At 40.1% G+C, this 71,712-nt stretch overlaps 5 protein-coding genes across 12 annotated transcripts in view; 1 reads left to right on the plus strand and 4 right to left on the minus strand.

The window, feature by feature from the left end:
* Positions 1-3,108: 3,108 nt before the first annotated feature.
* LOC130706406 (adenosylhomocysteinase-like) lies at positions 3,109-4,541 on the minus strand. Its single transcript, XM_057538294.1, is given in 3 exon segments — positions 3,109-3,534; positions 3,536-3,936; positions 3,938-4,541. Coding segments are annotated over 3 exon segments (1,296 nt in total). The 5' UTR covers positions 4,487-4,541; the 3' UTR covers positions 3,109-3,188.
* Positions 4,542-19,265: 14,724 nt separating this feature from the next.
* TCEAL1 (transcription elongation factor A like 1) lies at positions 19,266-21,549 on the minus strand. Of its 6 annotated transcripts, none has more exons than XM_057538904.1 (3): positions 21,398-21,527; positions 20,669-20,736; positions 19,266-20,299 (listed from the first exon to the last, which is right to left on the minus strand). In XM_057538904.1, the coding sequence occupies exons 2-3, from the start codon at positions 20,699-20,701 to the stop codon at positions 19,808-19,810; spliced, it is 525 nt and encodes a 174-aa protein (XP_057394887.1). In that variant the 5' UTR covers positions 20,702-20,736; positions 21,398-21,527; the 3' UTR covers positions 19,266-19,807. The 6 variants fall into 6 exon arrangements, with proteins under 6 accessions (XP_057394887.1, XP_057394890.1, XP_057394886.1 ...); XM_057538907.1 differs by lacking the exon at positions 21,398-21,527 and adding an exon at positions 21,169-21,284; XM_057538903.1 differs by lacking the exon at positions 21,398-21,527 and adding an exon at positions 21,140-21,234.
* On the plus strand, positions 20,576-37,573 carry LOC130706510 (phosphorylated adapter RNA export protein-like). The gene is made up of 2 exons (XM_057538901.1): positions 20,576-20,759; positions 36,220-37,573. Exon 2 carries the CDS (start codon positions 36,244-36,246, stop codon positions 37,426-37,428), a length of 1,185 nt encoding a protein of 394 aa, XP_057394884.1. The 5' UTR covers positions 20,576-20,759; positions 36,220-36,243; the 3' UTR covers positions 37,429-37,573.
* A 22,631-nt stretch (positions 37,574-60,204) lies between these two features.
* LOC103019776 (transcription elongation factor A protein-like 3) lies at positions 60,205-62,178 on the minus strand. Of its 2 annotated transcripts, none has more exons than XM_007198680.3 (2): positions 62,062-62,178; positions 60,205-61,075 (listed from the first exon to the last, which is right to left on the minus strand). In XM_007198680.3, exon 2 carries the CDS (start codon positions 61,054-61,056, stop codon positions 60,454-60,456), a length of 603 nt encoding a protein of 200 aa, XP_007198742.2. In that variant the 5' UTR covers positions 61,057-61,075; positions 62,062-62,178; the 3' UTR covers positions 60,205-60,453. The 2 variants fall into 2 exon arrangements, with proteins under 2 accessions (XP_007198742.2, XP_028023011.1); XM_028167210.2 differs by having other exon boundaries at positions 62,050-62,178.
* Positions 62,179-70,823: 8,645 nt separating this feature from the next.
* The window catches only part of TCEAL4 (transcription elongation factor A like 4), a 2,138-nt gene continuing 1,249 nt past the window's right edge, over positions 70,824-71,712 (minus strand). For both annotated transcript variants that reach the window (XM_007185128.3, XM_007185129.3), the window contains exon 3: positions 70,824-71,712. This exon is cut by the window's right edge. In XM_007185128.3, coding sequence (XP_007185190.2) covers positions 71,121-71,712 — 592 coding nt within the window. In that variant the 3' untranslated portion in view covers positions 70,824-71,120.

Below are 71,712 nucleotides of genomic sequence, written 5' to 3' on the forward strand. Positions count from 1 at the left end.
GGTCTTCTTTGCATCCTAGCATGAGTGTAGTTTCTCCTCTGTTTGAGCACTGTTTCAAGGTGATTTTGAGGTAAACCGTCCTCTCTACAGGCCAGTCCAGTGCGGGGGCCCTTTGTGAGTGGAAATTAATCCAAGAGTCAATTCCCTTCAGTTTCACCGTGCTTGAGCTAGTTAAAGAGCACCTGATAAGGGTCCTTCTGCCCAGGGTAGAGAAAGTCCTTTAAATTATGTCTTTTCCAGCATGCATAATCCCCTGGTTGCAGGTCGTGGGGCATCTGATCTTCATCCAAAGATAGATTATTGAGATAAGCTTCAGAAACAAACTTAGAATGTCCTTCAATTAAACTTTACATTAATATAACGTAACAGCAAGGAACTATCTGGGAGGTGAGTCTTAGTAAATACAGACCTCCGTAAACAAAACTGGAATTTAATATTCACTGAAATGTAATTTTTCTCTCTAAAATTACCCTCGTTTTTACAAAATATAACCAAATTAAGACTAGTTTGTTTGCAAAATAACTCTGGTCTTAATAATCTTGGCCTGATGATTTATATAACTATAATTGATCATATAGGCATTTTGCTTGCTGAAACTTTTATAAGGAGTCTCAGACTGGACTTTTAAAAGACCTCTCAGGGCTAGGAAATTCCCACCAAGAGCTTATCACAGATTTTGCCTCATAGATCTAGGTGAATTCCTCCCTTTTCAAGGTTCCCAAAATACCTTGAGATTTCTGTACCTGTTAGTGAGGTAGCCTTCCTAATTTATCTGATAAAGCTGCTGGGAACCTAAGAGTTTTCAATCTCTGGAGGAAGCAGATAGAGAGAAAAGATAAATGTTTCAATTCTGCTGACACAGGTATAATTTACCAAATTATTGTAAGTCATAATTAGTGTAAGGGGAAGGTTTTCCTTACACCTGGAAAACACAGATTTAAACCAGTAATTTTTCAGATAGAAACCATAAAAATTATAACCATATTCACCAGTTCACTCAGTCCTATGTAACTAATCCTTTTTGTTGACAGCTTTATGAAGCCATCAGGTTTCCCATTAGAATTCTTCAATTTCTTACCCAGTTCAGCATTATGGTCTGAAAGTCAGAAACTTGTATTTATCCAAAAGTCCTTTCTATAAATCTTCTTGAAGAGGAAGCATTTTTGCAAAGGCGTCAGAGTGAAATCATAACTGTCTATAATGACAAAAGACTTAAGAAGGCACGTTTAAATCTGATTACAATGCAATTGACAAAGTAACTTGGTTACTGCTGTGACATACAACACTTTCAGATAATAACTAGAGTTATGACTGATAACATTTTACCAGGACATATCAGATTTTTAGGAACCCCATATAACCTCTAGAATATCTATATTAGTAACATTTACCATACAATATAGCCTAAGAAGGTTTATTACTTATTTGATAATACTTCCCATGAATTTAACCTACCAAATGAACCTAATTAGTTTAATATCTCTCATTGGGATGTTTCAGGGGCCTTCTGAAGCATCCCAAAGTTAGCTAGAGGTCAAAAGAACTTCATTAGAATTTGATTTAGGAAGTTTTGTCTAAAAATATCAAAAGGGTTTAGAACACTCAATCAGATAGGATCATAGGTCACTGTGAAACAACAGTTATTCACTTAGCCAAAATAACAATAAAAGATTTCAAAGGCAAATATAGAACAGATCACTTAAAAGGTAAAGAAACTCAAAATCTGTTATCAAAGGCAGTTCAACATCTTAAGAAAACTTGTCCTCTTAACAGAGAGAAAAGCCAAATTCAAGTTTTGTACCAGCTTACCTTTAAAATTCATTTACTTGGGACTTCCCTGGTGGTGCAGTGGTTAAGAATCTGCCTGCCAATGCAGAGGACACAGGTTTGAGCCCTGGTCCGGGAAGATCCCACATGCTGCGGAGCAACTAAGCCCGTGCACCACAGCTACTGAGCCTGTGCTTTAGGGCCTGCGAGCCACAACTACTGAGCCCGCGTGCCACGACTACTGAAGCCCACGTGCCCTAGGGCCTGTGCTCCTCAACAAGAGAAGCCACCGCAATGAGAAACCTGCGCACTGCAACAAAGAGTAGCCCCTGCTCACCGCAACTAGAGAAAGCCCGTGTGCAGCAACGAAGACCCAACGCAGCCAAAAAAAAAAAAAATTCATTTACTCAATCAAATTTATTGTAAACTCAGTCAGTCCTGACCATGCACAAAACTCTTCTCAGGATCCACTTTCCACAAACCTTTTCATCACTTTCTGTATCCAGCACTTTATTTTTCCATTCAGAAACAGGCAGCCCTAAGTCAAACCTACTTCCTTTTCCCTTAATAAAATGCAACTCCATTCCTCATACCCTCTTTACTGAAAACATACATCCTACTTTCCTATTGTATACTGAAATGTTTTCTTATTATTTCTATTATTTTTTTTAGGCACCAAAATTTTTATTAACCCACCTTCTTGCTCTCTTTTAACATTATAAACCAAATTAATCTCTTTTTGACCCAGAGTTGTGATGGGAACATCAAGTTACAATGCACTTTTATGTTTCTCTGGCCCCTCTCAACCTCTGGCTGTCACTTCTCTCGTCCTTTCTTGGCTATCCCTTAACAATATATTCCAACCCCTGTAAAATAGGGACTAAAAGTACCAACCCCATTGTTCTGAGGTTTAAGAGAATGCCAAGCACTAAGCCGGGCTCTCAGGGGCATTCAAACTCCAAAAGTTCCTCCACACCCTTTGACATAGCTCCTTCTCATCTGTCATGGGCTGAGGAACCAATGAACCTGTAAACCAAGAACATGAGTATAAAGTCCATAGGTCAAGTGAGGGCCTGGATGGTAAAGTGCATGGGCTTTGTGAACACCACTGCCAACTTCCAGCCTAAGGAAGGACTGACTAAGTGAGCAGTTCCAGAACCCCTGAGCTCATGGCTCCCTGTGGGTAACTCCTGTGTACCTCCATCGTGACCAGGGCCTGAGGAGGGGCTTCTCAATTCCCCCTGCCACACTTGCAACAGTATGAGGGATGCAGCAGAGACCAAAGACTGAGTGACTAGCCCCAGGGAGTTGATGGGGACCATTATCAAACCAGTCTCAAAGGTGGTGCCATGTGCTCTTGGGGAGGAGAGGCGGGACCCAGGCAAGGACAGCAGCTGGAAGGCAAAGGGCAGGCCTGGTTCTCAGTAGCGGTGGTGATCAGGTTTGAAGGGGCCGTCACAGTACATGCCCAAGTACTGGGCCTGCTTCTCAATCAGCTTGGTCAGCTTCACATTCAGCTTGCCCAGGTGGGCTTCAGCCGCTGCTTCATCCAGCTTCTTGGGCAGGAAGTGGACCCCGACAGGATACTTGTCTGGGTGGGTCCACAGCTCAATCTGCGCCAGCACCTGGTTGGTGAAGGAGTTGCTCATCACGAAGCTGGGGTGGCCCATGGCACAGCCCAGGTTGACCAGCCGGCCCTCGGCCAGAATGATGATGTGGCGCCCGTTCTTCAACAAGTAGCGGTCCACCTGGGGCTTGATGTTCACCCTCCACAGTGTTCTCGTTCAGCCACTTGACGTCAATCTCCACGTCAAAGTGTCCGATGTTACACACAATGGTGTCATCTCTCATCTGTTCAAAGTGCCGGCTGAGGATGATGTCGATACAGCCCGTGGTGGTGACAAAGATGTTGCCCTCCTGACAGGCCTCATCCATGATGGTCACCTCATAGCCCTCCATGGCAGCCTGAAGCATGTTGATGGGGTCGATCTCTGTGATGATGACGCGGGCCCTGAAGCCCCTCAGGGCCTGGGCACAGCCCTTGCCCACGTCGCCATAGCCCGCTACCACCGCCACCTTGCCCACAATCATCATGTCTGTGGCCCGCTTGATGCCATCTATGAGGGACTCCCGGCAGCCATAGAGGTTGTCAAACTTGCTCTTGGTGACAAGAGTCGTTGATGTTGATGGCAGGCACCTTTAGGATCCCGTTGGCCATCATCTTGTACAGGTTGTGGACCCCCGTTGTGGTCTCTTCGGATATGCCTTGGATGCCTGACAGGAGCTGTGGGTACTTGGTGTGGATGAGGTTGGTGAGGTCACCACCATCATCCAGAATCATGTTGAGGGGCCCGTCCTTGAAGTACAGCCTCTGCTCAGTGCACCACAGATACTCCTCGTCTGTATCACCCTTCCAGGCATACACTGGAATGCCAGCCTTGGCAATGGCAGCTGCTGCATGGTCCTGGGTGGAGAAGATACTGCAGCTGGACCACCGCACCTCAGCACCCAGGGCAACGAGGGTCTCAGTGAGGACAGCTGTCTTCACGGTCATGTGCAGGCAGCCGGCAATGCGGGCGCCCTTCAGTGGTTTGGAGGCCGAGTACATCTCCCGCATGCGCATCAGGCCCGGCATCTCATTCTCTGCGAGGTCCAGGGCCTTGCGTCCCCAGGCGGCCAGGGTGATGTCAGTTACTTTGTAAGGCAGCTTGTCCGACATGCCGACGGCGTTTCCGCACGGAGTGATGGACACGGGCGAAGGGTCCCGAGCCGCGGGCTGGGGACAGGCGCAGGTGGCGGCGCCGGGTAGGGCTATTTCTATTATCTTTAATTACATGTTTAAATTAGAATCCTCTGCTTTTAAAACCTTAATTTCTTGTGAAAACTAAGAAGTAAGCAATTATGAACTGTCTTTTACATTAGCATTCTGTAGATTGGTGAACATAAATACCAGTGATAATTTTTTTTTTTTTTGGCTGTGTTGGGTCTTCATTGCTGACCAGTGATAATTTCTAAAAACATTTGCTTTCTTATAGAGAACATCTCAGGGTTGCACCAAACATATTCATTAATAGTCCTAAATACCTTTAGTTTCTCTGTTTAGTAATTGATGTCTCAGTATCTTACTTTATTTGGGAAATTACCCAGCTATTCAACAAACTTCCATCATTTAACTTAATTTAACACAACTCTAAAATTTCACGTTACCAAATATCTGGAGAGATCATCCTCAAGTAGACATTCCTAAAAGTTCACCCAAAACTCTTATCTCATTTGCATTTTCTTTCCTTAAAAGTTTCTTCACATCAAGTTACTTTCCTTGCTGACAAATTTGTAACAGATATAACAAGATTTTATTTAGCTTATATTAAACCTAGGCACAGTAAAGGTATTACACTTAATGTTGGTGACTCTAAAGACATGTTTATATTAATTAGATCAACAAACTTAAACATTAATACCAGGTATTAACTTAATACTGAATATTTCCCAGTTCACGTGAACCTGAAATTCATTTAGCTTAATTTCTCTCGTATTTAGAATTGTTTGATTTGTAAGCGCTTACTTTTCTTTAAGCCAATTAAATAGAGCTCATTTACAAATTAACCTCAGCTATATTATCCAAAGACAAAGACACATACTGAGACATATATATATCTAGACAGACACAACGAGAGATGTAGCTTCATTTTCTAAACTTAGTCATGAATCAGATATCACAATATAAAATTCACTAGTTTATAAGTAACAGTTGGAATAAGTAAAATTTTTAAAGGCTTCTTCCCGTTTTTCCCTCAGTCTCAGGAGTTAGAGATGGTCTAGATAAGTGTTCCTGAGATCCCTGGTCTGAAGGCACAGGGAGAGAAAAATCAAGTTCTCCTCGTAGGACTTGTTCCTGCAGGGTCAGAATTCTGAAAAGACGTTTGATCAAGCTTGCTTTTACTAACTGTATATGCAAAAAGAACCAGTTTTGGAACCAGTTTTCAAGAGTTTTACCTAAACCAGCTTTCTCTGGAGTCTAAACAATATGGTGACCACACAATGTTATCCCATTTCACAAGGCAGAATGGCCATCACAAATCATAACACAGAACACAAAGTATAAAACACACACAGGCCCAGCTGTACTAATCAGACACTCCCTTAAATACAAGATTGCAGTCTGTCAGAAAAGCTCCTACAGAGACACAGAACTTCAGATCCGAGTACTAACAGAATAAAGGGAAATATCTCAGGTCTTCAAAGATTTTGATGGTAGGAAAGGAGGCCAGGTTGAAAGAAAAGGGGAAGTAGGGGGAACAAAAGGGGTGGCCTTACGGACGTCTCCTGCCAACTGCAGACACCCAGGCATTACGGGACTTTTCCCTGTGCTTCCAGGAAGGGAGAACAGGAACTCAGCCCTAGCAGAAACCAGAGACCAGAACCAGAATTTGAGTCCTCTGCCCACCGGAGGTGATCAGGCTCCGACCCTCAGATCAGGCTGAGGCCCTTAAGCCAGACTCCTGCGTCCAGGACGGGGACAGAAGAAAAAAGAGTAGGATAGGAGGGGTTGAAAAGAGGAAAGAGAGAGGAAAGGGGAAAGAGGTCAATAACGTCTCTTGTTCCTTACCCGGTCAGGGCACTCTGGCCAGTCGTCCGCGTCAGGAGGAGACCAGGGACAAAAGGGTCCCAGTTGCACCTGCTGGGTCTGGTCCATCACAGGGCGAGCTGGTTCCCGAGTACCCCAAGTGGTGAGAATGTCAGTCGTAGTGAAGAAGAGGCCCCACCAGAGTCGCCATTTGTTGCAGGAAGGGGGACCCCTCCAGGGCCGAGAGTGGGCTCTTGTCTAACACTCAGAAACGAATTGTTTGAGGAGACACACATGCTGACAAAGCAAGAGACTTTATTAGGAAGGGGCACCGGGCAGAGAGCAGGAGGGTAAGGGAACCCAGGAGGACTGCTCTGCCATGTTGTTCGCAGTCTCGGGTTTTATGGTGATGGGGTTAGTTTCCAGGTTGTCTCTGGCCAATCACTCTGACTCAGGGTCCTTCCTGGTGGCCTTCCTGAATTCAGACCAGACTGAAAATTTATAAATCTATATTTATAAATACTATATGGACACAATTTTATAAATCTGCTTTTGATCTCATTTACAGATGAAAAAATAGAGACAGAGAAAGATTAAATATATTGCTAAGTTCATCTAGCAAGCCAAGAAAGAGACTGGCCCTGGAACACACATCTGTGGACTTCCGGTTATTCTTACTAGATTCCTTGACTGGCCTATATGATTTAGGAGGGACTTGCTCCCCACATCTCACCTTCTAGAGGTTTTCAGAATATGTTACAGGGATCTTCCCTTAGTGAAAGCTGCTTACAGAGAAATGGGCTCCAGCCATGCTTACAAGCAGCCAGGGTGGGCAGCACAGGCCTTTTCAGGGAACAGGAGCTGAAGGTCCCAGAAGGCAGGCAGGGCAGCCATGCAGGCAAAGGGGGAAGGCAGTCAGCCCTGGCAGCTGCTGCCATGACAACAGTCTTCAGGGGTGTAGCCCTTCTCTGGGGGATCTGAGGAAGCCCAGGGTGGGTTTCTGGTTCAGGGATTCCTGCTCCCTAGTGAGGCTGTACTTCTGTGGCAGATACAGAGTCTCCCTGCCCTCTGAGTGCCTCTCCAGCACAGACCCCATGGAGGTCTGGTTTCCCTTTGCAGGGCCCGTCTGTCTGGACTTGGAGTTGAGGAGTTCTGCCCTCTCCAGCCCAGAGGTTCCCCCTGCTGCTACTGCCTCTGCATTCTTTCCTAATGACACCCGTGGCAGTACTTTGGTCTCAAGACTTGCTGCCTGGGACTGCAGCAGGCTTTGTCCAGCCTGGGGCTCTCAGGCTCACCTCCCCCACCCCCGCCCTGGGGGAAATAGCCAAGTGGGAAATGCAATGACAAGAGCCCCTCTTTTCTGCTTCTGGCCTCATCCTAACTGAGCCTAGACAGACAGACAGACAGACAGACACACACACACACACACACACACACAAATTACACACACACCGTGCATATGCCCAGAGAAACAAGCAAGGGACTCTGAAGAAAGGTGGGGTGGCAACTCAGGCTGCTGGGAAACACTCAGGGACAGGGAAGGCTGGTCCAGACCTGGGCTGAAGGGAGGCAATACCTGGCTCTGGGCTGGGCAAGACTCAGGCTGTCACTGGCTGGAGGGCTCTGGAGGCTGGGAGCCTTCTACCCCTCTCCATGCCTCTCTTTGTGTCCTCCTCCTTCTCCCTAAAAGGTGGGGTCAGGGGCTGTGGTGAACGAGGTCCCTTGCAGCTCTAGGATGCTCTGACTCCACACTGCCCACCATGGTGAGGTGAGAAGGGGCTTCTCTTAGGAACACCATTTGGCCTGAGTGGGGGCCTCTCCAGACTGGCTGCTGCTGCCTTTCCCAGAATCCAGCTGAGCTCAGAGCACAGAACTCTTCCCTCCTGGGCCAGAGCATACTCACAGCCTTACTCACTCTTGGCCTCGGGGACTCTCAAAAGGGTCCAAAGCAACCTTAGTTGTTGAAGTCGGGGTGATAGAGGTTGGAATAGAGGACAGAGAGTCACAATCTTGTATATATGGTTCACCGAACTTATATTTAATGAGTGTTTGTTCTATCCTGTGTCCTATATAGGCCGACAAATAAGACACAAATGTCCCCACGTAGATCACTGATTTATATGGGAGATAGACATCTAAACATAGTTTTAACACATGACAATAATAAAGTCTGATCACCTGGTGATTTAGGAACACCGGGAAAGAACACCTAACTCAGCTTTCCCTGATGAATGTCAGGGAAGTCTTCTAGGATTAAATGATACTTTAGTTGAATTTTAATGATTGAATAGGATTTTGCTTAACAGAGAAGGGGAGGGCAGTCTAGACAGAAGGGGCATCAGGAGAAAGCTTGAGGCAAAGGCATGGAGGTTTGGCCTCAAAGATCTGACTGGACCAGACCAGTCAAAGTCTAGCAAGAATTCAGATGACAGATGTCCATTACAGAGGCCAGTTTAACAGTGTACCCCATGACTCCACAATTCCACTTCTAGTCACCAATCCTAGAGAAATATTTACACACATGCACAAGGAAGCAGGCACAAAAAAGGTCATTGCAGCATGTTTGTAATAGCAAAGCATTGGAAACCACCTAAATATCATCAAGGAATAAACTATAATATATTCACACTGCAATATATGCAGCAGTTACATATGAACTAGATATAGATCTAATGTGTGCTTTTTTCAACACACCAAGCAATTAACAACTCTGACACTGAGGGAGTGTCAGATCCCACGGGTTAAGGGCTCAGTCCCATAAAACTGTGCCCTCCCGCTCTTCAGATGCCAACCTTAAGTCCAGGTTGTCACCTGTGCTTCCGACCGACCAGTCATAGATCAGAGGTTCCCATGACCCCCCTCCTCCTCGGGTTCAATGCACTTGCTAGACTGGCTCACAGAACTCAGAGAAACATTTACTTAATGTTTTCCAGTTTATTTTAAAGAAATGAGATGGCTAGCCAGATGAAGAGGTGCAAAGGGCGAAGTCCCGAAGTGTCCTGAATGCATGAGCTTCTGTTCCCAAGGAAGTGGGGTGTGCCACCCTCCCAGCATGTGGATGCATTCACCAGCCTGGAAGCTCATCAAATCTTGTTCCCCTTCCCAGAGGTCCTTGGGGCTGAAAGTTCCAATTTCTGGTGACTAGCCCCATCTTGAGGCAACCTAGGGGCCCCACCCCCTTAAGCTTAAGCTCAAAAGGGTCTGTCTCCTTATGAATGACAAAAGACACTCCTATCATTAAGGAAATTCCAAAGCTTTGAAGACCTCTGTGCAAGGAACTGGGGACAAAGATCAAACATATTGCTTATTATACCACAGAAGGTAATAACCTAGATAGATTTCCAAGACATGCTGGAATGAATAAAAGAATCTTTTGTCGAATGAAATGTAGGGTATAACGCCATTTGTGTAATGTCATTCAAATTCTATGAATATGTGTGTTTATATGTGTGTGAATTGTTCCTTCTTGTGTGAATTATTTCTCCATATACTTTGCTCATTTTCTATTGGTGAGTGGAGATTTATATTTTTCAAAGATATCTCAAATCTGTAATATATGTTTTAAATATTTCATCCCAGTTTCTCATGTGCCCGTTAATATTCTTTGAGATTTTTCTAACTTTAAAGATTTTAAAAGAGATAATTCTTTATTAATTTTTCTGATTGCAAAAGCATTCTTGTGGTTAAAAAAAAAAATTCAAACTTAACAAGAGTGGGGCATGAGAGTGGGGTAGTGTTCACAACTTTTCTGAATTCCAAAAGGTGAATGCCCCTAGACTCAGCAGTAAGACAGAAGGTGTGAAATTTTGGAGCAAGCAAGGCATAATGGTTAGGAGGCCTGATTTAAGAGTCAGACAAATTTAAGTTCAAATACAGGTTTCTCCACTTATTGATTGTGTGACCCTATATAAGTCACCCAAACTTTCTGAGTTTCAGTTTCCTCATCTATAATAAGGATGAATGCCTTCCTCAAAAAGTTGTAAGGATTCAAGATCCCACAGGTAAAGTACCTGGCCCAAAGTAGGTTCTTGCTCGTTTTGAATTCTTTCCCCAACTCCAAACAAAGCTAGTGCTCTTCCCTCTACCTTATGCTTTTTGTGGGGACCTGTCCATTCATGTGGCCTTCAGACATAAGCCTCTGAAATCAGAGAACAATTTTATCTTCACTATAGACATTACTGTCAAGGGGTGTGGTTGACGGAATGCCCATGTGGATGAATGTCATGGCACATGTGCAAAGAAAAATAAAGGAATAAATAAAATATATGCTATATAAGATATAACGACAAACAGGGACTTCTCTGGTGGTGCAGTGGTTAAGAATCTGCGTGCCAATGCAGGGGACATGGGTTCGAGCCCTGGTCGGGGAAGATCCCATGTGCCGTGGAGCAACTAAGCTCGTGTGCCACAACTACTGAGCCTGTGCTCTAGAGCCTGCAAGCCACAACTACTGAGCCCATGTGCCACAACTACTGAAGCCTGCACGCCTAGAGCCCATGCTCCTCAACAAGAGAAGCCACTGCAATGAGAAGCCCGTGCAGCAACGAAGACCCAACGCAGCCATAAATAAATAAATAAATAAATAAATAAATAAATAAATAAATAAATAAATTTATATATTAAAAAAAGATATAACAACAAACATATAAATGAATACATAAAGGCATCTGAATGTATAATATATAAATATATAAAGTAATATACATATATACTATATAAAAAAGTAAATTGACAAATTATATAAAAGGAGATATATGTACACATACAATGTAAGTACATGCATGTTGTAGGGGAGGAAAAATAATTTTCCCTCTACCCTTCTAGGGCCTTGGCTGAGACACCCCTCAGTCATAAAAGATTAACAGGAGAAAAGCAAACAGAAGTTTGATACCACGTATACCTCCTGTATACATAAGAGATACCCAGGAAAACTGAGTAACTCCCTGAAATGGCCCAAACCACCACCTTAAATGCCATCTTCAGCTAAAGACAAAAGAAAGTGTTTGGGGGGAGGGGCAGTTACGGGAGGCTATCAATTAGAATACAAAACCTCAAAGATATTTAACAGGACTAGAATCTGAAATCCACACAGGTGCATTATAGTTTCCACTGAAAACATAATTTTACTCTCTACAGACACCCCCATTTCTATCAGAGATAATCAACATAAGACTAATATGTTTGCAAAATAAGTCTAGTAAGGGAAATCTTTGTAAGAGTGTCTCCCTCTTGGTACCAGGAAGAGGAGGATGACAAAATCTCTAGAAATTCATGGAGAAGGAGCAAACAAAGCTACATAACAACCACGCTCTTGTTTACTGTGCTTTGCCTGATAACGAAACCATGCCCCATAGGGTTAACAGAAGCTGGCGCCTAAACAGAAATCCTTGAGTGTGTCTTACAGAACAGCAGATAAGGGAACAGCTTGTTAAAAAACCCTCTGCTTGTAATCTGCCTGTACTGATTAAGCTTGCTTTAGATATTTTCTTTCTCTTTTTTTTCCCTTCTTTAATTGCATACCCTCCAAGCTTAGGTAATATATCATAAGACTTCTTAACTACCCCTACAGATAAAGCCTCTGACGTATGGGTCACTATAGTAACGAGGCTTAAGTTGTTTTCCAGGAACTTGGAGTAGGTCCTGTCCAGTTCAAGCTGGCTAAAACTGGTTGGGACCACCAATCCTAAAACCAGGCCAGCGCCGGTATCTGATGAAGGACCTTTTAACATCAGAGGGCTGAAAACTCCACCCTTAGATCATGCTAAACACCTCCATTTTTTTTTTTTTTGTCATGAGACATTCCACCAAGCTTTATTAAAGGAAAAGCAAGGATGAACATCTCTCTCCAGGTACATTTTATTGGTGTTTGATACCCCTGATGCCATGGTCAACTTTCCACTTTACCCCTTCCTTGACTCAGATTTTCTACTCAGTTCATCTATTTTCAGATTTTTGCCTAAAAGGAAAACATTTCTACTACATACCATCCTCAGTAAGAAGGTAGAATTCGATATACACTGTTTTGCTTTACAAAATCTTTCAGAAACTCACTGACTTTCTAAGTTTTGGGATGTTGCTTTAAAAGTACTTAGGCGTTTTGTTTTGGTCTTATTCATCACACTCATATAAAGCTATAGAATCATGCTTGGTAGTGTCATCCGATAATATGAAGATTGATAGAAGTCAGGAGGGAAGCTACCTGTCATTTTGTACAGGCTTAGATGGACCATGGCCTGTCCTATTCTGACATAAAACATTCCCAGAGGATTGTCTTTCAGGACCCAGAAGAAAAACTATTTACTATTTATTATCACCCACCAAACTGGGAAAAGCCTTGACTTTTATTTTTTACTTTTTTATTTATTTATTTATTTTTAACATCTTTATTGGAGTATAATTGCTTTACAATGGTGTGTTAGTTTCTGCTTTATAACAAAGTGAATCAGCTATACATATACATATATCCCCATATCTCCTCCCTCTTGCGTCTTCCTCCCACCCTCCCTATCCTACTCCTCTAGGTGGTCACAAAGCACTGAGCTGATCTCCCTAGCACCTCCATTTTTTAACATACATCCCATGAAGAAGCACATAACTCAGATATGCCTGCACAGAACACTAATTACCTAACCTTTTCCCTACCTCCAATCACCTTTCCCCATGCCTAAGACCACCCTGCTTCTTTATCCCATAAATATCTCAAGCCCCTCGACATTGGGAAGGTAGATCTGAGACTTGTTCTCCTGTCTCCTCACATGGCTGCCTTGTGAATAATCTTGTCCTCTGCTATAAAACCTCAGCATTTCATCATTTGGCTTGCTGAACATCAGGCAAACGAACCCGGTTCAGTAACAGTAACCGCCCGAGACTGCCCCCACCCCCACCAACATCTTTTGTCTTTAGCTGAAGATAGTATTTAAGGTGATGGCTTGGGCCATTTGGGGGAGCTACTCAGTTTTCCTGGGTATCTCCTATTTATACAGGCGGTATACATGGTATTAAACTTCTGCTTGTTTTTCTCCTGTTAATCTGTCTTTTATTAACAGCAGATCTCAGCCAAGGCCTTAGAAGGGTAGAGTGAATTATTTTTCTTCCCCTACACAGTTAAAGCCTTGTTAATATAACCAATGTTTCTAACTGTGTCCTGTTACAAGAACGGATTCTTATTGAACCAATGCGAATAACTACATTGCCATGAAAACTACCCAGTAAGTTTCCGAACTCTGGAGGGATCAGACAGGGAGAAAAAGTAATTGTTTCACCTTTGTTCATAAGGGTATACTTTACCAACTAGCTGTAAATCATAGATAGCTTAAGAGAAAATAAAAAGAGGTTTCCTTAACTTTGGCAAACAAAACATTAGAGAACCAAGATGTTTCAAAGTCATAAAAAATTATAATCATCCTCGTTAGTTGATTCAATCCCACGTAAATTAACTCTTGTTGATCTTGATCTTTTGTTAGCAGTCTTATGAATCCAGTTGTGTTTTTTTTTTCACACACACACTGTATTTTATTTTTAAGAGAGAAATAAACTGACACCAAGCATTGTAAATGGATGACCACAACAAAAGCAACAATGATTGCAATTACCAAACACGAAACACACTCATACTATGTCATAATATTGACAATGAATCCAGTTTTTTCATTAGAGTTCTATAGATTCTTACCCAGTTCAGTGGTATGATGTGAAAGTTATCAGAAATCTGTACTTCTCAGAGTCCTTTTCATGAATCTCCTTGAAGTTGAAGCACTTTTGCAAAATCATCAGAATAAAACAGTAACTATCTATAAATGACAAGAGACTTTAAAATGGCCATCGTTAAAGATCTGATGAGAGTACATTATAATGCAATTGATAAGGAAATTCAGTTATTTCTGTGACACAATATTTTAAGATAATAACTAGCATTATGACTGATAACATTATACCCGGACATATCAGAAGTCTAGAATTTTCATGCAATTTCTGGAACACTTATATTAATAACATATACAAATATAACCCAAAGAAAGTTTAAAATATCAAATAAGCCTAATTAGTTTAATATCTCATTTTTTTTAAAGGAGAGAGAACAAATCTTTTGAGATTTTCCGGGGCCCTTTTGGAAAATTCCAAAATTAGTTTGAGGTCAAAAAGACTTCATTTAGAATTTGATTTTGGGAAGTTAGTCAAAAATAAGAACGTGGACGCTTGACTAAAAAGGATCACAGATCATTATGAAGCTACTTAATTTCCATCTAACCAAAGTGAAAAATGATTTTAAAGGCAAATATTGAGAAGACTTGGTTTTAAGTAATCAAAGACCTGATGATAAAGACAATATGAGGCATAGAAAACTACCTTGGTAAGACACAAAATCTTTGCTTTCTAGGCAGATTATTTAAAAGGTAAAGAAAAACCTTTCACAATCTCTTATCATGAGCAGACTAATAGTCCATAAAACTTTTTCCTTATACCAGGGAAAAAGAAAATTAAGTTTCAGTTTTACATAAGTACACTATTGATACTAAAGCTTATTTTTTTAAAACCCTTATAATAAATTCATTCAATTTTAGCCAGCTTAACTACACAAGGTAAGATTATCTTCTTCATCAAGCGGTGTGGTTGATAGAATGAATACCCATATGAATGTCATGGCACATGTACAAGGAAAAATAAAGGACTAAATAAAATATATGCTATATAAGATATAAATACAAATATACATATGAATACATAAAAGTATTTAAATGTATAATATATAAATATATAAAGTAATATACATATATACTATATAAAAAGTAAATTGATGAGTATATAAAAGGAGATATATATACACACAATGTAAGTACATGCATGTTAATATTAGTTATTTTCTCTGGGTAGAGAAACTATAAGTAATTCATATCTTCTTTTATACTTGTCTACATTTGCAGATATTTTCTAGTAGAAACATGTAACTTCCATAATCAGAGAAAAAGTGAAAATAGTATAAGATCACTCAGTTTAAACACACACACTTGCACAAACACACTTATCTTGACTTGAGACAGGGAAAAACCATCTAACTATAGGTTGCTTCTTGTGCCACCTCACCCCCAGGAAGAGGCTGATACTGTGTCAGTCCAGTGTGAGTCAGGATTGAGGTCTTCTCCCCTATCACCCAATAGTTTCTCTCCTTCCCTCTCTCGTTAGCTGTTTTCTGCTCGCAGTCTGGCTATGGCCACCAGATGGCGCGCTTACCTCTAGTTTCTAAATACTCTTCAAAACGTATTATCTTGGTAGAGGTCTAAAGAAAAAGTTCATTTTTCACACACAGACTATGATTCAGTGAATTCAGTAGAATCGCACTTCTGTTTGAAAAATATATATTTATAGGAAAGGACAGAAGGATATACAATTGGATTCTTGCTTACTATGCACCAGGTACCACCAACCAAAATCCGTATTTCCATGCCAATCTCTTTTCCGAATTCTAGACACATATATAACTGCCTACTGGACAGTTCTACCTGGAAAAAGATAATAGTGTGGAAGCTCACCCAAATGCACAAACCAACAAGGATACCATACTTAGCAAGTCTAAATCAATTATTCCCTAAGCCCCAGAAAGCTACAATCTAAATTGGAGGCAGTGTGGCACAGTGGGGAGAACACAGAACTTGATTCAGACAAATCTGAGTTAGAACACAGGGTCTACTTCTTATTTATCTGTATAATCTTCCTCATTTGTAAAAATAATTGAGTTTATATTTCTGAATGGGAGAGGGAGGAGTCTCTGGGCATTTTGCAAGGACCCTGGACCCGATCCCTCTACCCTGCCTCACCAGAGGGGCTCCCACTCCCAGGCACTGTCTCCCAAGGGCTTGGGCATCCTGCTTAGCAGACAGCTCTCTACAGGGTCCTGGACCCTCAATGCTTTCTGCTCTGGAGTTGGCCAGGCAAGTAGCTTCTTGGACACGTGATGGGGATATCAGCCTTCTGTGTGGGCAGGGAAGTGGTGAGGGGGCCAGAGAACCAGGCTCTGGATGCTGCTGACCCTCCACCATCAACGCCTCCAAAACATCTTCACACCAATCCACAGCCTGACTGCCCTGACCTCCAAGTCGTGGGCTAGGCCTGCAGTGCCTAGGGGTGTTCACACAGGAGGTGCCACCCCTTTTCTCCTGAGCTGTGAGACCACATGCCTTTGAAGCTCCCTTTACCTGGGGGCTCCCGTGCCTCTGGGCCTGGGCTGACGCAGACCTCAGGAGCGCCGCACCAGGCACACACAGACCTAAAGTCACCGCAGAACCACTCAAACAGGCCAGGGCACATCTGAGGCCCTTCTGGGAATCTGAGCAACGTGAGTGGGAGAGGGATGGGTGAGGTCGTGTCTGAGGTCTAACCCCATTTCAGGGGGGCTACTTCACTGGACTCTGACAGAAGGGCCAGCCCCTTCTGCTTCAGCCCCAAGTTACCTGGTCAGGCCCAGCCAGGTCAGACATCTGTTTGCTCAAAGACTGTCCCGACCAATGTTTCCACTTGGGAACCCTTGGGCTTTATCTCCTCCCCTATAACAGGTTCCCCAAAAGAGACGGGGAAAAGGAAAGAGAGGCAAAGTGCTCTGACCTGCAATGGGACAGCCGTTGTCCTCCTGGTGTGTATGTCCAGGACAGCCTGGCCTTTAGCCTAGAAGAGTCTGGTGCCTGCTGCAGGCTGGAGCAGAGAAACCAAAGTCAGACCACCCTGGAGAGTGTGTCTTGGGGGAGCCTTTCCACATCCTGCCCCAGTGTCATGCCTCAGAGCACCCAGGGGGCTGGATTCATTCCATCCTATAAAGCTGGCAAGTGAGTTGCTGGACCCTCAACTCACTCCAGCCAGAATCCAGCCCAATCAGCATCCATCAGGCTACCATAACCTTGAGGAATGGTCTGGAGACATGAAGATCCCCCCTAATGGCATCACACAGTGAAAAAATTAAAAGCAAAATTAAGGGCACAGGACTGGCTTACCATTTTGAGATCTGATTACCAAAGGAGAACTTTGAATTTATTTCTGATGTACCTTACTCATATTGTAAGGAAGTAATGCAAGGCATTACATAATGTCAACCATAGAAAATACATCTTGCTGTTTTGTCATCTCTCTTAGGTTTTTATTCTGTGTATGGTCTTGCTTTGTTGCAAAAAAAATCTAAATTTTATGTAGTAAGGTTGATGAGGTTGTTTTTAATTCCTTATTTAAATATATGGTTGGACAAGCCTTTCACCTCCTTAATTCTGATATAATCATCTGTAGTTTCTTCTATTTATGTCATAGTTTATTCTTACTAAAACCAGGAGTATATTGTATATAGATAGCAGTGTCTCTCCACCTTGTGTGCTCATATACAGGAAAGCAGATTTAGTGGGTCTGGGGTAGAGCCCAGGTCTCTGCTTACTTTATAGGAGAAACACTGATACCTGAAATATTTGAATAATTTTAATGTTGAATTTGGGGAAAGAATCCCTCCCCCTAACGTGATCCCTTTGGAATTGCAATTCATGTTTTCTAGAGATGTGAACACACTGAAGCTAACATAGTCCATCAGACAGACTAGGTTCAGGACTGGGTCATAACTCAAAAATTATTAGCCACTATCTGTGTTTCTAGAATTAACATGATCAATAAAATAAAATCTTAGAAATCATAATATCTGATACAGACACATATATGTATATGCATATATATAGTACTTTAATTACTTACAAATCTTAGATTTTTAAAAAGCAGTTTAACAGAAATCATAACACCTGATACAGACACACACACACACACACACACACACACACATATATATATAGTGCTTTAATGACTTTTGCATGTTTCTTGTTGATGTGGGGTGGGGCAGAAGGGAAATGTCCTAGTTTGAGCTTGCCTTTTTTTTTTTTAATATTTGTTTATTTTGGCTGAGCCAGGTGTTAGTTGCCGCACACGGGATCTTTAGTTGTGGCATGTGTGCGGGATCTAGTTCCCCAACCAGGGTTCGAACCCAGGCCCCCTGCATTGGGAGCAAGGAGTCTTACCCAACGGACCACCAGGGAAGTCCCTGAGCTTAGGTCTTAATTTCCTCTTTAACTTATACATAGAGTAAGTCAGATGAATTGGTAAGGCAAGCCTGCCAAAAGCCCCTGGGAGAGAACTCACCCTAAGGCAAGTGTTGGGCAATTAAAACCATAGTTATCCTTGGAGATTATCTGGGAGGGGGTTCCAATTCTGAGCACAAAGCATTGTGTCTGGCTTACATATTCATCTCCGAGCCCAGGTCCCAGTGAACTCATGTTTGTGCCCAATGGAGAAAAGGGAAGCTTTTGGGGAAAAAAATAAATAGGAAAGACTATTCTGCTAAGAATTCTTTAAGACATAGAGGTCTAAGCAGCACTGGGATGGTATCCACCTGGACAGGTGTAATATTAAAGCTAGAGGAGGGGCATCCTTCATATATATGTTAAGTGACACAGTTCAGCTTTGGCCCAGCAGGGACTCCAGAGCAATGAGTAAAGCTTTGCACCTGGAGGACTCTGCCACTTCAGCTGTGATGGGGGCCATGGAGGGAGCAGGACCCAGGAGAAGGGGCAGCTGTACCCAGCAGACATGGCGGTATCTAAGGGAAGAGAATAGCAGGACAGGGATAGAATGTGGCACTCACCCAGAATTGCACAGGATTTGTGAGTGCAAACGAGACCTCCTTTGGGTACTATCCCCAGTATCTGAAGGGAATCTATAGGGGATGGGGTCCAGCATGTGCAAGTAGGGGGAAAAAATACAACTCACATGACCTTTACCTCATTTGGTTCCACAGCAGCCCTGTAAATTGTCCTATTCCTATTTAAATGGGAAAAGAATGACCCTTAAACAAATATGAGTACAGTAGCTGGTTTACATTTCTGCCTAAGAGATTCAGAAAAAAAACATCGGATTTAAGTTCTGTCAAGCATTTATTAAGTGCCACATTATCTTTATAAGTTGATTGACATTATTTTTAAATTGCTTTACAATTTTTCCATTATATTGGGTTTTTTTTTGCAACACATGTAAAATGTGTTCATCTTGAAAAAATGAGAAATTCAGATGCAGCAAAAATGAAAAACAAATCACCTGTTATCCTACCACAGATAGCCACTGTTAAGCCTTTGAAGTACATACTTTCAGTTTTTTCTTTGCATATTAATATATAAATATACATTTTTTACAAAAATGAGATACTACATACACTTTTTGAAAATTGCTTTTTTCACTTCACAATATATAATGTACATCTTTCCATGCAAATAGAGAAGACTCACGATTGAAAGAGGGGGACTTGCAGATGGGGGGGCAATTTTATGCCAGTTACAAGCAAAACACCTCAGATAAAGCCACGCAAAGTTAAGATTAGGAAGACGGGGTAAGGTATATGAGAAAAAGCAAACAAAGGTCAGGTGATAATACTCATACCAGGCAAAACAGAATTAAAGGCCGAACACATTAAATAGGATAAGGACGGTTCCGCCTTGCCTTCCAATGCATGATCATCAATTTGTTTCGTACTCGCTTCATCTCTTCCATCTCCTCTGCTACCTTTATCATCTCCTCATTGCTTAAATTTCTGCCGTGTATGTCCCCTCTAAATTGCGGGCGGGAGCGAGCCAGCCTTTCTTTAAAGCTTCCCTCTTCTAGCTTATGTTTGCCCACTCCGCAAGGAGGCTGCTCCATGGGAGGGCGCTCCTCAAAAAGGTCCTTCCTAGACAGGCATTCCTGAGGAGGGCGCTCCTCGGACACGAGCATCTCGGGAAGGAGATCAGGAAGGAGTTCCTCAGGAAAGAACTCCTCGTCCGAGGATTGCTCCTCCGAAGACGGCTCCTCCGGAGACGACTTTTCAGGAGAGTGTTCCACAGGAGGCCGCTCCTCATCCGCCTTTGGCGAGCTCTGTGGCTGCTCCTCAGGCTCTTGGCAGGCGTTTTCCATGTCCAGGATGGTCTTTTTTAAGCACGGTTATTAACAGGAGACAGGAAAGGCAAAGGCGAGTCAGAATACTCGCTGTCTGGACCAAAACCCCGCTCATGGGTTCCAATACCTGCCTCTTCCCGAGTCTGGGCCCGGGTACTCGAACCTACGCTAGCCGAGGGGCTCTTCGGCCCCCGGGACCCCGCCGCGTCTGGTCGTTCCCCCCCCACGCACCTTGTCACCCCCTCCTTCCGAAAGCCCACCATTTTCCCGGCAGGCCTTGCCACAGAGGCCTCTCCCGCTGGGGCCGGGGCGGAGCGGGCTGGCAGTGCCGCGGACCCGGCTCCCTCCAGCGCCCTCCCTCTCACCCCATCCCGGCCCGCTGTCCAACCCTTCCCCGACCTGGACCTCTCCCGGCGGCTGGCTCCTAGGCATCCTCTCCTCTAGGTGCCCCGCTGTGACCTGCGGAGCTGCAGACAGACGCCAAGACAGGGTAGGGGGCGGGGAGAGGGGATGAGGGAAGGACTGGCTCACACGTCCCTTTTACAGGCACCAGCTGCCTCCCCCTGTGTTCCCCTCCCCCCCCCCGCCCCATCTCAAAGCTCCGTTCTCCCCCTGACCCCCGCCAACCCCGCAATGCTCGCCATTTTTTTCCAGGCGGGAAGTGAAAGCGAAGGACTACTTAGAAGCTGTTTCTAAGTGTCCGTGTTTCCTTCCCGTGGGGAGCCCACTCACCTCCCCACCCCACCCCCTAGACCACCATTTTCTGCACCGAAATATGGGCGCGGGGGCGGGGCGGGGCTGGGCACGGGGGCAGGCCTGAACTCTGTGCCATCCCAGTCCCAGGGGTTACTGGGCAGCACCGACACTTACACCGATTTAAGAGGGCGGAGGGGACTTACTTCCTTCTGTTTTTCCCCTCGACCAAAGGGCAATAGGAAGATGGTGTCTGGACAGGGAAAAAGGGCCAGGACGAGAGGGACTTGGGCAGACACAGGATCTGGTCACGTGATGGCCGCGCGTCACCGCCAAGCTCAGATCCCCAGTTACCACTTTGACCGGCGGCGGTGGTGCCGCAAGCAGCCGATGTTTCCTGACCCCCACAACACACCAGACATCGTCGTCACTCACCTCTGTGTTTATATTTGCCTTTTCCTGGTTACTAGAGGCGGTCAGCATCCAGTCTTGAGGGTTATTGCCTCTTCCTCTCTGCCTCTTCCCCTGATAACACCTCTCTCCCTCATTCTCCTGTCATCAGCTACCAAGGCCCATTATTTCCCCTACAGTTCAGATCCTGTACTGAAATTTGACTGTTTCTCCTTAATGAGTCACTATCATATGCCACCTCTTCCAGGTTTAATCCACATCCATAACTCCATCATGTCCGTTTAGGCTCTATCAACATAGTTTTAATCTCTTGTCACTTTCATGGGAGATAAACTTTCACTTTTCCATGACTTCAGGATTTTTTTTTTGAGTCTCCAGACCTAAATTACAAATAGAAGCTCCAGTCTAAATTGGTAATCATTCAGTTCTAGAGCTCTAGAAAGAGTAAAGTTTGTGAAGTATCAATACATAAATCTAAAAAGACTGAGTACTTTGATTTTCATAAATCAAAATACACATTTGTGCATCTATGTACAAATAATTTGAAAACTTATTTATTATCTGAAATGGGAGCACTTTTGGTGGAGAGCATGGCATTATTATATATATGTATGTATGTATGTATTTATATTACATATGTACCATATATATACTATTGAGTAATTATTATTTATAATAGAAGAAATAGATTTTGCTGGGGGTCTAAATCTTTAACCAGCAACCTACTGGTGTTGCTGGTTGAGGAAATTTATATCAATTCATTAAATCTGCAAATATTTGGGTCCTAGGACTGCTATACCCAAAAAGATAGATTCAGCACAGAGGACATTCATATTAAACTATGTAATAATTCTTTGGAGCACACACAAAGTAGCAGGATTAAAATCATGCTAACACAGTTGTTCTTACAAGCATGTACTTTTGGATCTAATGGTGTTTTATGATCTTCAACTTCATGCCTGCATCTCACATCAGCCTGGATGCTACTTTGTCATGCAGATTGCCTTTCTTCCAGAGAGCAGACTATACCTCTCCTTATAATTTACACTTTCAGGGTAGGTGGCCATCAGATCTGTGAGGATCCTGGGCTGTCTAGTAAGTTTCCAAACAGAAATTCATACGTGGAATTTCCCATTTTAAGAGCTTTTTGTCACTTTTCTCCAACATCTAGTTTACTTTGTGTTGAGATAGCAGCATGACAGATAGATATTAGTTCACCTTTATATATTTTCCATAACTGTTTTACCTTTCAATTCTTCAATGATATGTGTCTTTTAAACCAAGTTTCACTATACCTTCTTTATTCGTTTCACCAAGGGTTGGCTTTATCATTTGTATGGTTTCTTTCCAAGAGGAGCCCCATTTATTCATTCTTCATTTTTATCCTTTTTTTCTCACATCCTGTGATGGACAACTCACTACCTTAAGAGATACTCCAGTGAAATTTCAGACAGTTCTAATCATTCAGTGTTTTTTTTTCCCCCTTTGAGCTGAAATCCGCCTCCCTGTAGTTTATGCACATTGGTCCTGGTTCTGCCCTCTGGAGTGTTACAAAACAAGTGTAAAATAACAAAAGTGCCTTTTACCCTTGACAACCTGACACTGCCAAAGTTAATGTTCTGGTTCTTTCCCCTGCCCATCTGTGAGATACACTGGGCAATATATTTGACCTTTCTGTGACTCTACTTCCCATCTGCAAAATTGGAGGCAAAATAGTACCTACCTCATAGGATTGGTAAGAAGAATAAATGAGTCAGTATGTGTAAAGGACCTGGAGTAGTGCTAGTAACAGTAATAATAGTATGACAGTACTAGTAATACTACTAATTATCATTCTTTTATTATTAACATTAATTGAGCCCGTGTGCCAGGCATTGCACTAAGCACTATCTCATATACTATCTCATTTAATCCTTCAACAGTTATGCTCTCACCAAGACTGTTTTTTTAGGTTTAACCTCACCAGTTGTTTCAGCTCCTTCTGACGTGATATATTTGTTCACAGTCACTCACCATCCTACATGCTCCTGAATTTGTAAATGTCTGAAAACACTGAATATTCTTCCTGGTGTAGCATGGAGTGATCTTACCACACCCTTCATTCTAGAATAGCCACGATACATCTACAGATGCATCCTAAGATATAGTAGATTTTGTGGATGCCATATAACACAGTTGAATCCACTTTAAGTTGCAGTCAACTGAGATCCCCAAATCCCTGTTAATGCACTTCTGTAAATCAGTTTACTTTTAAGCCAAGTGCAGAAGCTTGTATTTTTCTGGGTTAAATGTTGTCTGTTAGATTCACTCCCTCATTCTTTGTATTCAGATTCTGTCATTCAGTACATTAGCTACAAAATATTAATTTACAGCACACCATTAGTACTAAATGGGATGATAAATTCAGCAAGCTCAGGAAAGATCTAGAGGAGATCTTCAGCAAAGAGCTCTGACTCCAAATGAAAAAATTCCTTTTCCCTTTGGGTGTGGCAGCCAGGAGTACGCTCTGCCAGGCCAGCTCCCCTCCTTTCCTTTCTCAGGGTGGAATTACCTTCTGCTGCTGCTGATAGAAGACATAGTTGCCTCTGAAAGCTCCCAAACCAGTATAAATTAACCCTTGATGAGCACTTGGTAAACATGGGGGGCAGACAAGGGAGGTATGAGGAACTAGAACCGGAAAGAAGGAATGAAGACAATATCTTCGTATTGGCTCTAAGTCTCTGCCTGACAATAGCTGATTTGAGATTCCCTTGAGAGAAAGGGCTCTCAAGAGAGCATAAGGTGAAGGGGGTTCTGCCACGGTGACAACCATTTGGTACAAAGGGAATGTGGTCTGCTACTTGGCTGCATGTGGGGGGAGGGAGGGTGGTGACGATGAAATAATCCTTCCCATGGATTTGATTTGATACTGCTGATTTAGGGTTCTTTGAGGGTTTAAGTCTAAGGAACTCCATTTTAAAAGTGAGGTACCTAAAGCTCTGAGAGGTTACAAATTGTTGGCATGGAGACAGATGATAGTAAGTAGCAGACATGGGATCTAAACCCTGGCAATGTGGCATGAGAGACTGAAACTGTAACCAGTTTGTAAAACTGCTGCAGGGCAGTGGGCTCCAGCCATGCTTACAAGCAGCCAGGGTGGGCAGCACAGGCCTTTTCAGGGAACAGGAGCTGAAGGTCCCAGAAGGCAGGCAGGGCAGCCATGCAGGCAAAGGGGGAAGGCAGTCAGCCCTGGCAGCTGCTGCCATGACAACAGTCTTCAGGGGTGTGGCCCTTCTCTGGGGGATCTGAGGAAGCCCAGGGTGGGTTTCTGGTTCAGGGATTCCTGCTCCCTAGTGAGGCTGTACTTCTGTGGCAGATACAGAGTCTCCCTGCCCTCTGAGTGCCTCTCCAGCACAGACCCCATGGAGGTCTGGTTTCCCTTTGCAGGGCCCGTCTGTCTGGACTTGGAGTTGAGGAGTTCTGCCCTCTCCAGCCCAGAGGTTCCCCCTGCTGCTACTGCCTCTGCATTCTTTCCTAATGACACCCGTGGCAGTACTTTGGTCTCAAGACTTGCTGCCTGGGACTGCAGCAGGCTCTGTCCAGCCTGGGGCTCTCAGGCTCACCTCCCCCACCCCCGCCCTGGGGGAAATAGCCAAGTGGGAAATGCAATGACAAGAGCCCCTCTTTTCTGCTTCTGGCCTCATCCTAACTGAGCCTAGACAGACAGACAGACAGACAGACAGACACACACACACACACACACACACACAAATTACACACACACCGTGCATATGCCCAGAGAAACAAGCAAGGGACTCTGAAGAAAGGTGGGGTGGCAACTCAGGCTGCTGGGAAACACTCAGGGACAGGGAAGGCTGGTCCAGACCTGGGCTGAAGGGAGGCAATACCTGGCTCTGGGCTGGGCAAGACTCAGGCTGTCACTGGCTGGAGGGCTCTGGAGGCTGGGAGCCTTCTACCCCTCTCCATGCCTCTCTTTGTGTCCTCCTCCTTCTCCCTAAAAGGTGGGGTCAGGGGCTGTGGTGAACGAGGTCCCTTGCAGCTCTAGGATGCTCTGACTCCACACTGCCCACCATGGTGAGGTGAGAAGGGGCTTCTCTTAGGAACACCATTTGGCCTGAGTGGGGGCCTCTCCAGACTGGCTGCTGCTGCCTTTCCCAGAATCCAGCTGAGCTCAGAGCACAGAACTCTTCCCTCCTGGGCCAGAGCATACTCACAGCCTTACTCACTCTTGGCCTCAGGGACTCTCAAAAGGGTCCAAAACAACTCTAGTCTGAAGTCTGGGTGACAGAGGTAGGGACAGAGGCAGGGTAGGCTACATAATTTGCGAGGCCCAGTGTAAAATGACAATGCAAAGCCCTTTGTTAAAAAGCAAGGAAAAAAGTGCTGTTTAAAGGTACTAACATATAAAGCTTTTCTTTTTTCTGTGGTCTCTCTTTTGACTTTTTTTTTTTAGTAGACTTCATTTTTTAGAACAGTTTTTGATTTACAAAGAAACTGAGAAGATACTATAGAGGATTCCCATGTACTCCGTACCCAGGAGCATCTTATACATTAGTATGGTACATTTGTTGTAGTTAATGAACTAGTATTGACACATATTCATTAACTAAAGTCTACTTTATTCAAATTTCCTTTTTTTTAGGTAATGCCCTTTTTCTACTCCTGGATCCTATCCAGAATACCACATATTTTTAGTTGTCATTTCTTCTTAGGCTCCTCTTGGCTGTGACAGTTTCTCAGACTTTTACTGATTTTGATTATCTTTATAATTATGAGTACTAGGCAGGTATTTGTAGAATGCCTGTCCACTGAGATTTGTCTGGTGTTTTTCTCTTTGTTAAACTGGGGTTATGGGTGTGGGGAAGGAAGATCACAGGATAAAGTGCCATTTCATCACATCATATCACAGCTGCATGCTATCAATGTGATTTATGACCACTGATGTTGACCTTGACATGGTGCTTCCTACTTATTATTTAATGTTGTTCTAAGTAAAGGACAGTTGAAAATTTTAACTATTAACATAAATGATATAGTCCATCTTTATATTGTACAATGTCAGTTTTAAATGCAAATATAAGAGCATTTGACTCATATGCAGAATCACCAAAATTGCGTAATTCATATTTTGTATATGTATTCACTTCTTACCAGAATAGTGGATTGCTGCACAAAACTGACTCAACTGTTTTTATTTTACTTCTTGGTACGTGCACACATGCACATTCTGCACACATAGAATGGAACTGGAACTGTGGGTTGTTCTATCTTTTCTTCTTTGTCATCATTTTCAACAGTAAGTGGTTGGCAAATACAAGGAAGTAACACATGTCAATAAGGATATGATTGGGTTTCGTGGTCATTTGTGGTTCTTGGAATGTGACTGTGTGTTGGAAGTAAGTTTTTTTTTTTAATATTTATTTTTGGCTGCGTCAGGTCTCAGTTGCGGCACATGGGATCTTTGTTGCAGCGCACGGGCTTCTCTCTAGTTGTGGCATGCGGGCTCAGTAGTTGTGGCGTGCAGGCTCCAGAGCATGTGGGCTCTGTAGTTGTGGCATGTGGGTTCTCCACTTGTGGCCCGCATGCTCGGTAGTTGTGGTGCACAAGCTTAGTTGCCCTGTGGCATGTGGGATCTTAGTTCCCCAACCAGGGATCGAATTTGCGTCCCCTTCATTGGAAGGCAGATTCTCAACCACTGGACCACCAGGGAAGTCCCTGGAAGTAAGTTCTGAGTGGAACCAAAAAGGTGGCCTCTCCTGGCTATCAGCAATCATAGAAGTAAGGAGATTGCCATTTTCTTGCTTTGAGTCTTGCTAAGCACCCATTCATCAAGGGTCCACTTGAATTTGGTGCTCATGGGGCATGGGGAATGCAACATGCAAACCGGACAGCAAGAATGGCAGACACACATACTGTGTATCTTCACTCCCATCCCTTTGCCAATGCTATGCTGTCTTGGTTACTACAGCTTTATAGGAAGGCTCAAAGTCAGTTATTGTCAGTCCTCTGATATTCTTTTTCAAGATTATTTTGACTGCTACAGATTCTGTACATTTCCTTACAGATTTTAGGATCAGCCTGTAGATTTTCACACACAAATAAAAGCCCACTGGGATCTTAATTGGAATTTTACTGAGTATTCAGATCTGGGGAGAATTGCCACTTTGACAGTATTGAGTCCTCTGATACATGAACATGGTATACTTTGTCATTTTTCAGGTCTTCCATGATTACTCACAGCAATATACTGTAGTTTTCAGTGTATAAGTCTTCAGGTATTTCCTAAAATTTATCCCTATTTACTTCACTGATTTTGATGCCATTGCAAATGGCATTTAAGTTTTTCATTTTCTAATTGTTTATTTCTAGTACATAAGATATATACTTGATTTTTGTTTTTTGTTTTTTGTTGTTGTTGTTGTTTTTTAACATCTTTATTGGAGTATAATTGCTTTACAATGGTGTGTTAGTTTCTGCTTTATAACAAAATGAATCAGCTATACATATATAGCTGATTACATATATCCCCATATCTCTTCCCTCTTGCATCTCCCTCCCTCCCACCCTCCCTATCCCACCCCTCTAGGTGGTCACAAAGCACCGAGCTGATCTCCCTGTGCTATGCAGCTGCTTCTCACTAGCATCTATTTTACATTTGGTAGTGTATATATGTCCATGCCACTCTCTCACTTTGTCCCAGATTACCCTTCCCCCTCCCCATGTCCTCAAGTCCATTCTCTACGTTTGCATCTTTATTCCTGTCCTGCCCCTAGGTTCTTCAGAACCTTTTTTTTTTTTTTTAGATTCCATATATATGTGATAGCATACGGTATTTGTTTTTCTCTTTCTGACTTACTTCACTCTGTATGACAGTCTCTAGGTCCATCCACCTCACTACTAATAACTCAATTTTGTTTCTTTTTATGGCTGAGTAATATTCCATTGTATATATGTGCCACATCTTCTTTATCCATTCATCTGTCGATGGACACTTAGGTTGCTTCCATGTCCTGGCTATTGTAAATAGAGCTGCAATGAACATTGTGGTACATGACTTTTTTTTTTTTCCCCACACACACACACTGTATTTTATTTTTACAAGAGATAAATAGACTGACACCAAGCATTGTACATGGATGACCACAACAAAAGCAACAATGATTGCAATTACCAAACATGAAACACACTCATACTATGTCATAATATTGACATTCAGTCCAGTAATCCTCCACTGTAACAGCTCCTTTACTTTGCAGTGAAAATTGATTTGTATATTCTTTGCCTCTGAGTCCTTGTGGGATTTTTTTTTAATTCAGACAGAAAGTCACAAAAATTATACTCATCCTCATCAGTTCACTCAGTCCCATGTAATTAATTTTTTTTTCATCTTGATCTTTTGTTAGCACTTTTATGAGTTCATCAGTTTTTCATTAGAGTTCTGAAAATGCTTATTCATTCAGTTCAGCAGTACAGTCAGTTACCAGAAACCTGTACTTGTCAGAGTCTTTTCCATGAATTTCTTGAAGATGAAACCCTTTTATAGGAACATATTTGCAAAATCATCAGAGTACACCCAGAACTGTCTGTAAATGACAAAAGACTTAAAAATGACCATGGTTAAAGATTTGATGAAAGTTCATAATAATGCAGTTGACAAGAAAATTAGTTATTTCTGAGATATACATTTTAAAGTAATAACTAGGATTATTACTTATAACATTATACCAGAACATATAAGATTTTTAGAAGTTTCCTGTAATGTCTGAAACATTTATATTAACATATTTCCATACATATTTCCATACAAATACAAATATAAGATTTTTAGAAATTTCATGTAATGTCTGAAACATTTATATTAACATATTTCCATACATATTTCCATACAAATACAAATATAAGATTTTTAGAAATTTCATGTAATGTCTGAAACATTTATATTAACATATTTCCATACAAATAACCCAATGAAAGTTTAGTATTAGTTGTTTTGTTTGCTTTTTTATACTGCAGGTTCTTATTAGGCATCAGTTTTAAACACATCAGTGTATACATGTCAATCCCAATCGCCCAGTTCAGCACACCACCATCCCCACCTCACCGCAGTTTTCCCCCCTTGGTGTCCATATGTCCATTCTCTACATCTGTGTCTCAACTTCTGCCCTGCAAACTGGCTCATCTGTACCATTTTTCTAGGTTCCACATACATGCATTAATATACGATATTTGTTTTTCTCTTTCTGACTTACTTCACTCTGTATGACAGTCTCTAGGTCCATCCACGTCTCAACAAATGACTCAATTTCGTTCCTTTTTAAGGCTGAGTAATATTCCATTGTATATATGTACCACAACTTCTTTATCCATTCGTCTGTTGATGGGCATTTAGGTTGCTTCCATGACCTGGCTATTGTAAATAGTGCTGCAATGAACATTCGGGTGCATGTGTCTTTTTGAATTACGGTTTTCTCTGGGTATATGCCCAGTAGTGGGATTGCTGGGTCATATGGTAATTCTATTTTTAGTTTTTTAAGGAACCTCCATATTGTTCTCCATAGTGGCTGTATCAATTTACATTCCCACCAACAGTGCAAGAGGGTTCCCTTTACTCCACACCCTCTCCAGCATTTGTTGTTTGTAGATTTTCTGATGATGCCCATTCTAACAGGAGTGAGGTGATACCTCATTGTAGTTTTGATTTGCATTTCTCTAATAATTAGTGATGTTGAGCATCTTTTCATGTGCTTCGTGGCTGTCTGTATGTCTTCTTTGGAGAAATGTCTATTTAGGTCTTCTGCCCTTTTTTGGATTGGGGTGTTTGTTTCTTTGATATTGAGCTGAATGAGCTGTTTATATATTTTGGAGATTAATCCTTTGTCCATTGATTCATTTGCAAATATTTTCTCCTATTCTGAGGGTTGTCTTTTCGTCTTGTTTATGGTTTCCTTTGCTGTGCAAAAGCTTTGAAGTTTCATTAGGTTCCACTTGTTTATTTTTGTTTTTATTTCCATTACTCTAGGAGGTGGATCAAAAAAGATCTTGCTGTGATTTATGTCAAAGAGTGTTCTTCCTATGTTTTCCTCTAAGAGTTTTATAGTGTCTAGTCTTATATTTAGGTCTCTAATCCATTTTGAGTTTATTTTTGTGTATGGTGTTAGGGAGTATTCTAATTTCATTCTTTTACATGTAGCTGTCCAGTTTTCCCAGCACCACTGATTGAAGAGACTGTCTTTTCTCCATTGTATATCTTTGCCTCCTTTGTCATAGATTAGTTGACCATAGTTGCGTGGGTTAATCTCTGGGCTTTCTATCTTGTTCCATTGATCTATGTTTCTGTTTTTGTGCCAGTACCATATTGTCTTCATTACTGTAGCTTTGTAGTATAGTCTGAAGTCAGGGAGTCTGATTCCTCCAGCTCCATTTTTTTGCCTCAAGACTGCTTTGGCTATTCGGGGTCTTTTGTGTCTCCATACAAATTTTAAGATGATTTGTTCTAGCTCCGTAAAAAATGCCATTGGTAATTTGATAGGGATTGCATTGAATCTGTAGATTGCTTTGGGTAGTATACTCATTTTCACAATGCTGATTCTTCCAATCCAAGAACATGGTATATCTCTCCATCTGTTGGTATCATCTTTAATTTCTTTCATCAGTGTCTTATAGTTTTCTGCATACAGGTCTTTTGTCTCCCTAGGTAGGTTTATTCCTAGATATTTTATTCTTTTTGTTGCAATGGTAAATGGGAGTGTTTCCATAATTTCTCTTTCAGATTTTTCATCATTAGTGTATAAGAATGCAAGAGATTTCTGTGCATTAATTTTGTAACCTGCAACTTTACCATATTCATTAATTAGCTCTAGCAGTTTTCTGGTGGCAGTTTTAGGATTCTCTATGTATAGTATCATGTCATCCGCAAACAGTGACAGTTTTACTTCTTCTTTTCCAATTTGTATTCCTTTTATTTCTTTTTCTTCTCTGATTGCCGTGGCTAGGACTTCCAGAACTATGTTGAATAATAGTGGTGAGAGTGGACATCCTTGTCTCATTCCTGATCTTAGAGGAAATGCTTTCAGTTTTTCACCATTGAGAATGATGTTTGCTGTGGGTTTGTCATATATGGCCTTTATTATGTTGAGGTAGGTTCCCTCTATGCCCACTTTCTGGAGAGTTTTTATCATAAATGGGTGTTGAATTTTGTCAAAAGCTTTTTCTGAATCTATTGAGATGATCATATGGTTTTTATTCTTCAATTTGTTAATATGGTGTAACACATTGATTTGCGTATATTGAAGAATCCTTGCATCCCTGGGATAAATCCCACTTGATCGTGGTGTATGATCCTTTTAATGTGTTGTTGGATTCTGTTTGCTAGTATTTTGTTGAGGATTTTTGCATCTATATTCATCAGTGATATTGGTCTGTAATTTTCTTTTTTTGTAGTGTCTTTGTCTGGTTTTGGTATCAGGGTGATGGTGGCCTCATAGAATGAGTTTGGGAGATTTCCTTCCTCTGCAATTTTTTGGAAGAGTTTGAGAAGGATGGGTGTTAGCGCTTCTCTAAATGTTTGATTGAATTCACCTGTGAAGCCATCTGGTCCTGGACTTTTGTTTGTTGGAAGATTTTCAATCACAGTTTCAATTTCATTACTTGTGATTGGTCTGTTCATATTTTCTGTTTCTTCCTGATTCAGTCTTGGAAGGTTATACCTTTCTAAGATTTTGTCCATTTCTTCCAGGTTGTCCATTTTATTGGCATAAAGTTGCTTGTAGTAGTCTCTTAGGATGTTTTGTATTTCTGCGGTGTCTGTTGTAACTTCTCCTTTTTCATTTCTGATTTTATTGATTTGAGTCTTCTCCCTCTTTTTCTTGATGAGTCTGGCTAATGGCTTATCAATTTTGTTTATCTTCTCAAATAACCAACTTTTAGTTTTATTGATCTTTGCTATTGTTTTCTTTGTTTCTATTTCATTTATTTCTGCTCTGATCTTTATGATTTCTTTCCTTCTGCTAACTTTGGGTTTTGTTTGTTCTTCTTTCTCTAGTTTCTTTAGGTGTAAGGTTAGATTGTTTACTTGAGATTTTTCTTGTTTCTTTAGGTAGGCTTGTATAGCTATAAACTTCCCTCTTAGAACCGCTTTTGCTGCATCCCATAGGTTTTGGGTCGTCGTGTTTTCATTGTCATTTGTCTCTAGGTATTTTTTTATTTCCTGTTTGATTTCTTCAGTGATCTCTTGGTTATTTAGTAACGTATTGTTTAGCCTCCATGTGTTTGTCTTTTTTACGTTTTTTTCCCTGTAATTCATTTCTAATCTCATAGCGTTGTGGTCAGAAAAGATGCTTGATATGATTTCAATTTTCTTAAATTTACTGAGGCTTGATTTGTGACCCAAGATGTGATCTATCCTGGAGAATGTTCCGTGCGCACTTGAGAAGAACGTGTAATCTGCCATTTTTGGATGGAATGTCCTATATATATCAATTAAATCTATGTGGTCTATTGTGTCATTTAAAGCTTCTGTTTCCTTATTTATTTTCATTTTGGATGATCTGTCCATTGGTGTAAGTGAGGTGTTAAAGTCCCCCACTATTATTGTGTTACTGTCGATTTCCTCTTTTATAGCTGTTAGCAGTTGCCTTATGTATTGAGGTGCTCCTATGTTGGGTGCATATATATTTATAATTGTTATATCTTCTTCTTGGATTGATCCCTGGATCATTATGTAGTGTCATTCCTTGTCTCTTGTAACATTCTTTATTTTAAAGTCTATTTTATCTGATATGAGTATAGCTACTCCAGCTTTCTTTTGATTTCCATTTGCATGGAATATCTTTTTCCATCCCCTCACTTTCAGTCTGTATGTGTCCCTAGGTCTGAAGTGGGTCTCTTGTAGACAGCATATATATGGGTCTTGTTTTTGTATCCATTCAGCCAGTCTATGTCTTTTGGTTGGGGCATTTAATCCATTCACGTTTAAGGTAATTATCGATATGTATGTTCCTATGACCATTTTCTTAATTGTTTTGGGTTTGTTTTTGTAGGTCCTTTTCTTCTCTTGTGTTTCCCACTTAGAGAAGTTCCTTTAGCATTTGTTGTAGAGCTGGTTTGGTGGTGCTGAATTCTCTTAGCTTTTGCTTGTCTGTAAAGCTTTTGATTTCTCCATCAAATCTAAATGAGATCCTTGCTGGGTAGAGTAATCTTGGTTGTAGGTTCTTCCCTTTCATCACTTTCAGTATATCATGCCACTCCCTTCTGGCTTGCAGAGTTTCTGCTGAGAAATCAGCTGTTAACCTTATGGGAGTTCCCTTGTATGTTATTTGTCGTTTTTCCCTTGCTGCTTTCAGTAATTTTTCTTTGTCTTTAATTTTTGCCACTTTGATTACTATGTGTCTTGGCGTGTTTCTCCTTGGGTTTATTCTGTATGGGACTCTCTGCGCTTCCTGGACTTGGGTGGCTATTTCCTTTCCCATGTTAGGGAAGTTTTCGACTATAATCTCTTCAAATATTTTCTCTGGTCCTTTCTCTCTCTCTTCTCCTTCTGGGACCCCTATAATGCGAATGTTGTTGCATTTAATGTTGTCCCAGAGGTCTCTTAGGCTGTCTTCATTTCTTTTCATTCTTTTTTCTTTAGTCTGTTCCGCAGCAGTGAATTCCACCATTCTGTCTTCCAGGTCACTTATCTGTTCTTCTGCCTCAGTTATTCTGCTATTGATTCCTTCTAGTGTAGTTTTCATTTCAGTTATTGTATTGGTCATCTCTGTTTGTTTGTTCTTTAATTCTTCTAGGTCTTTGTTAATCATTTCTTGCATCTTCTCAATCTTTGCCTCCATTCTTATTCCGAGGTCCTGGATCATCTTCACTATCATTATTCTGAATTCTTTTTCTGGAAGGTTGCCTATCTCCACTTCATTTAGTTGTTTTTCTGGGGTTTTTTCTTGTTCCTTCATCTGGTACATAGCCCTCTGCCTTTTCATCTTCTCTGTCTTTCTGTAACTGTGGTTTTAGTTCCACAGGCTGCAGGATTGTAGTTTTTCTTGCTTCTGTTGTCTGCCCTCTGGTGGTTGAGGCTATCTAAGAGGCTTGATGGGAGGCTCTGGTGGTGGGTAGAGCTGACTGTTGCTGTGGCGGTCAGAGCTCAGTAAAACCTTAATCCACTTGACTGTTGATGGGTGGGGCTGGGTTCCCTCCCTGTTGGTTGTTTTGCCTGAGGCAACCCAACACTGGAGCCTACCCGTGCTCTTTAGTGGGGTTAATGGCAGACTCTGGGAGGGCTCACGCCAAGGAGAACTTCCCAGGACCTCTGCTGCCAGTGTCCTTATCCCCACGGTGAAACAGAGCCACCACTTGCCTCTGCAGGAGACCCCCCAACACCAGCAGGTACGTCTGGTTCAGTCTCCCCCAGGGTCACTGCTCCTTCCCCTGGGTCCCGATGCACATATTACTTTGTGTGTGCCCTCCAAGAGTGGGGTCTCTGTTTCCCCCAGTCCTGTCGAAGTCCTGCAATCAATTCCCACTAGACTTCAAAGTCTGATTCTCTAGGAATTCCTCCTCCCATTGCCGGACCCCCAGGTTGGGAAGCCTGACGTGGGGCTCAGAACCTTCACTCCAGTGGGTGGACTTCTGTGGTATAAGTGTTCGCCAGTCTGTGAGTCACCCACCCAGCAGTTATGGGATTTGATTTTACTCTGATTGCGCCCCTCCTACCGTCTCACTGTGGCTTCTCCTCTGTCCTTGGACGTGGGGTATCCTCCTTGGTGAAGTCCAGGGTCTTCCTGTCAATGATTTTCCAGCAGCCAGTTGTGATTCTGGTGCTCTCGCAAGAGGGAGTGAGAGCATGTCCTTCTACTCTGCCATCTTGGTTAATCGCCCTACATGACTTTTTGAATTATGGTTTTCTCAGGGTGTATGCCCAGTAGTGGGATTGCTGTGTTGTATGGTAGTTCTATTTTTAGTTTTTAAAGGAACCTCCATACTGTTCTCCATAGTGGCTGTATCATATACTTGATTTTTTTTTATAAATTTATTTATTTTATTTTTGGCTGCATTGTGTCTTCACCGCTGCGCGCGGGCTTTCTCTAGTTGCAGCGAGCAGGGACTACTCTTCGTTGTGGTGCACGGGTTTCTCACTGCGGTGGCCTCTCCTGTTGCGGAGCACGGGCTCCAGGCACGTGGGCCTCAGCAGTTGCGGCACGTGGGCTCAGCACTTGTGGCTCGTGGGCTCCGGAGTGCAGGCCCAGCAGCCGTGGCGTATGGGCTCAGCCGCTCCGCGGCACGTGGGATCCCCCCGGACCAGGGCCCGAACCCGTGTCCCCCGCACTGGCAGGTGGACTCCCAACCACTGCACCACTAGGGAAGCCCCCATATACTTGATTTTTGTATAGTGACCTTTTATCCTGAGACCATGCTAAATTCACTTATTAGTTCTAATAACTTTGTATAGATTCTTAGGGCATTCTATGTACATGCTTGTAATATTCCTGCAAATAAAGAGAGTTTTACTTCTTTTCCCATCTGCACACTTTTTTTTCCCCTTGCCTTACTGCACTAATTAAGATTTCCAGTACATTGTTGGATAGCAGTGGTGAGAGCAGACATCCTTGAATTGTTCCTTTCATAGGAGGAAAGTGTTCAGTCTTTCACTATTAAGTATGATGTCAGCTGTAGTTTTTTCATAGATGCCTTATTTCAGGCTGAGGAACTTCCTTTCTATTCATAATTTCCTAAGAAATTTTATCATAAGTGGGTACTGTCTTTTATCAAACGCCTTTTATGTATCTATTAAAATGGTTGTAATTTTTCTCCTTTATCATGTTAGTATGATGAATTACATTGACTTTTTTCTTTTTAAGAGATTGGGGCCGCGCCGCGGGAAGATGGCGCAGGAGGCAGGCGACATGGAAGATGGGCAGCTTTCTGACTCGGATTCCGACATGACGGTGGCACCCAGCGACAGGCTGCTGCAGGTGCCGAAAGCACTAGGTGGGGACTGTGCAGTGAGGCCCTTCCAGAGTACTGCAACAGTGTGTGCTCCAGTATCACATTATCGGACTGTTAAAAGTGTGGATTCAAGTGAGGAGAGTTTTTCAGATTCAGATGATGATAGCTCTCTCTGGAAACGCAAACGACAAAAATGTTTTAACACTCCTCCCAAACCAGAGCCTTTTCAGTTTGGCCAGAGCAGCCAGAAACCGCCCATTGCTGGAGGGAAGAAGGTTAACAACATATGGGGTGCTGTGCTGCAGGAACAGAGTCAAGATGCAGTGGCCACTGAACTTGGTATCTTGGGAATGGAGGGCACTATTGACAAAAGCAGGCAATCCGAGACGTACAATTATTTGCTTGCTAAGAAACTTAAGAGGGAATCCCAAGAGCATACAAAAGAATTAGACAAAGAGCTAGATGAATATATGCATGGTGGCAAAAAAATGGGATCAAAGGAGGAGGAAAACGGGCAAGGTCATCTCAAAAGGAAACGACCTGTCAAAGACAGACTAGGAGACAGACTAGAAATGAACTATAAAGGCCGATATGAGATCACAGAGGACGATTCTCAAGAGAAAGTAGCTGATGAAATTTCTTTCAGGTTGCAGGAACCAAAGAAAGATTTGATAGCCCGAGTAGTGAGGATAATTGGGAACAAAAAGGCAATTGAACTTCTGATGGAAACTGCTGAAGTTGAACAAAATGGTGGCCTTTTTATAATGAATGGTAGTCGAAGAAGAACACCAGGTGGAGTTTTCCTGAATCTCCTGAAGAACACTCCTAGTATCAGTGAGGAACAAATTAAGGACATTTTTTACATTGAAAATCAAAAGGAATATGAAAATAAAAAAGCTGCTAGGAAGAGAAGAACACAAGTGCTGGGAAAAAAGATGAAACAAGCTATTAAAAGCCTAAATTTTCAAGAAGATGATGATACATCACGAGAGACTTTTGCAAGTGACACAAATGAGGCCCTGGCGTCTCTTGATGAATCACAGGAAGGACACGGAGAATCAAAGTTGGATGCGGAGGAAGCCATTGAGGTTGATCATTCTCATGATTTGGACATCTTTTAGGACATTTTGAGAAATAAGCCTTTCTAAGATAACATTGTAATAAACCATTTCTACTGAGATTGCTTTATTTTACTTTGCACTGATAAACCCAAAAATCTGGAGAGAACTGTTGTCTTGTTTTAAATAAAATTGAATATGTGGGAGATGAATGCAATAAGAACATTTAAAACTTTCTCATGTCTGACAAACTACTTAAAAGTATATAGCAGAGGATTTAATTTCTCAATCTGTTGCATGTGCTAATCATTACTAGTTGATAATCAGTTTTGTCCAGGTCATATAACATGCCATTCAAAAGTTTGTTTTCTTTTTCTGATTTATCTTTGCAGTGATTTATGATTGGTTTCAAACATTCCATTAAAAGATCCTAAGACATAACTTGTTAAGCTATTACAAATGCATTCAAATTTAGTTTTTCTGTGTTCTAAGAACTCTTAAGCAGTTTTAATAATAGAGACTAAAAATAGGTTTATACTAGTGGCTCTTCCCACTTGTTTGTCCAGAAGTAAATAAACATCAGAAGCTTTTCAAAGAAGTATCTGTTCTTAACTTTAACTTTGTTTTTGACCTCTTATTAGTTACCTTGGTCATATATTAAATACTGAATATGATCCATACCTGCATAATTACCATGACATTTAAAAAATTCCCAGTGACAGCCTGCCTAAGACTGTTTTGCCTTATGTTAAGGAAGTTAGGTATTAAAAATGTTTCATCTGCATGATGTTTAAAATTATTCATTTTTATTTAAGGAAATAAAGGTAGTTTACTTAAGATGTTCCAGGAGTTGACTACAGTTTACAAAATAGATTAAGCAAAAATATGTAGGGAGCAATTATTAACAATTCTTTGCAGCAATGTACTTGAAGTCTTTCGGTAGTTTCTGAAATACATGATCATTGAAGTTGGAGCTAAGTATCTAAGCAGGGAAAGAAAAGGAAATGGTAATTGGTTACATTTTATTCATAAAGAATGCAAAAATAAAATTGGAGTTCTGGCAGTCCTTAAACCAAAAAAAAAAAAAAAAAGAGATTGGAGTTTATTTATTTATTTATTTTTAGCTGTGTTGGGTCTTCATTTCTGTGCGAGGGCTTTCTCTAGTTGCGGCAAGCGGGGGCCGCTCTTCATCGCGGTGCACGGGCCTCTCACTGTCGTGGCCTCTCTTGTTGCGGAGCACAGGCTCCAGACGCACAGGCTCAGTAGCTGTGGCTCACGGACCCAGTTGCTCCGCGGCATGTGGGATCTTCCCAGACCAGGGCTCGAACCCGTGTCCCCTGCATTGGCAGGCAGATTCTCAACCACTGCACCACCAGGGAAGCCCTACATTGACTTTTGAGTGCTCAACCAACTTTTCATTCCTAGGATAAACCTCACTTGGTCATGATATATTTATTATACTTCTTATATATAGATGGATTCAATTTCCCAAAAATTTTAAGAGAAATTTTGCTTTTATGCTCATGAGGTATATTGGTCTTAGATTTCTTGTAATGTTTTTGTTTAGTATCAGAGTAATTCTGGCCTCATTATATAAGAGGAGACCTGTTCCTCTGCTTTCTGAAAGAGTCTATTTAAAATTGGTATTATTTCATCCATGAATGTTCGATAGAATTCACTAGTGAAGACATCTGGGCCTGGAGTTTTCCTGGAAGGTTTTTAATAACAAATTAATTTTCTTTTATAGATAACAGACGGTGTCATGCTGGAGCTGGCTTGTACCAGCTAATGAGAGCTGATTGTTTTCATCTCTTAACAAATCTTCATTCAGTGATGTCGCTTTGATAACTTGAAATTGGCCATGGTTTACACCGTGGAAGTTAGATATGCTTATGAATTAGGGGCCTTATTTTCTTCTAGAGACATGATGGTTAAAAACCATTCTTCTGTTCAGGTTTTCAATTTATTTTTTGAGTGAGTTTGGCAATTTGTATCTTTCAGGGAATTTGACAATTTTATCTATGTTATTGAGTTTATTGATATAATGTTACTCATAATATTCCCATTACTATCCTTTAAATGTTTGGAGTATCTATAATGATGGCTTCTTTCATTCTCTTTTTAAACAGTTTTATTGAGATATTGTTCACATATCATACAGTTTACCCATTGAAAGTACATTTCAGTGGTTCTTAGTATATTCTCAAATATGTGTAACCATCACCACAGTCAATATTAGAACATTTTCATCATCTAAGAACAAAAGCCCATACCCTTTAGCTATCACCCATCATTCCCCCTCATTCTCCCCAACCCAAGGAAACCACTCTTCTACTTCCTGTTTCTATGGATTTGCCTATTCTAGACTTTTCATATAAATAGAATCATGTAATATGTGTCTTTTGTGATTGACTTATTTCACTCAGCAAAATGTTTTCAAGGTCCACAAATGTTGTAGCATGTATCAGTACTTTATTTTTTTTATAGCCAAATAATATTCCATCATCTAGATATACCATATTTTAAAATCCATTCATCAGTTAATGGACATTTGGATTGTTTTCACCTTTTAGGTATTATGAATAATGCTGCTATAAACATTCATATTCAAGTTTTTGTGTGGACATATGTTTTTGTTTCTCTTGGGTATATAACTAGGCGTGGAATTACTATGTCCTATGGTAGCTCTATGTCAAATATTTAGAGTGATCTTGTCAGTTTCTACAGAGATGTTCACAGGGATTCTGATAGGGATTGCATTTAATCTGTAGATCAGTTTGGGATTATTGTCATTTTAACAATATTAAGTCTTCTGATCCATGGACATAAGATGTTTTTCTATTTTTAGATCTTTAATTTCTTTCAACAACATTCTTAATTTTTTAATGTACAATTCTTACACTTCTTTTGTTAAATTGATCACCAAGTATTTTATTTTGTTGATGCTATTGTAAATGGAATTGCTTTCTTAATTTCATTTTTTGGATTGTTCATTGCAAGTATATAGAAATACAATTGATTTTTGTATATTGAAATTTTATCCTGCCACCTTGCTGAACACATTTATTAGTTGTAATAGTTTTTTAGTGGATCCTTCAGGATTTTCCATATAAAATCATGTCATCTGTGAATAAACATAGTTTTACTTCTATCCTTTCCAATCTGGATGCCTTTTCTTTCTTTTTCTTGCCTAACTGCCATGGCTAGAACCTCTAGCACAATGATGAATAGAAATGGAAAGAGCAAACATCCTTGTATTGTTCCTAATCTTAAGGGGAAAACATCCAGTCTTTCACCATTAAGTATGTTAGCTGTGCATTTTTCCTAGATGTCATTTGCCAGGTTGAGGAAGTTGTCTTCTATTTCTAGTGTGTTGTGTGTTTTTATCATGAAAAGGTGTTCGATTTTTTAAAATGCTTTTTCTGCACCTTTTCAGATTGTCATGTGGTTTTTGTGTTTTATTCTATTGATATGGTGTTTTACATTGATTGAATTTTGGATGTTAAACCAACCTCACACTCCTGGAATAAATCCCACTTGCTCATGGTGTATAATTCTTTTTATATGTTGCTGGATTCAGTTTTTAGTATTTTTGTGATGGGTTTTTGCATCCATATTTATACAAGATATTAATCTGTAGTTTTCTTTTCATATGATGTCTTTGTATGGTTTTGGTAGCAGGATAATACTGACCTCATAGGATGAGTGAGGAAGTATTCTCTCCTCTTGTATTTTTTAGAAAAATTTGTGAAGAAGTAGTATTAAGTCTTCTTTATGTGTTTGGCAGAATTCACCAGTGAAGCCATCTGGGCCTGGACTTTTCCTTCTTGGTAGCTTTTTGTTTACTAATTAATTCTCTTATAGGTATGTTCATATTTGCCATTTTGTCTGGAGTCAGTTTTGGTAGTTTGTATCTTTCTAGGAATTTGTTCATTTCATCTAAGTTATCTAATGTATTGGCATACAATTATTCTTAGTATTCCTTCATAATCCTTTTATTTCTGTAAAGTCAGTAGTAATGTCCTCTGTTTCATTTCTGGCTCTAGTAGTTTAAGTTTTCTTTCTTTTCAATCTATAGGTTTGTCAATTTTGTTGATATTTACAGAGAATCAGCTTTTAGCTTTGTTGATTTTCTCTGTTGTTTTTCTATTCTCTGTTTCATTAGTTTCTGTCTAGTTTTTATTACTTCCTTCCTTCTGTTTGCTTTAGGTTTAGTTTGCTCTGTTTTCTGAGGTCTTATGTTAAAAGGTTAGGTTATTGATTTGAGATCTTTCTTCTTTTTTAATATAGGCATTTACAGCAATATATGTCCTTCTAAGCCTTGCTTTAGCTGCCTCTCATAAGTTTTGGTATGTTGTGTCTTCATTTTCATTCATCTCAGTATAATTTAATTTCCCTTTTGATTTCTTCTTTGTTCTATTGGTTATTTAGGAGCATGTTGTTTAATTTCCATGTATTTGTGATTTTCCCAAATTTCTTTCTGTTTTTGTTTTCTACTTTCATTTCATATTATCAGAAAACATACTTAATATTATTTCTAATCTTTCAAATTTATCATGGTTTGTTTTATTACCTAGCATATGGTCTGTCCTGGAGAATGTTCCATGTGTACTTGAGAATAATCCTGTTATTATTGGGTGGAGTATTCTATAGATGTCTATTAGGTCTAGTTGGTTTATAGTGTTGTTCAAGTCTTCTATTTTCTTTTTTTTTTTTTTTTAAGTCTTCTATTTTCTTGTTGATCTTCTGCTTAGTTTTTCTATCCATTATTAAATATTGAAAATCTCCAACTATTGTTGTTGAATTGTCTACTTTTCCCTTTATTTTTGTCCATTTTTCTTCATGTATTTTGATGCTTTCTTATTAGGTGCTTTCTTATATATGTTTATAACTGTTATATCTTCCTGATAAATTGACCTTTTATCATTATAAAATGTATATCTTTGTCTTTACTAACATTTTTGTTTTAAAGTCTGTTTTGTCTGATATTACTATAGCCACTTCAACTTTCTTGTGGTTGCTGTTTGTATATCTTTTTTATCCTCTAACTTTATTTATTTATTTTTTTAAATCTATGTTCTTTTTTTTAAAATTATTTATTTATTTATTTATGGCTGTGTTGGGTCTTCGTTTCTGTGTGAGGGCTTTCTCTAGTTGTGGCAAGCGGGGGCCACTCTTCATCGCGGTGCGCGGGCCTCTCACTATCGTGGCCTCTCTTGTTGCAGAGCACAGGCTCCAGACGCGCAGGCTCAGTAATTGTGGCTCACGGGCCTAGTTGCTCTGCGGCATGTGGGATCTTCCCAGACCAGGGCTCGAGCCCACGTCCCCTGCATTGGCAGGCAGACTCTCAACCACTGCGCCACCAGGGAAGCCCTATCCTCTTACTTTAAATCTATTTGTATCTTTGAATTTGAAGTGTGTCTCTTGTAGATAGCATATTACTAGACTTTACAACTGTGCCTTTTATTGGATAGTTTAATCTATTCACACTTTCTGTTAATACTGATATAGTTGGATTTACTTCTGCCATTTTACTTTTTGTTTTCTATGTCTCATATCTTTTTTGTTCCTCTATTCCTCTTTTGCATTAAGTGAATATTTTCTAATGTTGCATTCTAATTTCATTATTTTTTTTGCTATATTTTTAGTTACCATATACATATTAACTTACCAGAATCAGCTTCAGATTTATAACTAACTTAATTCTAATGAGATACAGAAAAATTACTCCTGTGTAACTCTATTCCCTTTCCCCCTTTCTGTGATTTTATTGTTATAGTGGGTTGGCCAAAAAGTTTGTTTGGGTTTTTCCATAAGATGTTACGGAAAGACCTGAACAAAACTTTTGGCCAACCCAATATGTATATATATGACACCCATACATCTTCAAACCCAACAATACACTGTTATAATTATTACTTTATGTAACTTTGGAGAGAAGAAAGGAAAGCTAGTATATGTTCATAGCTTTTGTTATATTAACCTTCTAATGTATCATTTTGTTCCCAGTGCATTTAAGGTTCTTTCTTCATCACGAAAGAATTCAGAGATGAAGCAGAAAGGTTAAGAAAGTAAAGTGAGAGTTTATTTAAGCAAGGATACGCTCTCAGAGGGAGAGCGGGCAGACAGGTGAGGAGCTGCTGCCCTGGATTTCTTTGGCAAGCCAGTTATGAGGGGCATACAAATGAAGGGGTGGAATATTCACTGGAGAAGGAGGAGTTTGGCGGTTGTATTCCCTGATTTTTCATCCCAGCTCCATCTTCCCGAGGGGAGGAGGGATTATTGTACTAATTTAGCTTAGATCAGGAGTGTCATGGCGTCGGTGCATGATGGGTACTTCTTACCTGTAAGGCTAATTTTATTGTAATGAGAGCATAATGAGCAACAGGTTACATTCTGACGTAGGAGATTCCCGTCTTTCCTCACCTTTCTTTGTCTGCTACCCGGACACTTATCACCTGAAATGTGTGGTTTCCTGTCAGTCTGGAGGTTCCTGCTTTCCTTTGTCTGCCTATGGACCCCCACTGTTTACAAGGTGCATGATTTCCTGCCACCTGGCCCCTGCCCCCGTTTCTCTGCTCATACCTAGCTACCTGCCTGCTGTAATAATTTCTGGATCTCTTCACTTGGCTCCTCTGGATTCAAGTTACCATTGGGAGTCATTTCTTTAACCATTATAGCACTTAATAGTGTCGCACATTTCTCTGAGGCTCTGTACATTTTTCTTCAGCCTTCTTTCTCTCTGTTGTTCAGATTGATTAATATCTATCAGTTTATCTTCAAGTTCACTAATTAGTCTGCCAGTTTAAATCCACTGTTGAATTTCTCATTTCAGTTATTGTACTTTTCAATTCCTGAATTTCCATTTGTTCTTTTTTTAAAAAATGATTTCTCTTTATTGGTTTCACATTGTCATCATATCTTCCTTTACCTCTTTAATCATGGTTCCTTTTAGTTCTGTGATTACATGTATAGCAGCTACTTTGAAGTCTTTGTTAAATCTGACATCTGTTCATTCTCATAGGCAATTTCTGTTGCCTGCTTTTTCTCTGATATATGTCATACTTTCCTCTTTCTTTGCATGTCTCATAATTTTTTGTTGGAAACTGGACATTTTAGATAATGTATTGTAGCAACTCCCCCTCCCCATCTGGGGCTTGTTATTGTTATTTTTATGTTTATTTGTTTAGTGACTAGCTAGATAATTTTAGAGAATTTAGATTATTTTTGATGATCCAACTGGTTTCTAAATAAATAATGCCTGTGCCCACATGCGTAAGAGGTGTGAAACCTCTTGTGTTACTCCTCAGTGGGCACAGCTTTAGGTATGCCCACAGTCACCTTGGGATGACAGTGGTTTTGACAGGGCTCTCTATGTCCCTGACCATACACAGCTGTAAAACGCCACTAATTGCCTGCTGACTGCTCTCTTGTTTTCAACAAGGCCCTGAGGCATAAATTGTTCTGCAGACTGAGATTAATTCTGCCCCCAGGTCTCCTCCTAGCTCTCTCTTTCCCAGTTTCTCTTTGTTAAATGAGCTGACCTACAGTTTAGTCTGTATCTCCAATGAATCTACCAATGTCCTCTCAATTGCTTTTCACCATGTGTGGTGTTGTCTGACACCATTTCTGATACCAAAGGCAGTGTGTTTTTCAACACCAACCAATTTTCTGATTCTTCAACTGGGTGTTCTGCAATTCAATTCAATTCTGACACTAACTCATCACAGGTTAAAGGCTCAGTCCTACAAGAATATCCCCACTTCAGACACCAGCCACAAATGGGGTGCCCTGGCTACCTACACTTCTGCCTAGCTGACTACAAATTAGGGGGTTCCCATGACCCCCTCCTCAGTTTTGATAATTTACCGGAACAACTCACAAAACTCAGGAAAATGCTTTAGTTACTAGTATTGGTTTATTTTAAATGATACAACTCCTGAACAGCTAAATGGAAGACAGGCATTGGGCAAGGTATTGGGGGGAAGTAGAAATGCAGGGTTTCCTTGTCCTCTTTAGGCACACCACTTTCCCAGCACATTCATGTGTTCCCCAACCCAGAAGCTCCCCAAACCCTGTCATTTAGGGTGGTTTATGGATGTTTCATTACATAGGAATGATTGATTAAATCATTGACCAATGGTGATTGAACTCAATCTCCAGCCCTTCTTCCCTCTCCAGAGGTCAGGGAAGAGGGGCAGGGTGTTAGGACTGAAAGTTTTAGCTATTGATTGAAAAACAATGTGCAACCTAAAAGCTGAGAATTGTGTTTTATTCAGTGACCTTACTGAGGACTATAGCCCAGGATACAGCCTCTCAGATAGCTCTGAGGAACTGTTCCAAAGAGATAAGGGAAGAGGCAGGATATATAGGAGTTTTTGCTGAAAAAAAACAAAAACAAAAATAAACCCATGTACTCGAACATCAAAAAGTTATTGCTAATCACAAAAACAGACATCTCAAGTTAATGATTTTAGTGATTTTCTATATATGGGAAGATGCAAGAGTCTGGGCTCATTGAAATTTTTTCTTTGATATGAATCTTAACTACCTAGGGCCAATGTCCTGTTTTTCTTCATCCTGAATTCCCCTCAGGGTGCACTGTTGGGGGTGGCTGCAGTGGCTGATGGCTTGATAGTGGGCAACATCTTGTTTACCAGAATGGCAAGAAACTTTTTTTCTGTCCACACACCCCTCTAATAATTTATTTGGTCTTTGTGGTGGCCAGCCCCCATCCTGAAGCTATCTGGGGCCCCACTGTGAGTCACCTCATTAGTATAAACTCAGATGTAATCAAAAGGGGCTCATTATTAATAACAAAAGACACTCCTATAAGTTAGGAAACCCCAAGAGTTTTAGGAGCTCTATGCCAGGAACTGGAGACAGACCCAATATATATTTTTATTATACCACACAATACAACCTCCACTGTTTTCAAAAGCTCCTTTAGGCTTGATCTTCTTCACACTGTTAAACGAAGTCATTTCCTTTGGGATGAGATTAGAGCTCTCTGTTTTACAGTCTGCTTCTCCCTCCAGGTAAAATATCTGAGCCATGCCTCTGGAGTTTGCAGTATTTATTTTATATTATTGTAACACGGAAGAACAAAATCTGACTCCATGTTGGATCTGTTTCTTTTACTTTGACCTTACTTTCCATTGCTTTTGTTCTGTCTATAGCTATAGGCATACATGATGGCCTGCCTCGGGGAACCCTGCCCCTCTGCCTGAATGTTAAACTAAAGTACCTTTGTTCAGCTTACAGGGAAACAGCCTAACCCTGCCCACCTGTGAATGGCTGCAGAAAAGAACAAACTAACACATCCCCTCCCTGAGACTGGCCAAAACCAGGAAATATTTTGCAGGACTTATGGCCTTTTTACTTTACTTCCTCACCTCCTCCCCATCTCTGTTCTATAAAAGAAACTAGCATCCAAACCCCGATAAGGACACTAGTCCACCATCTTCTTGGACACCCGGCTTTCTGAATAAAGTCATATTCGTTGCCTCAACACCTAGTCTCCCGATTTATTGGCCTGTCATGTGGTGAGCAGACCGAGCTTGGACTCAGTAACATTATCACACGATATCTTCAAATAATATTATATGACTTTGTGGATAATGGAAGAACTTTACACCTGTGTATCCCCCTTCTGATCCTTTTTTCTATTGTTGTCTTACATTTTACTTCTACATGTGTTATAAACCCACAGTGCGTTATTATATTTATTATATAATAATTTCTCTTCAACAGTGTTATTGAGTTATAATTTATATTCCATAAAATTCACCCATGTACAGTGTACAAATCAATGGTTTTTAGTATATTCATAGGGTTGGGCAACCATCACACAATCTAATTTTAGAACATTTTTCATTATCCCGAAAAGAAACCTGGTATCCATTACCAATCATACCCACCCTGCTGCCAGCCCCAAGCAACCACTAATCAACTTTCTGTCTCTATAGCTTTGCTGATATGACAATATCTTATAAATTAAGTAATAAAATATGGAGTCTTTTGTGACTTCTTTCACTTAGCATATTGCTTTCAAGGTTCATCCATGTTCTAGCATATATCAGTACTTCTTCCTTTTTATTGCCAAATATATTCTATTATATGATATACCACATATTGTTTATTCGGTTGATAGACATTTGGGGTTTTCTTCCACTTTTTTATTGGCTATTATAAACAATGCTGCTATGAACATTTTCCCTCAGGTATATACCAAGGAATGGAATTGCTGGGTCATATGATAAGTCTATGTTTAACATTTTGAAGTACTGCCAATCTACTTTCCAAGTTGGGTTCAACATTTTAGATTCCCACCAGTAATGTTTGAGGGCTCCAGTTTCTCATTATCCTCACCAAAACGTGTTATTTTCCATCCTTTTCATTTTAACCATCATATTGTATATGAAGAGTTTTCTCCTTTTGGTTCTGATTTGCATTTCCCCAACAACTAATGATGTTGAGCTTCTTTTCATGTGTCTATTGGTTATCTATATGTCTTTCATAAATACCTATTCAAATCATTTGCCCATTTTTAATTGGGCTATTTGTCTTTTTATAGTTGAATTTCCAGAGTTATTTATATATTCTGGAAATTAGTTCCTTATTGAATAAATGATTCACAAGTATTTTTTCCCACTCTGTGGGTTGTCTTTTCACTTTCTTTTCTTTCTTTCTTTCTTTATATTTGCTGCATTGGGTCTTCATTGCTGCGTGCGGGCTTTCTCTAGTTGCAGCGAGCGGGGGCTACTCTTAATTGCAGTGTGCGGGCTTCTCATTGCGGTGGCTTCTCTTGTTGTGGAGCACAGGCTCTAGGCACGTGGGCTTCAGTAGTTGCAGCACACAGGCTCAGTAGTTGTGGCGCATGGGCTTAGTTGCTCTGCGACATGTGGGATCTTCCTGGACAAGGAATTGAACCCATGTCTCCTGCACTGGCAGGCGGATTCTTAACCACTGTGCCACCAGTGGTATCATTTGATGCACAAAAAATTTTTATTTTGATAACTTCTAATATATCTTACCTTTTGTCACATATGCTTTTGTTGTCATATCTAAGAAAACATTGTGAAACCTAAGGTCAGGAGGATTTAATCCTATGTTTTCTTCTAAAAGTTTTTATAATTTTAGCTCTTGCATTAATACTTATAATCCATGTTGAGCTAATTTTGGTGTATGGTATGATGTAGTGGTCTAAATGAAATCTTTGGCATCTGGATATCCAATTGTTCTGTCACTATTAGTTTTAAAACAACTCTTTCCTCCTTTGAATTGTCTTGTTACATTTGTCAAAAATCCATTGACCCTAAATGTGAGGGTTTACTTTTGGACTCAATTCTTTTCCATTGATCTATATATCTATCCTCATGGCAGTACCACCCTGTCTTTTTTTTAATTTATTTTTTATTGAAGTATAGTTGAATTACAATGTTGTGTTAATTACTGCTGTACAGCACAGTGACTCATTTATACATACATATATATATATATATATATATATATATATATATATTCTTTTTCATATTCTTTTCCATTATGGTTTATCACAGGATATTGAATATAGTTCCCTCTGCTATACAGTAAGACCTTGTTGTTTATCCATTCTATATATACCAGTTTGCATCTGCTAATCCCAAACTCCCAATCCAACCCTCTCCCACCCCCCTCCCCCTTGGCAACCACCAGTCTATTCTCTATGTCCCTAATTCTGTTTCTTTTTCACAGATAGGTTCATTTGTGTCATATTTTAGATTCCATATATAAGTGATATCATATGGTATTTGTCTTTCTCTTTCTGACTTACTTCACTTAGTATGATAATCTCTAGTTGCATCCACGTTGCTGCAAATGGCATTATTTCATTCCTTTTTATGGTTGAGTAGTATTCCATTGTATATATGTGCCACATCTTCTTTATCCATTCATCTGTCAGTGGACATTTAGGTTGTTTCCAAGTCTTGGCTATTGTGAATAGTGCTGCTATGAACATAGGGGTGCATGTATCTTTTTGAATTATAGTTTTGTTTCCAATGTCTTGATCTTTTACAATATCTGTAAGCATTTTTGAGATGAATAGAGCAGGTTTAGGATTTGGTAAAAATGATAGGTGAGCTTTAAATTGCTTCTAGAGTCACATTTCTGTTCTCTGAAAGACTCAATTTGTAAGACAAGTACAATTGTTTTTAATTTCTCAGAGAATTGGGTTGAAACCTGAGTGATATCAAGGGGCTAACACACCAATCCAACTACAATACAATTTCTTTATATCAGGGAGAAGGTATCCAACTAAGACGGAAATCAAAAGAGTCCTATGTCCTAGATTTAGAGCTGTGTATCTTTGGAATGATTTTTAAAAATAAATTTATTTATTTATTTATATTTTATTTTTGGCTGCACTGGGTCTTTGTTGCTGCACATGGGCTTTCTCTAGTTGTGGTGAGCGGGGGCTACTCTTCGTTGTGGTACGTGGGCTTCTCATTGCGGTGGCTTCTCTTGTTGTGGAGCACAGGCTCTAGGCGCATGGGCTTCAGTAGTTGTGGCACATGGGCTTAGTTGCTCCACAGCATGTGGGATCTTCCTGGACAACCAGGGCTCGAACCCGTGTGTCCCCTGCATTGGCAGGAGGATTCTTTTATTTATTTATTTATTTTTCTATTTATTTTTGGCTGCATTGTGTCTTTGGTGCTGCACGCAGGCTTTCTATAGTTGTGGCGAGCAGGGGCTACTCTTTGTTGCAGTACGCAGGCTTCTCATTGTGGTGGCTTCTCTTGTTGCGAAGCACGGGCTCTAGGCATGCGGGCTTCAGTAGTTGCAGCACGCAGGCTCAGCAGTTGTGGCACATGGGCTTAGTTGCTCTGCGGCATGTGGGATCTTCCCAGACGAGGGCTCGAACCCGTGTCCCCTACATTGGTAGGTGGAAGGGAAGTCCTGGTGTTTTAGTAAATCTTTTACTAAATCTGTCTGTTTTAGTAAATCTTTCCACAAAGACTTCAGAATGTTTCATTTTGTTTTTTCCACTCTGGGTACATAGTTCCATTTTAGCTTAGGGGAGAAGGCCTGAAAATGTTCCTTGTCAGGCTGTGAATATCAGCTTCCAATTTGGCAAACTTCTGACCAGAGTTCCTTTTAAAGAAAAATTTTCTCAAATATCTTGTAAGGTTTTTAGAAGCAGTAAATATTCCTGGCAGTATTGAACTCTTTTTTAATTTATTTTTTCCTTTTACCTTTAAGCCGAGTGTATTCCTATCAAGTTACTTCCAACCAAAATCAATAAGCCTTTTATGGCTTAACTGTGGACACATGAAGCTTCCCCAAAGATGGTGAAAAGATATAGTTCTCCCATGATCCAGGCCCACTTGCAAAGATAACCAAAAGAAAAAAAGACTTGGACAAGTCCCCTGAGAGCTAGCAACAGTCAGTAGGACACTAGCCATAAATGGAGTGCAACCCACATTTCTGTCTGGTCATATTCTTCGGGGCCCAAACCTGATGGTTGAGCTGCCTGTACATGTAAGCAATGACTTGTGTGCCCCAACAGGAAGAAAGCCAAGCCAAGTCCTCAGTACACAAAATGAGAAACAGACAGGAAAGTAATAGTTGTTTCTGGTATGGAAAGGATTGATAACTAATGGGTACCCCCAAACCAAACTCACAGGAGTCCGAATTTGGAAAAAAAGGGACACCATGAAATTTTACCTTCCTCTCTTAACTGGACACTACAGACTGAGATCCAGGAGAGCTGACTTTGGTCAGAATTCTTACCTTTCACTGGCTTCTGTCAGTTTTCCTGCGGTCCCATCTATAGGCTCCAGAGCAAGTGAGGTGTCCCAGAGGGTCCCATCTGTGTTATCAGAAATTGTAGGGGAGGAAAAATAATTTTCTCTCTACCCTTCTGAGTACTTGGCTGAGAATTCTTTTTCTTTAGGGCACCTTGTAAATGGATGAGCTCATCTAGGTTAAAAGTTTCTCACTGTGGCCACTGTAATTAAAGATTATCTTTGGTAAGGTTAAACCATTTTTTCAGACAAACACAGGTTCTGGGCCCATAATTTTTATACATATTGTTAGCTGGAATCCCAGATGGAGTAGTCCCTGACTCCTTGGACTCGAATGAACCAATTTTTTCTTTTTTCCTCTTAAAACAAAATTTATTTACCTGAGGCCTCACACTGGCCCAGTCCAGTTTAAGTCAGACCAGTCCAACTGCAGACCCAGTCTGGAAAAATAAATGCTCAAGTAAAGTCGGATCCTCATAATGCAAAAGCTGTAGAGCTTGGATATCCATGAGGGACTTATTCACGACCTCCAGACACAGAAAGAAAGCAATGAGCACAGTGGGATCAGCAGGTATCTACTCTTGCTCATTGCTCATTTCTCCTTAGGGCCATTGGTGATCTCCTTTGGATCCCACTTCTGACACCAGGACAATTAAAAGATCTGAAGAATATTAAAAATTTTAAGAGTTTATCTGAGCAAACATTGATTCAAATTGGGCTGTAAAAAACTAGAAGTTGTTAAAAGCACTCCACCAACGGGACCTAGGGGCAAGGATTTTATAGAGAAGACACAGAAGCAAAGCAAAAGAGTTATCTGATTTGCTATAGCTTAAGTGGTTGCATTATTTGGGAAAGCCTAGTTGGCTGCTTGTGATTAGTTGTTCTTATTTTATTTTATTTTAATTTGTTTTTAATTTTTAACTTAATTTTATTTATTTTTTTATACAGCAGGTTCTTATTAGTCATCAATTTTATACACATCAGTGTATACATGTCAATCCCAATCGCCCAATTCATCACACCACCACCCCCACCACCCCGCCGCTTTCCCCGCTTGGTGTCCATACGTTTGTTCTCTACATCTTTGTTCTTCTTAACCTTGAGAAACTTATAGGAACTGACTCTGGCTTAGGTTTTTATTTGCTTACATAGACTACCAAGTCATTGGAGCCACCTCAGTTTAATGGTCTCCTTGTTTCGTTACCATAACAGTATAGAAGAGGAAAACTTCCCAATTGATTCTATGAAAGCAGTATCACTCTGATATCATAACAAGACTAGGTACAACAACAACAAAAATACAGACCAATATTTTTCATGAATATAAATGCAATCCTCAACAAATCACCAGCAAGTTGAATCCAGCAATATATAAAAAGGATTATACACAATGACCAGTGGAATTTATCCCATGAATGCAAGTTTGGTATAACACACAATCAGTCAATATAAACCACCATATTAACATAATGAAGGCCCCAAACCACATGAGCATCTCAACAGATACAGAAAAAACATTTGACAAGAATCAGTACTTTTTCATGATAAAAATATTCAACAAACTAGGAATACAAGGAACTTCCTCAACTTGATCGAGGAAACCTACAAAAACATGCAACTGACATCATACATAAGGGTGAAACACTAAAAAGTTTCCTTCTAAGAACTGAAACAAGACAAGGATGTCTTCTATTGCCATTTCTAGAGGTTGTACTAGAGGTTCTGGCCAAGGTAGTTAGGCAAAAATAAATAAATAAATAGGCATCCAGTTAACAAAGGAAGAAGTAAAAGGATCTCTATTTGAAGATAACATAATCTTGTACATAGTGAATCCTAAGGAATCCATTAAAAAACTATGAGAACTAATACATGAGTGGAACATTGTGGCAGGATACGTATCAATATACAAAAATCAATTGTATTTCTTTATAATAGAAATTAACAATCTGAAAATGAACTGAAGAAAATGATTCCATTTACGATGACATCAAAAATAAAAATATTTTTAGGGATATGTTTAACAAAAGAAAGTCCAGGCTTATAAATTGAAAATACAGAATGTTGTTGAAAAAAAATTAAAGAAAACCTAAATAAATGGAAATAAATCCCATGTTCATGGATTGAAAGACAGTATTGTTCTAATGGTAATATTACCTAATTGATCTACAGATTCAGTGCAATGCCTATTAAAATCACATCTGGCTTTTATGTAGAAAATGACAAGGTGATTTCAAAATCAAAGGATCCAGAATAGACAAAACAATCTTAGTATAGAAAGAATAAAATAGGATATCCGGTACTTCTTAATTTCAAAACTTACTACAAAACGACAGTAATCAAGGCAGGGTGGTACAGCAACTAGAGATTATCATACTAAGTGAAGTAAGTCAGAAAGAGAAAGACAAATGCCATGTGATATCACTTATATGTGGAATCTAAAATATGACACAAATGAACCTATCTATGAAAAAGAAACAGAATCAGGGACATAGAGAATAGACTGGTGGTTGCCAAGGGGGAGGGGGGGTGGGAGAGAGTTGGATTGGGAATTTGGGATTAGCAGGTGCAAACTGGTATATATAGAATGGATAAACAACAAGGTCTTACTGTATAGCAGAGGGAACTATATTCAGTATCCTGTGATAAACCATAATGGAAAAGAATATGAAAAAGAATGTATATATATATATAACTGAGTCACTGTGCTGTACAGCAGTAATTAACACATTGTAATCCAACTATACTTCAATACAAAATAAATTTTTAAAATTTAGTTATAGAATTTCTATTTCATGTTTTTTATAATTTCCAGTTACCTGCTGAAATTTTCAATCATGTCTTTTATCTCCTATTTAGTAAGAAAAATTATTATTATTAGTATTTAATTTTTTTGTTTGGCTGTTCTGCAGAGCATGTGGGATCTTAGTTCCCCAACCAGGGGTCGAATCTGCACCCCCTGCAGTGAAAGCGTGGAGGGTTAACCTCTGGACTGCCAGGGAAGTCCCAGAAAATTTATTTTTAAATTGAGTCTTATAATTCCAGTGTCTGGAACTCCTATAGATCTGTATTTGTTGTGTGTTGTTTCTGCAGAGTTTTTTTTTTTCATGTTGTTTGGGCTCATTTTGTACCTGTCTACCTTTTACTGTGTAGACAGACTGTTGATCAAATTGACTGTAGGCTTAGGATGATGTAAACTTCTTGCAGAGAAAATTTACTCCTGTTTATGCCAGGTGCCTGTAATCATGGAATTCAGAATCCCCTGAATCTTAATATAGGAATTTGGATAATTAAAAGTTGAGCTGTTGAGCTGTTGATCCAGTAAAAAAAAAAAAAAAAAAAAAAAGATTCTCTCAGAAATATAGAAACTTTTTCAAGTTCATGTGATCTAGGATAATCTTTGGTAAATAAAAGCTAGTTTAACTTTGTTGGTTTAATTAAAACAGGCATGTCTTCAGAGTTATCAGCCTTAAATATAATGCAAACATACAGCTTTTATTCTAGCCAGGTTTACTAAAAGTCATGTTATTTCTGTTACAGGATTTGTTAGCAAGAAAAATAACTTAAGTTGATGGTTAGCTGTTTAATGCCTCATGAAATTTTCATGAGTAACCTAAACAGATGAATTATATATCTGTAATTAAAAGTTTATATGAGAATTTTTCAACAGTAATTATATTTTATGGTATGTCTACTTAAAAATAGTTTCAAAAATCTTTTTGATAACTTGAAACCTTAAAGTTACACTAACTAATGATGGATATGCATTGAATATCTAGATCATTTTCAAATAAAATAAAATACTGAAACTACTGAGCATAGGTTAATCTACTTTGGCATCTTCTTACAAAGGAACTGAAGCTATTTGTATCTATCAGCAAACATGTGTTGTGCCATACTGGAAATTTTACTATCAGGAAGGATATACTTTTAGAAATTATGAAATATATTTTTAAATTTACCAATCCATAGAATGGTTGTATAACAGGCAGTCCACAATTGCTTACTTTTTAGTTTCACTAGAAATTAAGGTTTCTAAGGGTTAAGAAAGGTAATCAATATATGTAATTAAAAATACTAGAAATAGGGGCTTCCCCGGTGGCACAGTGGTTGAGAATCTGCCTGCCAACGCAGGGGACACGAGTTCGAGCCCCGGTCTAGGAGGATCCCATATGCCGCGGAACAACTAGGCCCGTGAGCCACAACTACTGAGCCTGCGCGTCTGGAGCCTGTTCTCTGCAACAAGAGAGGCCGCGATAATGAGAGGCCCACGCACCGCGATGAAGAGTGGCCCCCACTTGCCACAACTAGAGAAAGCCCTTGCACAGAAACAAAGACCCAACACAGCCATAAATAATAAATAAATAAAATTTTTTAAAAAAGTAGAGGAATTTAAACAAAAACTCCTAAAGAAACTCAACATTAAAAAAAATACTAGAAATAATAAGGGTGAAAGGAAACAACTGTGTTTGAAAAGTAGGTAAGGAAAATAGGATGTGTGTTTTGGATAAGAAGAGGTATGAAAGACATGTTTTTGTTAAGGGAAAAAGAGTAATTTTGTTCTAAAGTAGAATTACTGGGTGTTCCAGAATAAGAAAGAGGAAAATACAGGGAAAAAAACCTGAGTGGGTAGAAGGAATCTTGGGAAAGGAATTTTATGTGTGGTCAAGCTGGCTAAGATTAGAATGGATTTATTTGTAAGTTTTTAAAGAATGAGCCTTAATATCAAAAGTAGACTTGTGCAGGGACTTCCCTGGAGGTCCAGTGGTTAAGACTCCGCACTTCCACTGCAGGGGGCACAGGTTCGATCCCTGGTTGGGGAATTAAGATCACACATGCCATGCAGCACAGCCAAAAAAGAAAAAAAAAGGACACTGGTGCAAAATTAGAGTTTGGTTTTCTCTCTGTTAAAAAGAAAAAGTGTTTGGACTATTGGTCTTCTCTTTTTTTTTTTTTTTTTTTTCGATTAAAAAACAGGTCAATGATTTTAATAGAAATTTCTCCAAGGAAGATACACAAATGACCAATTTCATTTCTAGGTATATATCTAAGAGAAATAAAAAATAGGTGCAAAAATTTGTACATGAATACTATAACAGCATTATTCATAAAAGCCAGAAGGTGAAACCATCTCAAAAGTCCATCAACGAACAAATGGGCAAACAAAATGTGATATATCAATAAAATGGATTATTATTAAGTCATAAAAATAAATGAATTACTGATACATGTCATAACATGGATGAATCTTGGAAACAATATGGTAAGTGAAATAAGCTGGCTATAAAACTACACATATTATACGATTCTATGGATATCAAAGTCCATAACAGGGTAATCTATAGAGACAGAAAGTAGATTAATAGTTGCATAGGGGAAGATAGGGATCATATATGTATGTGAAGATACTAAAAAACACAGAACACCATAAATGGGCAAACTGTATCTTTGAGTTATATTTCAATAGAACCATTTTCATAAAAGAAGATAAAGCATCTCTAATGAAGACGCTAAGACCTCAATATTGAGTCTTTGTGGAGTGTAAAAAGAAAGGAAGAATATTCTAGGAAGAGAAATAGCTAATGCAGAGGGACTGAGGTCTGAAAGAGCTCATTACTCATAGAACTGAATAAAAACTAATGCTGATAGAATGTGGTTAAAGGGAGTAGAAGTGGCAGAAAATGAGGAAAAAACAGGCATGATAGGAAGGAATTTGATGGCCACATGAAGGATTTTAGGCTCATTCTTACGTTATTGGTCTTCTCTTGATAAGAGATTGTGAAATGTTTCTCTTTACCTTTTGGGTAATCTGCCTGGAAAGCAAAGATTTTGTCTTACCAAAATAATTTTTTGTGCTTCATATTGTCTTTATCAGGTCTTTGATTACATGGGAGAACTGAGTCTTCTCAATGTGAAAAGAGCTATATTTTTTCACAGTTTTGTAACCTTCTGTATTTACCTTAAAAATCTTTTATTGTCACTTTGGTTAAATGGTTAAATAGATAATTAAGTATTGTTTCATATTGATCTGTGATCCTGTTTAATCAAATGTTCAAACTTTTGGAATTTTTGACAACTTCCCAAAATCAAATTCTAAATGGAGTCTTTTTGACCTCAAACTATTTTTGAGATTTCCCAGTGGGTACTTAGAAAATCTCAAAAAAAAATCGTCTCTCACCTTATAAAAGAGATATTAAAACAATTAGGTTTATTTGGTATGTTAAATTACGTGGAAAACATTGTCAAATAAGTATTAAGCCGTCTTAGATTATATATGTATGGGTATATGTTATTAGTATAGATATTCCAGACTTGTTTGAAGTTCACAGAAATTTGTCAATACCCTCATTGTCCCATTATTATCTTAAATTGTCATACGGCACAGATTCATGTCATATGCTAATCCAGGATTACCCTTTTTTCCCTAATTTTTAAATGATATCTTAAATTTTATTGTCCACATGTAAATGTTTTATCATTAGCATTTGCCTTTTCCCATTTCTTAGTAGGAGAAACCTCTGGAGCCTACTAAGTAGATTGTGGCAGAAAGTTAATTTCAAAAAATCTTTAAACCACTTCAGAATTAATAAGCAATAATATTTTACTCTGAACCTACAAACTATTCCATATTTTTCCTATTTTTAAATGAAATTTTTATTTTATTTTATTTTATTTTATTTTTCTGGCCACATCACATGGCTTATGGGATTTTAGTTCCCCTGACCAGGGATCGAACCTGGGCCCTTGGCAGTGAGAACGCAGAGTTCTAACCACTGGACCGCCAGGGAATTCCCTAAATGAAGTTTTTATAATTTGGGGTTTCACATTTTGTTCTGTAAGCCATTTTGAATTCATGTTTTGTATATGGTGTGAGGTAAGGGTACTTTTTTTGTATATTGATGTCTGCTCTAGACTGAATGTTTGTGTAACCCTGAAATTCATCCAATTGGATGGTATCTGGAATTACCAAATAATTGGATGGTAATTGGCAATTAGGCCATGCAGGTGGAGCCCTCATGAATGGGATTAGTTTCATTATAAAAGAGACCCACAGAGCTTCCTTGCCCCTTCTGCCATGTGAAGACATCTGGTTATGAACCAGGAATCTGACCCTCACTAGACACCAGATCTGCCAGCATCTTGATCGTGGGCTTCCCAGACTCCGGAACTATGAGAAATTCCAGTCTGTGGTATTTTTGTTATAGCAGCCCAAACTGACCAAGACAACATTCAATTGTTCCAGCATCATTTCTTGAAAAGTCTCCACTGAATTCCTTTGGGTCCTTTTTAAAAAATGAATTGACCACATATATGTGGGTCTACTTTTGGACTGTGTTTTATTCCATCAATCTATATGTTTGTCCTTATGCGAATACTACATAGTCTTGATTAATGTAGCTTTATAGTTAGCCCTGAAATCAGGTAGTGAGTCCTCTTTGTTCCTTTGCTTTTCCATAGAACCTTTAGAATCGCAGTTTGCTGAGATTTCTATTGGGATGGCATTGAATTTATAGATCACTTTTGGAGAGAATTACCATATTAACACATTGAGTCTTCTAATCCATGAACAGTGTATCTTTTTTAACTCAGGGCTCCTGATTCAATCATAATTTATTAAGTATATGTGTCAAGTACAGTGTAAGGGATGTTAGGATGAATAAAAAAGTCTTTGGAAAAAGCAACATACTAGTGGGTTAAATAAAAATGCCTAACATTGAGAGATTTTAATATTTTTAAGAGCACTGTTACACTTCTCAGTTGGAATTGGTTTGGAATGGGAAGGGATATTTTCAGCTTGAAACTCACTTGTGTAACCCTCTCTGATTATGTGTGGACAAGTCCTTTGATTTTGTGTAGGAAGCCAACCAGGAGACTTTTTAGAGCGAAAACTCACACTAAGAAAGGTATGTAAATTTACGTGTGGCTTCCCTGAGGTACTGTGGTGTGTAGTTCAAATAATCATCCACTGTCTCGTCCACAGATTTGTCTCAGGATACAACCTCCAGTGGACCCAAAATATTTGAGTCAAGAGATAAGAAAGTACTATAAGCAAATATAAAATGAACTAAAAATGTTAATGACTACTTTGTTAAGAACTATGCAATATAGTGGAGCCCAAACAGCCCTGGGGCAGTACCACCAGGGTAGGTACAACTCTGAAGTTGGAAGAGGGGGTTAACCTACATTCCTATAGGAGTCAAATAGGGGCTTTGGCCCTTTGGGAACTATAGGGAATCAGAGGGGCTTTGTCACCATGAGGACTCCATCATATCAGTAGCTGTCAGCAGAGGGTACAGGGCACAACAGGAGTGCCCAGCAGATATGGTAGTATCCAGAGAAGAGTGGCAGTCTCTTCTCAGCTACTTGGACTTGTTCCTGGGCATAGGTGAGACCTACTCTCAGCCCTCCCCTGAGTGTCTGACAAGGTCCAGGGTCCTACTGCTACAAAGGAGCCCATCCAACACAGGCAAGTTTTATTCCCATTTCACAGATGACAAGACTGACCTTTAGAGCACTGGATCTGTTACAACTGTCAGGTTGATTCCTCTAGCTATGAGTCCCAGAGGTAATGTTTTACTTATCATTTTACATTCTGACAACAGGAATTTTAAGTGTCTTCATTGCCCTCATAAGCTCACTGAACATTTCAATTGTTTATCATGTGTTGATTTCTAGATTTTTTATTATGACAAACATAATCCATATCATTTAAGAAAAAGTGGAGATGAGTGGGCAAAGAAAAAAAGAATCACACATGTTGGGAGCCATAGGACGGTAGAGGACCCAGGAGAAGGTGTAGCAGTGCCCACTGACATGGTTACAACTAGGGGAAGACAGGGGATGGGCACACCTGCAGGGGAGTGGCATGGAGGTACCATCAGGCGATTGGATTCATTTTTGAGTGCAGGTGAGACCTATTTTCTGGCTACCATGCAGGAAAAAACCATCGCCTCCTTTTTAGTGCAAACATTTTCAGAGTTTTCTCTATGCACAAATGTATTGTGCAAATGTTTATATTTTTACAAAATTGGGCTGATACTATATATTTGGTTCTGAAAACTGTTTTTTCTTTATTGTTATTTTACAGTGTACCATGAACACCTCTTCCATGCACGTGGGTGAAAATCCCCTACTGAAACACAGAGAGCACTGTAGTTGGATCAAAAGGCTGCTGGTAACGAGAGTGACACCTAAGGCAAAGTATCAGCGTAAGGTTAAAGCACATAGCCTGGCAAATGCCGGCCAGGGAAAGCAGGGTCAGCGATATTCTCATCAGAGGAGTCAGAATTGAAGGCCAAAGGCATTAAAGATATGGGATATCATGTAAGCCCCTCTGGCCCCTACCTCCGCCCCTCATTCCCCTGACACCCCGTTGGCCCCTTGGGGTGAATGGATCCTGTACATTTCTTTGCATCCAATGAAAGTCACCTATTTTCTGTCTTTTCCTTAGCTCTTCCTGAGCCCTTGACATATCTGCACATTCTCTCATCATCTCCTCACTGCCCAGATGCCTTTTCTGTAAGTTGTCCTGATAGTCCTTGGGGGAATCGTCCGTCCCCCTGTCCGTTTTTCTTTTTGCTTTCCGGGGCACATAGTCTTCAGCGGGGCGCTTTTCCGCCGCCCACGGCTGACTCTCTGGCTTTGCCTGGGATTCCAGCTTGCCCTCACCGTGTGGTTTTCCCTCAGCTTCAGACTTGCCCTGCTTTTCTCGCTTCCCCTCATCTTCTGGTTGTCCCTCATCTTCTGGCTGTCCCTCATTCTGGAGCTCTCCCTCGTGTTCTGACTTCCCCTCCACTTCTTGCTTTTCTTCCTCATCTGACTTTCCTTGATTTTCAGGCTCTACTTCATTTTCTGGCTTTCCTTCGCTTTCCAGCTTTCCTTCATTTTCATTGCAGAGTTTTTCCATGTTGAGATGTTTTCCTGTCCTGGGGGATGGGATGGGATGGGGTGGGGTGGGGGGAGAGAGACAAGAGGAAACAAGGGAGACTGAGGGCTTGGGGGTGGAATGCAGGTCCGGATAGTACTGGCATCTCAGCCTTGTCAGCGTTCCCCTGACCTGGCCCAGCCTAGTGTGCCTTCTGGCCACCCTTTACCCCACCATTCCTCCTGCACTGAGAGCCAACCATTTCCTTGGCAGGCCCTGCCACCTTGTACCATCCTTCAGCGTGGCAGAAAGTGTGTATATTACATATGGTGGGGGGATGGGCAGTGGGGCCCTCAAATTCTGCCCAAGCTGTGCCCTCCACACCCGGCCCCCAGCCCTGTGCCTGTCCAGTGCCTCTCCCTCCTTTCGCTGACCTGCAGGGATTCTGGACAGGTTCCTCCTTTTCTAGCCTTGCAGAGTGCTGAGAACAGACACGCAGACCTGCAGACAGGAGACAGAGAGGGGCTGCACGGTCAGTGGACTGAAGCCCCTTTCATGAATTTGGGCCCTTCTCATCCAACGTTTCCTCCCCCACCTCCCCTGCATCCAAGCCGCCATTACTTTTCAGGCCTCAGGCACCAGACCAGGATGCTTTCCAAACTATTTTGGATCTGTGGGTCTTCCTCCCCTGCAAGCAACCTGCCCCACCCCCAACCCTCTGCGCTGAGGTCAATATTTCCTCCTGGGTGGAGAGTGTGAAAGGGAGTTATTTTCAGAATTTGTCTACGTTTCACTGTCGCACTGCGGGGGCGCACTCCCCCCCCCATTTCAGGCTCGAAAATGGATGGAGGGCGCAGAGGAGGGGCGTCGAAGAGGCGGCAGGGCCAGTTGTTGCAGGGTCCTCCCTCCCCACCTGCCCACGCCGCGCCCCGTGCCCCTCCTCACCCATCTCGGGACCCCTTCTCCTCTCCCCGCTGCTCCCGGATCCTAGTCCCATCCGCTTCCACCCCAACCCGGGCCGCCAGCTGCGCCCACCTTCACACTGACCTGCAGCGCCCGGGCCGGGCCTGCGCCTCCTCTGGCTCGCCTAAGCCCGCTCGCCCCTCGCCCGCCGCCCGGGCAGCTCGGGGAGCTGGTTCCGCGCGGGCGACGGGACCAGACCTCGGGGCGGCGGGGGGGGGGCGCGTGGGCTGCTGCCCACGTCGGCGCCCTGCCGGTCACGTGAGCGCCGCGTCACCCGAGCCCGGTTTCCCCCCGCCCCGCCCCCTCACCTACATCCCACAGGGACCGGACAGCTGCGGACGGGCTGGGGGGGTGTGTGGAAAAGGGGTAGTTACCAACAGAGCAGGTCGGGGGAGGCTTCCTGACTGCACGTGCTTTACCTGGCGCAACTCAGGTTCTCGCTCAGCATCCATCTGAGATGCCCTTTATCCCCAGTTGTGATGGCTGATCACAGGCAGGGTACCCGACTTCGCCAAGAGCGCTCCACACGGAGCCCCACAGCCCGCTTTCAAGACCAGCTCCGCCTGACTCCAGAGCGCTGGTGGTGGTGTCCGCCAGGAAGCTGCGCTGCCTCCTTTAGTAGCAGCTACGTCCTGAGCCTCTGCTCTTCTCGGCCCACATGTTCTCTCTCCCTGGCTGATCTCTGTTTATTTCCCTCTTAACACAGATGATTCCCAAATCTACATATCCAGGTTATTCCCTCGAGTCTCAGACCCATTTTTGCTTTCCCACCAGCAATATAGGAGAGTGCTTATTTCCCCACACCCTTTACAACATAGTGTGTGACATACTTTCTATTTTTCACTAATATGATAGGTGAGAAGTATTATATCGATGGCATTTGATTTTGCATTTCTGTTTAACAACAGTTTAAATATCATTGTGAATTGTCTGTTCATGTCTTTTCCACATTTTTCTATTGGGTTGTTGGTCCTTCACACTTTTCAAGTGTTCTTTACACATTAACTATATTAGGCCTTTATCTGTTATATAAGTTGCAAATATTTACTTCCAGTTTGTTAGTTGCCTTTTGACTTTATGATGTATTTCTGCCATGCATTAAAAAAAGTAGTCACATTTATTAGACTTTTCTTTTATTGCATCTAGATTTTGATTCATAGTTAAGAACTCTTTTCCTACATGAGGTGAAAGAAGAATTCACCATGTCTTCTTTTAGTACTCATAAGGTTAGCTATATTTGTCGAGGTCATCTGTGGTTAAGGAATAAAGGTTAAGGAATAAACCAGTGTCAAAGTGAGTTGAATATTCAGCAGACTCAAAGCACTAGAGTAACAAAAATCAAAGCCCAAGGCTTATTAAAAATGGAGGGGTTTCCTAGGAACATCAAATGTTTCACTTTAAGGGTAACTGTAAACTGTAAATAAACTAGCCCTCACAAAGTTTTTTAGCTTGGCTTTGCAACATCTAGGTGGACTAGTAAAGTTTAAGTTTTGAGTATAGAGTAAGGTGGTTTTAGACAGGAAGCATCCTTACAGACCTGACCAATGCAAACAAAATCTTCTCTGGAGGAAGATTCCATCATCCTAGGCCTCAAATTATTTCAACGAACAGTTGTTTAAATACAATGCCCATACACAAAGATAACCAGCAACACAAAGACAAAACCCATCATAGGTAAAAAGAACCAGAGAGAACAGACAACACAAACAGATCCATTAGCTTTGAATTATTTGAATTATCAGATACAGACTACTAAACCACAATGCTTACTGTATTCAGATAAATAAAATCCAATCTTGAAAATTTCAACAGGGAACAAGAAATCAGAAAAAGTAGGAAAAAAAAAACCTTCAAAACTAAAAAGTAACTAAGCTGAAATTAGAAACTCAGTGGATGGCCTTAACAGCAGATTAGATGCAGCCCAAGAGAGAATTAAAGAACTAGAAATTCTATTCAGATGAAATTATCCATAAGGCTGCATGGGTAGTCAAAAAGATGGAAAATACAGACAGGAGGGTATGATAAGGTCTGATGCATGTTTAATTGGAGTTCCAGAAGGAAAAGAGAAATGGAATTGTTCAGAGGCAATCTAAAGAATTAATGGCTGAGGATTATTCAAAACTGATGAAAGACATTGATCCATAGATCCACGGAGTCCAACAAATCCCAAACAGCATAAATAAAAAGAAACCCACATATAGAATGCGTAATAGTGAACTTACAGAGAATCCAAGACAAAGAGAAAAATCATAAAGGTAGCCAAAAAAAAAAGAGTATGCCTCAAAAGGAACAAAAGTTAGGCTAATTACTAGCTTGTAACAGCAATGATGAAAGCATGAATATGGTGAAATGACATCTTTAGTATCTTGAAAGAAAATCAATGCTAACCAAGAAATTAATAACCAGCAAAAATACCCTTCAAAAATGAAGGTGAAATTAAAGCTTTACAAATAAACAAAAACAGAGAGAGTTTCCAGCAGCAGGCATAAACCAAAGTAAGTACTGAATTCTACAGGGCATTTTTCAGAGAACAGGAAAATGATCTCAGATGGAAGACTGGGATGAAGAAAGGAATAAAAAGCAATTAAAAGGCTAAATATCTATATAAATTTAAATCAATATTATATAAAATATTATCTTGTTAATTCATATTGACAACATAAGAGTCAAGAGAGCTAGAGTAAAAGTATTTAAAGTTCTGGCATTATCTAGGGAGTGTTTAAAAGTATAAATTAATATTAGTCAAGACTTTAATAAGTCAAGACTGTATGCTATAATTGCCAGATAACTATTAAGGAAGAGTAAGAGTGTAAAACTTCTAAGCTAATAGAGGGGCAAAAATAAGAAAATAACCAATCCTAAAGAAGAAAAAACTAACATAAATCAGGTGGGACATAGAGACAGAACTTGGTACAATGGTTATATCCAGTATTAATATGAGTAAGTATATTAAATGTAAATGGTTTACATGAAACAATTAAAAAACCAAGATTTTCAGACTGGAAAAAACCCAACTATATACTATTTACAAAAGACTATCTGAAATATAAAGATACATAAGGATTGAAAGTAAAAGTACAGAAAAAAAAAACACTAACCAAAAGAAAACCATTATAGGTAAATTAATAACAAAATAGACTTTAAAGCAAAAAGCATTATAAGACATAAGGAGTGTCACCTCATGATATTTAAAATTTGTATGCATTTATTAAATTGACCTCAAAATAAATAAAATAAAATTTGACAGAAATACAAGTAGAATAAATAAATCCTCCATTTCAGTGTTAACACTCCTATCTCTCTGTGTAAATAAAGTGTTGAAAGAAAAAAACACTAACCTAAAATTCTATACCCAGTGAAATAATCCTTCAAATGTGAAGGAGAAATAAAATACTTTCACAGACAAACAAAAAGTGATGGGATTCAGCATCAGCAAACCTTTCCTTCAGGAAATGTTAAAAGATTTTCTTCAGGCAGCAGAAAAATGGTACAGGCCAACAACTCAGATCTACATAAAGGAAGAGCAATGGAAATGCAATAAATGAAAGTAAAATGAAATCTTTTGTCTTATTCTTAATTGATATAAAAATAACTCTTTATCTAAAGTAATAATGTATTAAGTGACTGTAGCAAATGGATGAATGAAATGAATGATGAACATTCTGTAATAAGGTATCTGTACTACATATAAGTGAAGCAAAAGAGTGTTATTTGAAAGTGATCTTAGTTAAAAATGTAAACTCGAGGAAAATCACTGAAAATTCTTTTAAAGACATATAACTGATACACTAAGAGAGAAGACAAGTGGAATCATGTAAAATACTCAATTAAAACTAGAGAAGGCAGGGGGGCTTCCCTGGTGGTGTAATGGTTGAGAATCTGCCTACCAATGCAGAGGACACGGGTCCGAGCCCTGGTCTGGAAGATCCCACATGCCACAGAGCAACTAAGCCCGTGCGTCACAACTACTGAGCCTGAGCTCTAGAGCCTGCAAGCCACAACTACTGAAGCCCATGCACCTAGAGCCCGTGCTCCTCAACAAGAGAAGCCACCACAATGAGAAGCCCGCGCACTGCAACGATGAAGAGTAGCCCCGACTCGCCGCAACTAGAGAAAGCCCACGTGCAGCAATGAAGACTCAACGCAGTCAAAAATAAAAATAAATAAATAAATAAATGTATTAAAAAAAAAACTAGCGAAGGCAGAAGAAGCCTCTGGCAACAAATAGAAAACAGTTATAAACATGGTTGATATTAAATCCAAATATATCAAGAATCATTTTAAATGTGAATGGTCTAAATACACCAATTAAAGATAGAAATTATCAGAGTGGATTAAAAAAACCCAACTATATATGTGTACAAGAAGCCCACTTTAAATATAAGGAGTGAGAGGTTAAAAGTAAAGCAACAGAGAAAGATCTGCACTAATTAGAAGAAACCTGGACAAAAAAAGAAAGCTGGAGTAGTTACATACATTCAGACAAAGCAGAACAAGGAAAATTATCAGAGATCAGAAGAGGCACTACATAATGATAAAGGGATCAATTCTGAGAAAAATACATAATAATCCTAAACATGTATATGCACCTAACAAAAGTGTCATAATATATGAGGCAAAAACTGATAGAACTGAAAGGAGAAACTGACAAATCCATTATTAGAGTTGAAAACTTCAATGCTGCCATCCAGTAATTGACAGATTAAGCAGGCAGAATATCAATAAGGATATAGTCGAACAGTATTATCAATCAACTTGATTTAGTTGACATTTATAGAACATTCCATCCAACATCAGAACATATTTATTTTCAAGCTCATATAGAACATTCACCAAGAGAGTCCTACTCTAGGTCATAAAACACGCCTTAACAAATTTAAAAGAATAGAAATCATAAAAGTATGCTCTCAGTAGAATTAAACTAGAAATCAATAACAGGATAGATGGAAAACCCAAATATTTGGAAATTAAACAACACACTTCTAAATAACACATGAATCAAAGAAGAATTCTCAAGAAAAATGTAAAAATGCTTTGAACTAAATGAAAATACAACATACCAAAATCTTTGGGATGAAGGAACAGTAGTGCTTAAAGGGAAATTTCTAGCTTAAATGCATATATGGAAAAGAAGAAGGTTCTAACATCAATAACCTACACTTTCTCCTCAGGAGACTAAAGAAAGAAGAGCAATTTAAGCCTAGAGCAAACAGGAAAAAAGAAATATTAGAGACAAAATCAAGGAAAGTGAAAACAGGAAAACAACAGAGGAAATCAACAAAACCAAAAGCTGGTTCTTTGAAAAGATAAATAAAACTGTTAAATCTCTTACCAGGGTAACCAAGGAAAAAAGAAAGAAGGCTCATATTAAAATATCAGAAATGAAAGTGGGGTTATCACTCCTAATTCCATGGACATTATCTTCTTAATGAAGGAATACTATGAACAACTCTATGCCTACAAATTTGATAACTTAGATGAAATGGACTAATTACTCAAAAGGTACAAACTACTAAAACTCACACAAGGGGAAAAAGATAACCTGAATAGTTCTGTATCTACTAAAGAAATTGAATCAATAATTAATAACCTTCCAAAGATAGAAATCACTAGGACCAAATTCTACCAAACATTTAAGGATCACCAGTAAACATTTAGAAATCACCAGTGAATTTTGCCAAACATTTAAGTTAGAAATAATACCAATTCTCCACAATCTCTTCCATAAAATTGAAGTAGAGAACACTTGACTCATTCTGTGAAACCAATATTATCCTAATTCCAAAACCAGATAAAAGATACTACAAGAAAGCAAAACTACAGACCAATATTTCTAATGAACGCAGACACAAAATGCTCAACAAAATATTATGAAATTGAATCCAATAATGTATAAAAAGTTAGGCACGAAACAAGTGAAATTTATTCTAGGTATTCAAGGGTGACTCAACATTTGAAAATCAATCAATATAATCCACCACATGTTAACAGACTAAAGAAGAAAAATCATATGATCTTTATTATTTGATGCAGAAAAAGCATTTGACAGAATCCAACACCCAATCATGATAAAAGCTCTCAAACTAGGATTAGAGGGGAACTTCCTCAATTTGATAAAGAATACAAGAAACTAACATTATACTTAGTGGTGAGAAAGTAGACACTTAACCCTAAGGTCAGGAACAGGCCAAGGGTGTCCTTTCTCATTGTTCCTATTAAACATCATACTGGAAGTCCTAGCTAGTGCAGTAAGACAAAAAAGGAAATAAAAAGTATACAGATTGGAATGGAGGAAATAAAACTATATTTGCAGATGACATGATGGTCTATGTAGAAAATGCCAAAGCATTGACAAACTCCTGGCCACAAGATCGCAGGATGTAAGTTAATATATAAAAGTTACTTGCTTTCCTATATACCAGTAATGAACAATTAGAATTTGATTATTTAAAAGTGCCATTTATAATAGCATTCCCACAACACAGGATGTGACAAAACACTCTAAGTATATCACAAATGCATGAAACAACTTCACTGAAAGGGATGGAAAAATAAGGCACTGGCATAGGTAACTTTGGAAATGAGTGGAGTCTGTAAGACTAAAGACAAAATTTTCTCTATATATAAATATTTTAAAACATATAAAGACACATATATATATACACATACATATATATATGTATATATGGAAAGAGAGAGAAAGAGATGCATATATATGCATGGGTTATTATATACCCATATATCTTCTTTCTCTGTCTACCGAGAGGGCCTATACGCAATGATATCCCAATAGTAACAAGTACACCTAACACCCAAATCTTGGTTTTTAATACCATTCTCCAACGAAAGGTACCAGGGCTCCTTGGAGAAATGGCTGATTCTAGGACTTGGGCAGGAAATATGCAAGGTAAGACTAGAGCATCTTGTAGTGCCAGAAAGAGTTTTTTAAAAAAAGCACACACATACACAATGATGGAAGTATGTCAAATAGATCCAAGAGCCAACTGAAAGAGCTTCCAATGGCCAAAAGTGGAACAATTTGAGCAATGAAAATATATAAAATAGTATTAGATTATAGTCCAAAGAATAAAATTAATGAGCCCATACTTATATAAATAAATTGAATACATTAATAAATGGGGGAAAAATCAAATATCCTATGCAGAATTCCAAATAAATATTGGAGATACTCCATCCTCAAGGCGGTAACTTTGGAAATGAGATAACTTTGAAATAACACCGCATTCTTTAAGTGTGGACTATGCAGAGTGACTTTCTTCCAGAGTACAGTCTGGAAAGGGAGAAATAAAAGGGTAACTTTACCATGGAGAATCCTGACAAACACTACCTCAGCCAGGTGACCAACGTTAACATCAACAGGAATAATATTGATAGCATATATCCTTTATATGATGCCACTTTACCCGTGTGATCTTCTTCCCAAAAGCACTTAACACCTGCCTAACCACAAGAAAAAAGTCAAGCAAACTGATATTGTGGTACACTATACAAAGTACCTGACCAGTACTTCTCAAGAATGTCAAGGCATAAGAAACAGGGAAAGTGTGAGAAACTGTCACAGCCAAGAGGAGCCTAAGGAGACATAATGACTAAATGTAAGGTGGTAACCTGGATAGGATCCTGGAACAGTAAAAGGACATTAGGGAAAAACTGAGGAAATATGAATAAAGTATGTACTTTGGTAAATAATAATGTATCAACATTGGTTCATTGTGACAAACACTTCAAACTAAAGTAAGCTGTTAATAATAGGGGATACTAGGTATGGGGTAAACGGAAACTATATATCTTTGCAATAATTCTGTAAATCTACAACTGTCCTAAAATAAAAGTTTATTTAAAGAAACACTATAAGCAAATAAAGGGCTAATGAAGAGCCAGACGAAAAAATCACATAGGTAGATGGGTCTGCTGAAATGATAAGCCAGGGCTTAACAGGAATTTCCTAGGGGACAGCTCCTTCTAAGATGAAAACGTCAGCAGACAAGAGATTAACAGGTGAGAATAGCACAGCATCTGGTCACTCAGATTTTTCTCCTGGCTCAATCTCCTGTATCTAAATCCAGTGGAGAGGGCTGTATGCAAAAACACACACAAACCAACAAAAAACTTGGAAGGGTGTGTTTTATAAGAACTTCATAAATATCAAGGCCCAAGCGACAATTGGGTGCTACCCACCAGAGTTAGGGAAACTCTACTGTAGGTAGAGAATTCTCCACCCTTCTGTTGTGACACTGTGTCATGATCTCCAGCACCATCAGCAGCAGTGGGGGCCTTAGGAGGGTACAGGACAAACTAGAAGAGGCACAGTGCCCAAGAGTCATGGCATTACCCAGGGGAAAGTGGCACCCACCTCTCAGCTGTCTGGACTTAATCCTGGACACATGTGAGAGCTCCCTCAGCCCTCTCCCAAACATCTGATGGGGTTCTGGTCCTGCTAGTGCAGGGGAGAGGGTAGGAGCCAGCCTAACACAGTTCACACACTCAGCATCTCATCGGATATCCTCCACAGCCCTGGAAGGCAAGTTTTATCCCCAGTTCACTGATGCTAAGACTCTCCCTTACAATAATGGATCTGTAATAATTGCCAGGTTGATTCTTCCAGCTTTGAGTCCCAGAGGTAATGTGACTTTTACTTATCATTTCATGTCCTGACAACAGAAATTTTATGTGTCTCCACTGCCTTCATAAGCTGAACAGTACTTTTGATTGCTTGGTATTGCTTTCCTATTTTTTTATCTTTCATTATTGTTATGATAAAAGTAATCTGAGTTTTTTTAAGAGAATATAAACAGATGGACAAAAAAACAGAAAAAAATCACCCATAGATAACCACTGTTAATCTTTTAGTAGACACAGCTTTCCGAGTTTTTTCTGTACATGGATCACTAGGTAAGTATCATTGTAGTTTTACAAAAATGGACTGATGCCGTACATATGGTTCTGAAAACTGGGTTTTTAAAAATTTTACAATGCACCATAAACATTTTTCCATGCAATGGATGAAAATCTGCTACTGAAACACACAGGGCTGCAGTTGGATAAAGAGAGTAACACCTAAAGCATAGTATTAGCATAAGGTTAAATAAAGCACAAGGCCTTGCAAATGCCCGCCAAGGGCACTACACAAAAGGAATGTCTTCAAAGCCCCTTTGTGGGGCCCTGCAGCCACCCCTGAGTTCCCTTGGGCCCCTCGGGTGGAAGGGGTCCTGTAAACTTTTTTGCATCCACATAAACCCCCCCAATTTCTGTCTGGTTTTCTTCACCTCATCCTCCACCCTGGCCATCTCGTCAAATTCTCTTATCATCTCTTCATTGCTCAAATGCATATCGTGTATGGCCTCCTTGTATTCCTTGAGACACTGAGCCAGCCCCTTGTTGGTTTTTCTTTTGGCCTTCCTGGGTACATCATCCCCAGCTGGGCGCTTTCCTGCAGCCCTTGGTTCGCTGGCTGGCTTTTCTTCTTTTGGCTTTCCCTCGCTCACTGGCTTTCCCTCACTCTCTGGTTTTCCTTCTTTTGGTTTTCCCTCACTCACTGGCTTTCCTTGGCTCTCTGGATTTCCTTCTTTTGGCTTTGCCTCACTCTCTGGCTTTTCCTTACCCTTTAGTGCTTCCTCATCTTCTGTCTTTCCCTTGAGATCTGTCCTTCCCTTGTTTTCTAACTTTTCCTTGTCTTCCACAGTACAAGCTACTCCCAGCTTTCCCGCATCCAGT

This window comes from Balaenoptera acutorostrata, chromosome X, assembly GCF_949987535.1.
Source record: "Balaenoptera acutorostrata chromosome X, mBalAcu1.1, whole genome shotgun sequence".
Classification (NCBI taxonomy): Eukaryota; Metazoa; Chordata; class Mammalia; order Artiodactyla; family Balaenopteridae; genus Balaenoptera; species Balaenoptera acutorostrata.

What these genes read in the sequence shown, in the direction of transcription:
- TCEAL1 (XM_028167209.2), bottom strand. Translation starts at nt 21,445, where the DNA reads ATGCTGACCGCCTCTAGTAACCAGGAAAAGGCAAATATAAACACAGAG. An exon ending in AGGCAAATATAAACACAGAG is followed by an intron (nt 20,300 to 21,397) that starts GTGAGTGACGAC and finishes TGCTTAAAAAAG; the next exon opens with ACCATCCTGGACATGGAAAA.
- LOC130706510 (XM_057538901.1), top strand. Translation starts at nt 36,244, where the DNA reads ATGGCGCAGGAGGCAGGCGACATGGAAGATGGGCAGCTTTCTGACTCG.
- LOC103019776 (XM_007198680.3), bottom strand. Translation starts at nt 61,056, where the DNA reads ATGGAAAAACTCTGCAATGAAAATGAAGGAAAGCTGGAAAGCGAAGGA.